This window comes from Cajanus cajan, chromosome 2 (genome assembly GCF_000230855.2).
Source record: "Cajanus cajan strain Asha chromosome 2, NIPB_CcT2T_4, whole genome shotgun sequence".
NCBI classification, from domain to species: domain Eukaryota; kingdom Viridiplantae; phylum Streptophyta; class Magnoliopsida; order Fabales; family Fabaceae; genus Cajanus; species Cajanus cajan.
Genome location: NC_138518.1, coordinates 10,279,058 through 10,347,739, shown reverse-complemented (window position 1 = coordinate 10,347,739; position 68,682 = coordinate 10,279,058). Strand labels below are relative to the sequence as shown.

At 33.1% G+C, this 68,682-nt stretch overlaps 4 protein-coding genes across 4 annotated transcripts in view; 3 read left to right on the top strand and 1 right to left on the bottom strand.

Annotated features, from left to right (window-relative positions):
• Nucleotides 1–3,288, bottom strand: part of LOC109818988 (protein COBRA) — a 4,366-nt gene extending 1,078 nt beyond the window's left edge. Inside the window, exons 1-5 of the mRNA XM_020384551.3 lie at nucleotides 3,092–3,288; nucleotides 1,945–2,024; nucleotides 871–1,327; nucleotides 318–477; nucleotides 1–223 (exon numbers count right to left, since the gene is read on the bottom strand). The exon at nucleotides 1–223 is cut by the window's left edge and continues 58 nt beyond it. Coding sequence (XP_020240140.2) covers nucleotides 1–223; nucleotides 318–477; nucleotides 871–1,327; nucleotides 1,945–2,024; nucleotides 3,092–3,197 — 1,026 coding nt within the window. The 5' untranslated portion in view covers nucleotides 3,198–3,288. The remainder of the gene's footprint in view (nucleotides 224–317; nucleotides 478–870; nucleotides 1,328–1,944; nucleotides 2,025–3,091) is intronic.
• Nucleotides 3,289–39,328: 36,040 nt separating this feature from the next.
• LOC145954698 (uncharacterized) lies at nucleotides 39,329–40,924 on the top strand. Its single transcript, XM_083069384.1, has 2 exons — nucleotides 39,329–40,204; nucleotides 40,400–40,924. The coding sequence occupies exons 1-2, from the start codon at nucleotides 39,329–39,331 to the stop codon at nucleotides 40,922–40,924; spliced, it is 1,401 nt and encodes a 466-aa protein (XP_082925510.1).
• A 299-nt stretch (nucleotides 40,925–41,223) lies between these two features.
• Nucleotides 41,224–42,078, top strand: LOC145954697 (uncharacterized). Its single transcript, XM_083069383.1, has one exon. The coding sequence runs from the start codon at nucleotides 41,224–41,226 to the stop codon at nucleotides 42,076–42,078; it is 855 nt and encodes a 284-aa protein (XP_082925509.1).
• Nucleotides 42,079–54,435: 12,357 nt separating this feature from the next.
• Nucleotides 54,436–61,519, top strand: LOC109818987 (uncharacterized). Its single transcript, XM_020384550.3, has 6 exons — nucleotides 54,436–54,642; nucleotides 55,319–55,700; nucleotides 56,814–57,010; nucleotides 58,222–58,423; nucleotides 60,249–60,402; nucleotides 61,237–61,519. Exons 1-6 carry the CDS (start codon nucleotides 54,617–54,619, stop codon nucleotides 61,275–61,277), a joined length of 1,002 nt encoding a protein of 333 aa, XP_020240139.2. The 5' UTR covers nucleotides 54,436–54,616; the 3' UTR covers nucleotides 61,278–61,519.
• The last annotated feature ends 7,163 nt before the right edge of the window (nucleotides 61,520–68,682 follow it).

Here is a 68,682-nt window from a genome sequence, read left to right as displayed (position 1 = left end):
GTCAAAGTTTGGATGTTGAATAACCAAGTTCCAATCAGAATAATTCATCCTGTAATTGAAATTAGTAATAGTGACTTTCACACGCCAGTACTCCTTGTAGTTAAGCTTAACGTGCCAGTGAACTCGGATTGGGCACATATGACGGGTACATCGAACTAAAGGTGTAATACTATTCCCAGGTCCAGGGTTGGAAACAACTGATTCCAGATGTGGTGAATCTGGACTGTAACGACACAGAAAATGGACATGTGAGTATATAATTTTTATTTTAGTTTAGAAGGAAAAATAAAATCAGTGTCTGAGTATTAAAAACCTACTCTACACAGTCCCCTGATTGAGATGAGTTACCCTGGCAGCCACATGCACACGTAGGGCAGGGTACAACAGTATCGTTATAGAAAGATGAGAGTGAGACACAGCAAGTGGGTGCTCTCTGGGCAAGAAATTGTGAATATGTGCATGTCACATTCCATGTCACTACAATAACTCAGCAATGTTAAGGTCAAACAACATCGATCAATCTCACTAAGTGTAAGTAAAAAGACACAGAACAATTGATAACTTAGGCTCCATTTGGATAAGTTTCTCTATAAGTTGAGTTTCCTCAAGCTAAAATCAACTTATACACCTCAACTTTTGAAGAGCTTAGATGAGAGAATTTCTATAAGAGTTTAGTGCATAAGTTTATTTTAGCTTATACGAGAAGTTCAATTCATTTTACCTTCTTGAGTATTTATAGTGAAGCTTATCTACCTTAGACCAGTTTTAAAATATTACCAGAGAACCAGATTTTAGTACTAACAAAAACTACAACAAATAGATAATTATACTGACAAGTGTTGAAATGAACATAAAAGTCCATTAACTTACTGAGTGCTTGTGTTACTCTCCTTTTGTCAGGTTGTATGAATTGAGTTGGTTTCACAATATTTGCCGGCCCACATGTATAACCGGGACCTGGTGCTTTCAAGGTGAAATTCTTTGGCAGTTTGACCGTTTTGTTAGTAGTACCAGCACTACCTACACTAACTTGAAATGCTGCAACTGCCTTGGATTGATCCTGTGCCCATGAGCTGAGTACACCACCCTTGCAGCAGTTTGCAATTTGTTGATTGTAAGGTGTTCCAGGAAGTAAATCTACAACTGTTGGGGTCCTTTTACAGCAATGTGGGACGTTTCCCTTATATTTTGAACAATCCCCTTGTTCAGTGGTCTGCCCTCCCACCATGGCCCATATTACCTCCTTCTTTGCCCATGTCCATTCTAGTGACCAACCAGGTGCTGCGATATGACGATATTGTTGGAAGTTGTACATAGTAACAACAGCCTGTCCATTCAATTGTTTCTTAGACATCTAAATAACTACGGGAACAAAGATAAACTCAGTCCATTCTAAATGGCTCTAGCCACTAACATAAATAAACACGTATATATTATATATACTTGAGTTTATTCAATAGTTTTACAACTTGCATAGTAAATACTAAACACACTTGAATGCTCTATTAAAAAATTGGCTTGAAGTGTAATTTGAAATTCAAATCCTTTCATATTCCTAATTGGAACAAGAGGAATGCTAACAAGTGACAACCACTCTTCTATGTTGAATGAAATTCATGTGGGACCCAGACAATTTTTAATGGGTCTCATATGAATTTCATCCAACGGTAAAGAGGTTGTGTTAAAACACATTGCTTCCATTTCTCTTGGAGCAAAATGATTTTTTTTTTACCCTTTTAAAAGCAGGTTATATCATTCAAGTAAGAACTGATATAAAACATATGATATGCAACTGATGTGAACATGCATTGCAGATTCATCACAAATGATGTGCCTAACTGGTAGAGAGAAACAGAGCTAAAAACATTTAGGACATTGTCTAATTGTAAACCAAATTGTTTACTTCTTATATTAATATGTAACATTGTAAAGGACTGTACTTACAACATAACCATCAGGTGTCCAATTTATAACATCCCATTTGATTGTGATATTTCCATTTGGATCAAGTGGATCATAAGCTTCTGAAAGATAAACAACAGCAATACCCAAAATTAAAATTAATTAGAAGGTAAAAGGGAGGAGGGGGGACAGAGTAATCTATGAACTTCATACTACACGTTAAACAACAAAGACTGGCAATTCATATGAAATGTATGATAGAAATTATGAGACTAATTTTCTGAACTAGCTAAAACAATCAACAAAGAGTGAAAACAAGCAAAAATTTCTTCAAGACATTAACTAGTTGATGAAAATCATACCACTTTACTTTCACATATACAATGACCATGATCAAGAACTGGAAATTGAGAGAGAAGAAAAGTCGATAGATTTCACATCCTTTCTTTTCACTTGACAGTTGACACAACGTAATCCAATGCTTTATCAATTTTTATGCATCCAGCATTTTATAACAACACAGATAATCAGAACTTCAATTTCATTGCCTGGTACCAAAACTTAGACAACAAGCAAGAACAAATAAACGAAGGAATCAAAACACCATCTTTCCCACTAAAACCTCAGGCATCATCAACAGGAAAAGCCGCCACAAATCAATAAAAGATCAAAATTTTCAAAAGGATTAATAGTGTTTCCAGTTCCTCGAAAACGCGCCACCTTGGTTTTAGCCCCCACTTTTAAAACCACACGTTTTCCTCTTTGTATTTTTAAAATACCTAAACTTTAGTCCTACAGCGACACCACTGTAGGGAACGGAAGCTTATGATCATGGAGACTAAAATTTGGCATTTCAAAAGTACGTGAACGAAACTTGCGCAAACCCAAAGATGACCCATTTTTCAGAAACTAAAAACGTCACTCACCGATTATCAAAATTTGAAAACAAGAAAAAAATTCCATCCCTCACCCCACAAAGCCTGCCATCAATCTCAAACACTCGTTCCAATTGAACACGCCGTCAGGCACACGCCATGCAAAAAGGAACAAACACGCAAAACAAAACAGAAAAAAGACGCAAACAGTTTCGTGGGCAACAAAGAAAACACGACACCCCATAAACCAGAGAAACATAACGAACAAAAATTCCAAAACTTTGACGAGAAAAGGCCATGATGAATGCAGGAACCTGTTGCAGTGAAGCACGTGCAGAAGAGGAGAAGCAAGAGCAGAATGCATGAACGGGGATAGAGGAAGGATCTGATCGTGGGTGTGAAGCTGAAACGGAAAAGCATTTTTCTTGGAACAAAGGGAATGTTGGGGTGTTCAAAATCGTTTGCTATGTATACGAGAGAGAGAGAGAGAGAGAGAGAGTGAAGAAAAGAGAACGGAAGAGAAGAGAGAGAGAGAGAGAGAGAGAGAGAGTGGAAAAAAATTACGCGGCGGAAGCTGACTGTTTTGTTGTGTCCAGTTGGCAAGTGTGGGATATCGTGTGCTGCCAATTGCCAAATCCCATTGTAATGTAGTAAGCAAAAGCAAAGGCAACTTCTAGAATTTTCAGCCCACTAAACACTTCTTTTTTCCTTAAATAACAAGTAAGGATTGTGTTTGTGTTTGTGTTAGTGGAGGATTAAATTCGTTATATTTTTTTAAAAAAAAAATAAATAGTTTTATTTTATTTAATTTTTTTTTATTTATAAAATTACATAATGAAGTACATATCGTAATTCTCTGTTATAAGTCCAACGTAGTAACCTGAATTGATTTTCTGAAATAAGGTTTTCAGTGTCAATTTTACTGATATGAAAACATATTTGAAAAAAAAATTATACTAAAAATAACCGGTCAAATTCTCAATAACATAGATTGGTTATTTACAAAATTGGTGAATATTTTATCCTAACAATATGGTTCTAAAAAAAATACTCAGTAAATAATTAGGAGTGTTAATAATTTTTATACCAATTGTTAAAGTGATATGATTGTTTTAAAGTACAATTTTTTTAGGAGAAACGGGCACTTCATGTCTCTATGTTTTAAAAAAATAAAAATTATATATTAGTGTGTAGCTAATAAAAACATGTTTAGAATTTAAAGTTTAATATTTAACATAAATGATAATGATTTATGTCTCTTAATAAAGATTAATTACTATTTTTATGATAAATATTTTATACAAATATTATGATTAAAAAAAATATGTAAATACTTTGTAGGTAATTTAACAATTAGCCTTTTCTATACCAGTTTAAAAAATAGTTAAAAAGGTAAAATTGGAAAAAAAAAAATATATATATATATAAAGAAAATATTGCCTTTATTACAGTTTAGATTTTAATATTTTTAAAATAAATTATTAATAATTAAAAATAATCTTATACTGTAATATATATTATTTATATTAAATATAAAATATAATTTATATCTTTGAAAATATTTATTTATATAAATTTAAAATATAATTTATTTATTCAAATAGAATATTTATTTGTATATATAATTTATTATAAATTTTAGTTATATATAATAAATATTTAGCATGTTAAAATACTAGTTATACATAATGTATGGAAATTAAAATTTTAAATTATTTTATAATTTATAAGTTTAAACATGTATTTTATAAAACCTAAATTCAGAAATTTTAAGGAAATGAAAAAAACAGACTATTACTTTTTTTAATAATTATCACTACTTTTGTGTTTGAAAAGAAAGGGAAAATTAATGAAATTATTATTTTTATTTAAAAATTAGAAAGAAGATATTCTTAAAAATATAAATTTTAAGTTGTCTTTTCTTTTATATTTTTAACTTCATTTTTAATTTTTCCTTTCTTTTTTATTCTCTCAATTAATATAAAATCTGAACAAATCATATGTATTAATGGGTCTAGTTGTTTATTTTTTTTTCTCTAAAAATACTTTTTTTAAAAATAAAATAAGCATTTTTTTTACATATATTTTTCTAAAAAAAACAAATTTTTACTTCTTTTTTTAAGAAGAAACTTCTTTTTGTTTTTAAATTTTTTTTTTTGAAAGCAATCATTTAGAAACACTTATTTTTAAGTTTAAACAAGCAGACTCAATATCGTATACATGTAATATTTGAAAAGAAAATTTCTTTGTGATATAAAAAATATATAATTAATTAAAATATATTGATAATATAATTTATATCATCATTTAATAATATATTATTTATCATATATGATATATAAATTTATTAATTTTATAATAATTATTTTAAAAATTAGACATGATAATTTTCAATTGATCAACAATATAAATTTATACTAATAGTATATAAAAAGTAAAATAAAAATATTATTGTAACACTATACTTTTTGTTAATTATTGTTATGTCTTTCAATAATTATCTATTGCGGTGTTTTAGGGTGATGTTGTTGAGAAACTCTGAGAATTAAGGAATTCTCATGAGTTTTAGGTGTTTAAAAGATTTCTCTGGACAGAGATCTAGTTTGATTCTAAGGAGAAGGTATATAAGATTTCTTTCGAAAACTTGAGTCTCATAAGCTCAATTCTCAAAGAAACTTAGAGAAATAAAATAGTGAAAGGAACTCTGAAACTTTAACTCTTGCTTCCTTCTTTCTAGCCTTCTTTGGTGTGTAAGAGATCATTGTTGATCAACGTAGTTGTTGATTCAAAGTCAAAAATTTGAGAATCAAGGTTGTGTTATGCAGAGCTTCCCAAAGTTTTAGCTTGGCGCTTAGAATTGATTATTCTCCTTCATTCTTCCTCGTTCTCTTCGAATCAAAAGTAAAGGAAGCTAGGGCTTGAACATTAATTGATTTTCTTGATTGCATGTTGGTGAGTTGAACCAAATTGTAGTAGCATTGGTGAACTAAAAATTGAATGCTTGTATGGTGGGGTTATGAGTCTCTTTGAGTATGTTAGAAAGATTTAGGTGGTTTATGATTCCATTCATCATTGCATATTTATTTAGAGGTTAGATTTGAGATGTTGATGTTGTATACCCATGAATGATTCATAATTATATTCTTGAATTTACATGAACATGAAGTTGATTATGGAGTTTTGTCGTTTTTGGTTTTCAAGAAAAGAATTCAGTGGAGTTGAATGATTCGTGGTTGCATATGTTGTTTCTTGTTGGAAATGAGCTTAGAATGATATTTGGATGAACATTCTTACAGTTTACGTGTGGAATTTTCTAAGTTTCAGGTAGTTTTGAGCCATTTCATGAATTTCCCTAAGTGCATAATTCATATCACGTCGAACGCACCTTCATGGCGTCGGGCGTGGATCAAATAATGGGCCCTCTATCTTACTCGTGTCTAACATAAGATTGGTGACATCAAACATAAGGAAAGAGAATTTCCTCTAACTTGGTCACGTTAGGCGTTAAGTTGAATGTCATTGGACGTGAGTAGAAAGAGTCGTCTCTACATAAATTGAGGTTAGGTGCTAATGGAGTGGCGTCAAACGTGAGTCCTGAAATGGGGTTGAGTGTGGATTTTGCCACTCCAGGCATGAGCATCTAGGGGTTCCCTACCTCACCCACACCAGGCGCGGACTAAATGGTGTTGGGTGTGGATTTTCTTATAAAAACTTGTTTATGTGATAAAATGGTGAACATAGATAGATTAGGTGAATCTATTGCATGTTGTATGATGATAGATGTTTTTGGTTCTATGTATATTGATATAGGATTATATACATACACACACAGACACACAGACACACACACACACACACACACACACACATATATATATATGATAAACTATTGAACTGTTGAAGTGTTGATGCTAAGAATGCTTCAAGCATTTAGGTATGTTATATAGATTGACTTAGGACTAGAGGAGACAATGTTTTCAAAAATCAAACATCCAATTATGAGGATATTTGTGTGGTGCTCTATGAGTCTAGTTGTTGAAAACCCTTCTTAAGTAGTTGACTCTTCAAGTGGATTATTGAGTCTTCTCTAAGACTTTAATTATATGTGGGTCAAGTTGAGGCATACTGGCTATAAGTGACCAATGTTGATTCGTATGTGTGAGCAAGGTTGAGGTATACATATATAAAGTGACCAACCAAGTAAGGTACAAGGTCAAAAACTTAGTCACTAAGTACTCAAAGAGTGTAGTATTTGGGGGTATTTAGTGGGCTAATCTCACAAAGGGCTCAGTGTTGCAAGCTAATGTCGTGGTACACTCATACATAAGTTGTTCTACCTTAATAGGAATACTATATGCAATAATAATTTTGTTAAAGATTGGTATCCCAACTCAACTTTTAATTTAGTAGTTGTAAAAATATCATGTTGGTTTGGCTAATTTGGTAGGATTAAGTCACTTAGATTTCTCACTTTTGTTGTAGACAACGGTGGCAAATGGATGGATCACATGATTTTTTAGGCAGATCATAATGGATTGGATAAAAATAATCCATTAATTCATTTAGGTCCATTAAAAATTCACATATCCAATCCATCCAATCCATTTAAAAATAAATAAACAAATATATATATATATATCCAATCCATCCATTAACAAATTTTTCATCGATGGATATCTAATCCACCCATAAAAGTAATGTTTTAAAATTAAATAATTTTTATTTTTGAAATATTATATTTCTCTATTTTTTTATAAGTCATTACATTCTTATATATAGTCTTTGAAAATTTATAAGACTTTTTTATGTGAAATAATCTCTTAAAATCTTAATGTAATAAAAATCTCATATTATAATCTAATAGATTTTGAAAAAGTAGTGGATGGATCACTAACCATAAGCTAAATGGATGGATTGAATTTGATCCATTATTTATTTTTATTATAATGGATGAATTGGATGAATTTACTTGTGGATAAATTGGATGGACGATGGATAAATGGATTCATTTGTCACTCCAAATTATAGGAGATCTTCGTAGCTAAATGTGTGACAACGTATGTAGTTGAAGTGTTGTGCATATGATGTGATGATTTTGGTGTTGTTCATATGCTACTTTATTTGGTTCTTGGATGACATTGTTATTGGTGTATGATGGGATTTATGTTTTTAGGATTGTTGAATGCCATGTTGAATATTTGTTGAGGTGTTGAAATGTTGTAAGTCAATAGGTGATATCATGTGTGGTTTACATGATATTGTTGGTAGTATACTTGTTTTACTTTTATACTTGATATATGATTATTTTATTGTTCTCTAGTTTATCTTTGCATATTTCTTGGTGGTTAGATTACGATGATCATGTTTACATCGGAGTAGAACAAGGTTAAGTTAGAGGATTCTGACGAGTTAGGGGTCATGTTAGATGGCAGTGTAGCTTGATACTAATCTTGTATAGTTTTGTTGAGTTGTTTGCTTGACAATCTAAGCTACATTTGTAGTTTCTTTTAGATCACTATATATACTTATATGTGTATAAGATTTATTATTATTCCTTTTGAGAGACCTTTTGATAGACTATGGTCAAGGCCAAGGAATCTAAGAGGTGATACATTGAAGGAACCAAGAGGAATGAGATGATGGACCATGGGCCAACGACCCAATCTCTAGAGCTATGGCCACCTTGAAAACCAGTGGAAACCTTGAAGACCAGTGGGCTTTCCAAGCCCAAGGTACTCTTCAATTTGGACCACTCTTTCATGAAGAGAAGGCATAGTTCTAGTTTTAAATATCTTGTACATAGTTCTCTTGTATAGGCTTATTTTTGCCTTTGTATTTGTGAGGCACTTTAGTTTCTTTTATTAGTCATTGTATATTGATTCTAGGGTGGGTTACTTGGAAAGTTTGACTCCATTTAACCTCCTTTGTTGATGCACTCATTTTCTATTTTTTCAGTAGTAGATGTGGGGTGACATTTAGCAATGCTTGAGGGTGTGACTAGTAATTGGACCAGAATTAGGCCTAGGCAAAATTTTACATATTGGACTCATTTTACTCCTAATTTTTCATAAATTTGATTTAGCTAAGTCTCGTCATCATTGGATGAACCTAAGTAAACCAAATCAAACATTTTTGAAATATTCAAAGTGAGCAAAATAGGACCTTGGCCGCCCACCTTTGCCTAGCTCCTTGTCTTGGCCGAATTGCTTCACTCACCTTTAAGGAGTTGAGAAGCTTGTGCTACAAGCTTCTCCTTAGCTTGCTTCCCAATAAAGCTAAGTGAGAAGCTTTCTCCACAAGTTTCTAAACTCACTTGGAAGGTCAACTAACCTTACCATGGTTCCTAGTGAACCTTGGTTAAGGTTAGCTTGCTCCTTAAGCTACCTACCTTTATATATTTGTAATTTCTAATCTTGTAATCACTTTTGACACTTATGAGACTTAGAATTCAAAAATTCTCTCTCATTTCAAGAGTCCAATTTCATGGAGAATCTCCTTCTCCTTGAAGCTTCACAAAGAAACTTCTCATTTGTGCTTGGTTCCTTAAGTTTCTCTCCTTCAAGAGAAATCGAACCACCTTGGGAAGCATCTTCAAGCTTTTGAAGCTTGAACTCATCCAAAACTTCCATTGACGTGAAGAACCTCAAGAGAAGAAGGGACTTAGCATGGTTCAACTTGAAGAAATATCAATCTTCCCCAAGTAGTTCCATCATTTTTGGTATCTAGAGCCTAGTGCTCTTAAGGTTTTGTATCCCTAACTTTCTATATTGAATCCGTGTTGTTCCTTCCTTCTTATATGTCTAAATTTTTGTTTGCTGTATGGATCTATGCCTAATTCATATATTGATGGACCTATATGTCACATGAGAAATGTTTGATTCATATGTTGCTTGTTCCTTTAATTCTTGAATCAAACCGGTTTTGTGCTTCTAGGTTCCAATGTGCTTGTGCTTTTTTTATTTTTGTTTGAGTCTTCTCCATTCCTTAACATGTGTCCGTGATTGGACAACATTCATATAGCATTAGTTTTTTTTTGAATCACTTATTTTGTCTAAGAAGTCATGTGTAGTCCTTACATGTTGTTGAACTCCTAGACTAGCTTGTTTGACCTATTTTTATGTGTTATTTTTAGAGTCTACATTGATTCGGTTTTTGCTTATTATTCTTGTGACTACCTATATGTGCTTTTGATTTACATATTTAAGATCATGATTTGCTATTAGTTCTAGCAAATTTCCTAGAGATAGGTTTCTTACATGTCTTGTTAAAAAGTTTGTCAACAAAATTTGTTAAACACTAATTCCTATTAGGTTTCTTTTAGTCTTGTTTGTGGTTGAAACTTTTAACACTTTTTAAACATTAAAAACAGAGGCAAAACAGAGGTGTGTGTGTTCTAAAATGCATGAGAAAAACAAAAGAAATAGTGCTTAAAATTTGACCAAAAAAATAGTACAAAATTGTGAAGCACTAGTTGAATATTGCATGTGAACACCTCTTGTTTTGTGTAATTTCTTTGGAAGCATTTTTATTATCATAAAACTGAGACTCATATATGTTAAAGAGGCATTAAACACCTGTACAAAAAGAAAATAAAAAGAGTAAAAAGAAGTTACAAAAAGATTCATTAAAAAAAGAGTACAAGAAAAAGCCAAGGAGTGAAAATTTTTTAGGAAATAGCTCTCGGTTTTGGTGATTTGTGTGTGCTTTGTTCTCAATTTTTCTGACCAGCCACATATACATTACTTTGAGTCTTATTTTACTTTATAATCTTAGCTTTTATTTTGTAATCTACTCTAGTGCCATTGTTAGGTTTTCCATTGTGTGCTAGCTTTTCAAATTGTGCCTTATTTGTTGCTTGTCTTTCTTTGGACTTCTTTCTAGTCTTGTCTCATCTCTTTCCACCAATTGGTGTAGCTGTTCCTAATTTTTTATTTTCAGTTTTTAGCCTTAATATTCCAGCAATTGAGGTGTGTTGAGTGCTCTTTGAAGGTGTGGAAGGCCAAGCTCAAAGGAAGCCAACATTGAAGGCTTTTGGTGGTGACCTAGAGATTGCTTATCCATTGGAATTAAGCTTTGAGAATTAAACATATAGAAGTAACCATCATCAAGGTTGCTTCTAAAAGAGGAGTGATACACACTTGTGAGGGCTAAATTGGAAGAAGGAGCAAATTTTTTGTGAAAATTTTGTGAAAACAAGAAAATTAGTAACAAATTTAGTGACGAAAATTTTTAGTTAAAAAATTTCATTTCTAAATCCGTCTCTAAATTTGTCACTAATTTAGTGGCTAATTTTGTTTTTCTTAAGATTAGGTGCAGCCACTAATTTCATTTAGTGTGAATTTATATTTCATTTGTTGTGAATTTGCATTTCATTTGAGTGTAAATTTGCATTTTATTTGGTGTAAATTTGCATTTTCATTTCTTGTAAATTTCAATTTCTCTCATTCTTGTACAAGGCCTTTATTAGGAGTGCCTTGGAGTGCCTTTGGTGTATCTCCATCTCTCCTTAGTATTTTCAAGTAGGTAAAATCGTGTAGTGCTTGTGAGAGTGGTCCTTGGAAGTCTTTGGTACTTTCCAAGCTCTCACCTAGGTTTACTTGCTTTAAACGTCTAGTTTATGTTTCCTTACCTTTAAGTTTTCTTGCAATTTAGGTTTTCATGCAATTTATGTTTTCAGTCATTTAAGTTTTCAAGCAATTTATGTTTTCATGCCATTTATGTTTTCAAGCAATTTATGATTTTAAGTCTTGATTAACTGTACACATTAGGCATTTGATTGTTATTTTCTTTTTGAAAAGAACTTTGTGAAAATTGATTTGTATAAGACAAAAGTACAAGGGGGTTTAGAGATTTTTACTTGAAGAGGCTTGGTTATTAAGTGGCTCTTTAGTAGCTCACCTCCCTCCATAGTTCAATTTGTACTCTTAGACCTCCAAGTGCCAAGTCTAGCACTTCCAAAAATATTATTTTCTTTAAAAACTATTTTTGTGTGAAAATCCTTTTTGTCTAAAAATGTCTCAAGATTCCTCTCCTAGTGAAAGTGAAGGTTCTCCAAAAAAGTCTTTCTTACTTAACCAAAGAGCTTAAATCACTTAAACTATGGAAAAAAACAAGAGGCCTTTCAAAGAGAGAAGGACAAAATTGAAAGGGAAGGCCAACTTGCTTATCTTGAGGAGGAATTGAGGCTTCTTAAACAAGAAGAAGAAAAACTCAAAGAAAGCATGAAAAAACATAAAAGAAGGAGTACCCAATACACATCCCCAAATAAAAGCATGAACAATAGGGATAACTATCAACCCACCCCTAGGAGAACCATTAAACCTAGGGAAGTCAAAGTTGACCTCCCACAACTTTTTGGGAAAGATGATGTGGAGTTGTATCTAGACTAGGAGATGAAGGTTGAGCAACTTTTTTCTTGCCATAAGGTGAGTGAAGAGAGGAAAGTCCCTCTGGCTACCCTTAGCTTCCAAGGGCATGCCATATATTGGTGGACCTCTTTGGAAAGAGAAAAACATCTCTACAATGATCCTCCTATCCAATATTAGAATGATTTTAGGAGTGCATTGAGGAGGAGACACATTCCCTCTTATTATGGTAGGGAGCTTATGAACAAGCTCCAAAGACTCCAACAAAAAGATATGACTGTTGAGCAATATAGACAACAAATGGAGCTAAACATGATGAGGGCATGTATTAGAGAAGAGGAAGCCACCACTGTAGTTAGATTCCTAAGTGGTCTTGACTTAGAGATTGGAGACCAAGTGGAGCTACTACCCTACAGGGACTTAAATGACTTAGTCCAACTTTGTGTAAGGGTAGAACAATAAATGTTGAGAAAATCTTCTTCTGAAAGAAAAAGCTCCCACTCTAGATCTCATAAGAAAGATTACATGGAGGAGGAAAAACCTTTTGAAAATAAAATTATTTTAGAACCCTCCAAGGAATTGGCTAAAAATAAAAAGAAAACTAGAGACAAGGGTAAAGGCCTCATCACTCCGCTCACTAGAACAAAGACTAGTGATATAAAATGCTTCAAGTGTCTAGGGAGAGGCCACATTGCTTCTCAATTTCCTACAAAGAAAGTCATGATCTTAAGGGGGCATGACACTTATAGTAGTCAAGAAGAGACTACTACCTCCTCTTCAAGTGAGAGTGAGGTTGAAACAAAGCTTCAAAAGTCCAAGGTGGAGCCAGTTTACCCTTTTGAAGGAGAGCTCCTAATGCTTAGGAGAATCATTCATAATCAACCTAGTAGTACCCTATCACAAAGAGAGAACATCTTTCATACAAGATGTAATGTTTTAAATAATGCTTGTTCTCTCATTGTTGATAGTGGTTCATGGTGCAATTATTATAGCACTAGGTTGGTTAACAAGTTGAGTTTAATTACTATGCCACATCCTCAACCTTATCATTTGCAATGGATTAATAAGGATGGCGACATAGTAGTTGACCAACAAGTGAAGGTTAAGTTTTCCATTGAGAAGTATGAGGACCAAGCTTTATGTGATACAGTACCAATGGAAGCTTGTCATATTTTGTTAGGAAAACCATGACAATTTGAAAAGAAAACTATACATAATGGTCTTACTAATGAAATCACCTTCACTCATAAGGAAAAGAAATTTGTGTTTTATCATCTCTCACCTCAACAAGTGGTTGAGGATCAAGCACAAATGAAAATCAAAAGAAAAAGAGAGAAAGTAGGGAAGAGTAAAGAGGAAGAAATATCCTCTAAAGGAGTTATGACTAAAGAGAATTGCTTTATCACTAGAAATCCTACGAAAAATATTCTCTTTATTCATAAAGACCTTAACTCTTACCCTCACACTGCCACTAGTCTTGAAGAAGAGATTCACAAATCCATTATTTTTCAAGAAAAAGAATCTCAACTTCAAGATTTGGTGAAGGAGAAGTGGACTTCATTTAGTTCTACTTCTTATGCTACTTCCTTGGTGGTGCCCAAGGTAGATAGCCTTCCTTTGTGTAGGACTTTTCCTACCTTTGTTGTTTCACTAATGCACCCAATTTATGGAATATATTATTTATTGGATATAACATATGAACCTTCAAGGTTCCTTGTGACAAATTCTTTTCATAACTATCCAACAAATAATATAATCGAAAATTGTTTAGGAAATTTCTTAGTAGTATTTTCATTATTTTCTAGGAAATGCCTAGGTTACCACATAGGGTACTTTAGGCAAGATGTTTTAGTTTTTAGGATTAAGTCTTTAGTGTGCTATAGTTTTAGTTTTAGCACATTTTTAGGATTTAGTAATATATCTAGTCTATGTTTAGGAGAGGATCCTATTCATTATATTAGAAGGTCTAATATCATTGATTTCTTTAGGTTCCATGAAAGGATTCCTTCTAGGATATACCTTTCACATTTATTTGTTGAGAATATCACCTCTAATGAATTGTATTATATATTTGTAGGTGTGGCCGATCATCATGAAAACCCTCGAGATTTGAAGTCAAATCCTTTTAAAGAGGGAGAGGATGATAGACTATGGCCAAGGCCAAGGAATCCAAGAGGTGATACATTGATGGAACCAAGAGGAATGAGATGATGGACCATGGGCCAACGGCCCAATCTCTAGAGCTATGGCCACCCTGAAGACCAGTGGATACCTTGAAGACTAGTGGGCTTTCCAAGCCCAGGTACTCTTCAATTTGGACCACTCTATCATGAAGAGAAGGCATAGTTCTAGTTGTAAATATCTTGTATATAGTTCTCTTGTATAGGCTTATTTTTGCCTTTGTATTTGTGAGACACTTTAGTTTTTTTATTAGTCATTGTATATTGATTCTAGGGTGGGTTACTTGGAGAGTTTGACTCCATTTAACCTCCTTTGTTGATACACTTATTTTCTATTTTTTCAATAGTAGATGTGGGGTGGCATTTAGCAATGCTTGAGGGTGTGACTAGTAATTGGGTCAAAATTGGGTCTAGGCAAAATTTTACATATTAGACTCATTTTGCTACTAATTTTTCATAGATTTGATTTAGCTAGGTCTCATCATTATTGGATGAACCTAAGTAAACCAAATCAAACATTTTTGAAATATTCAAAGTGAGCAAAATAGGACCTTGGCCGCCCACCTTTTCCTAGCTCCTTGTCTTGGCCGAATTGCTTCACTCACCTTCAAGGAGTTGAGAAGCTTGTGCTACAAGCTTCTCCTTAGCTTGCTTCCCAAGCAAGCTAAGTGAGAAGCTTGCTCCACAAGTTTATAAACTCATTTGGAAGGTCAACTAACCTTACCATGGTTCCTAGTGAACCATGGTTAAGGTTAGCTTGCTCCTTAAGTTACCTACCTCTATATATTTGGAATTTCTACTCTTGTAATCACTTTTGACATTTATGAGACTTAGAATTCATAAATTCTTTCTCATTTCAAGAGTCCAATTTCGTGGAGAATCTCCTTCTCCTTGAAGCTTCACAAAGGAACTTCTCATTTGTGATTGGTTCCTCAAGTTTTTCTCCTTCAAGAGAAACCTAACCACCTTGGGAAGCATCTTCAAGCTTTTGAAGCTTGAACTCATCCAAATCTTCCATTGACGTGAAGAACCTCAAGAGAAGAAGGGACTTAACATGATTCAACTTGAAGAAACATCAATCTTCTCCAAGTAGTTCCATCACCTTTATTTAGAACGGATTTTATCCTTGCACATATATCTATCTTATTATTTTTGTCTTCCAAGAACTATTTATATGCTAACATTAAGTAGTTGTATTTAATTTTCTACTAGTAGTAGTTAATCCGTTAAGTGTAGAAAACATAACTAACCGTTATAATTCCTATTATTTTTAAATAAGTCAAACTAAATATTTAATTATATGCATATAATTTTTCATTAATAAAAGAGTACATATAATATCAATATAAAAGAATAAATTTTTATTTTTATAAAATACATGGATAGATAAGTGGTATTTTCTCTCAAATGAGGAGTTAAAAATTTAAAATGTGGTGTGGTACAATATTACATATTTCCATGCTGGAGTTTACCAAAAGGAAGGAAATAATCAAATAAAGTTTTGAACTAAAAGACATGTACCGAGTGCACCAATTCGTACTGAGTGATGAAAACCATTTTAATTCCCAGCTGGAATAACTGATTCGCATTAATGGATAAAAATTAATAGAATGTGCAAAATTAGAATTGCCTATTTTTCCTGAAAAGGTAAAACTAATATGTCAATTGCTTTGGTATTATATTGCGGAAACAAAATTGATCCTACATAATTGCCCTTTTTTTTATCTATACAGATAATAAAAGCAATATTTTTTTGGTATTTTTTTACACTATTGTGTCTTTTTAATCACATTTAATGATGTAAACCACTCTTTTTTATTTCAATATATTTTTTATTTAGTTTTTTTATTTCTTTATAATCATCTATTATGTAAATCTTCCTGCTTATTATTATTATTATTATTATTATTTTAAAAATAGTGTTAGAGAGGTATGATTGACGCCTTCAAAAAGTCTTGCAAAGTCATCTGTATCATTGACGCAATCAAAACTTTGTAAAGTCATCAATAAGAAACAAAATTCTTATTTAGACAATTTGTGTATTTTTTTTTATTCAGCGACAATTTGTTGTGTGTTAGAATAAAGATTAACCATAAAAATAAAAATAAAATAAAAATAAAAAACGCATGGTATAAGTTTGTTTGTTTGTTTTTTTTTGGACAAGACATCTGGTATAAGTTGACGTAAGTTATGTGTTTCTTTAATTGTTAAGTTTTCGATTATCATCTGATGAAAAACAAAATTTAAATTTCATAATAAAATATTTAGACCGTTAATATTAAATTGTTTTTAAAACTATATAGCTTAAATACATAGTTTCTTTTTTTTTTAAATAATAAATAAATCCTCTTATATATTTCAATACATGACTTTCATCTTAATTTTAATATTTACAAAAGTTGTATCAGAATATAAATTTTTTTTATTATAAATATAAAATATAATTTATATATTAAAAATATTTATTTAATATGAAAATTTTAATTATATCATAATTTTATATTTTAAAATTATATATTATAAATTTTAGTTATATGACAATCAACTTCATACATTGCATAAACTGGATATAATTTTTAAAATTTTAAGAAAATCTTTATATTTAGTTAGTTTTTTTATAATATTTCATAAAATTAATATTACATGCAAAATACACCGATACATATGTTTGTAGATATAAAAAGTTTATTCTAAAACTATCTTAATTAAAAATTCTTAAAAGATTTGAAATACTTGTAACATTGTAAGTTTTATAATTATTTTCTGATTTTATTAAATTAAATGATTATGTGTTGATTGTTTAATTGTTATAAAACTCTAAGGATTTAGGAATTCTTATAAGTTTGGTTATTTAGGAATTGTTTTAAATTAAGGTCAAAGTTGATTAAATTTAGGAGAAAATATATAAGATTTTCTTAAGACTTGAACTTCACAAGTTTATTTTCTTTAAAAAAAAACTTAGAGAAAAGTTAGTGAGGGGAACTTTGGAGCCATTAGTGATTCTTCCTCATTCTGACTTCATAGTAGGACTATAATTCTTCTCTTGAAGTTGAGTTTGAGTCATGATGTTGAGATTCAAAGCTTGGAGAGCTGAGAATCAAGTTTTGGTGGGGTCTTGTAGAGAAATCTCAGAGGACTGCATCCTTCCCCTTCTACTCTTTTCTGGGTGATTCGAGGCAATGAAAGCTTATAATTGATTCTTCTATGTTTTATGAATTGAATTTGTTGATTGGATTCCTGATTTGGGATGATTTTGATGTTGAAATTGAGATGTGAATATGAGATGTTCTTGGGTTTTTTTATTGTTAAGTAGGAGGAGAAAATTGTTGGATTGTGTTACTTTGTGGTTGGATGTTGCTATTCTTGGTGAAATTGAGTAGTTAATATTGTATACTTGATTTGTTATGCATTTTATGTTGGTTTTGGATTGAATTTTAGGTGGATTGAGCCATATTGCAATTATGTCAAGTGCAAAAATTACCATCGTGTCAGACGCAACTTCATGATGTTGAACGTGATACAGGTCATAGGCTCTTTGCCTCACTAACATCGGCACGAGATTGGTAGCATCGAAACGTAAGTTAGAAGAAAACTCTCTGGCTTGGTCACGTTGAGCATGGATTGATGGATGCCAGGTGTGATTACTTTTAAAGCTCCCTAACTTAGTGATATTAAGCTTAAGATGAGTGGTGTTGGGCATGATCAAGTCAGTGACTCTTTACCTAGATGACATTAGATGCTAGTTTTGTGACGTTGGATGTGAGTGAAGTAAAGACTCTCTGCCTAAACAACGTTGGCCGTGGGTTTTATGACGTTGGGTGTGGTGTATACAAAGACTCCCTGTCTCATTCATATCGAGTGCAATGTGGAATGGTGTTGGGCTTGGGCGAGCTAAAGGCTCTCTGCCTAACTAGTGTTAGGCACGGGTTAAATGGTATCAAACATGGTTATGTTGAATGAAGATTCTAACATAGTTGATTTAAAATGATGAATTATGATGACAATTGCTTCATATAATTATGTTCTGAGTTGAGTAAGTTGAAAGTGGATTATTAGTAGCATTTATAATGATAAGTTGTTTAGTGTTGAATGAAATTGTGTTGTGAATGCTTGATGCATATAGTTATGTTGTGTTGTTGACTTAAGACCAGAGGATAGGTGTTGTTTTTAAAAGATAAATATCCCACTGTGAGGATATTATGTTGTGATTTTCTAAGAGCCCGGTTATTGAAAAACCTTTCTTGAGTATAGTTGTCTCTTAAAGTGGAAAGTTGAGTCTATTATAGGTCCTCAATTGATACTATATAAGGAAAGGTCAAACCATATTGGTTTAGAAGTGATCAATCGAGTACGGTACAAGGTCGATGAGCCAAAATCCCTAACTAAGTACTAGAAAGGGATAATATTTGAAAGGTAGTTGATATACTAATTCCATATAGTTATACAAGTTAAAGTCGTGATAGACTTATATCCAAACTCATTTATTCCTGATAAGGATACTGAACTTTCCTAATTTAAGTGGTAAAATTTGAGAAATCATGTTGTGTTGTGGATTTACATCAAAATTTGTTGTTGATCTAGCAAATCCAAAAAGATTATATTGTTAAGTTGGTTTAGTAGAGTCAAGTCACTTAGACTTCTTATCACATTATAAGAGATCTCTTAGTTGAAATATGTGACAACACATATTGTTGCTATATTATGATATCTATGTTGTTATGCTTTGGTGTTGTTTAGTTGCTTAGTTGATATTGAATTGTGTTAATAAATTGTATTGTAAGTTAAGAACCTACCATGTTGTAAAGTTGTATACATATGTTAATATGTTTATATTTATTGTTGAGTTGAGTCTAAGATGTTATTAAGTTGTTGTGTTGTTGAAGTTGTTTGTATAGCTAGTTTATTTCTTTTATATTGTGTTATTCTTTTATCTCAAGCTTACCTTTACATTTTCCTTATTGTTGGACTGCGATGATCATATTTATATGAGAGCAAGGTAGGACTAGGGTCGAGGATTTGGATGCTTGAATGTCATGTTGGAGATGACGCACTTTTTGTTGGATGTTATTCTGATGTAGTTAGAATAGGTGTAGTTGTTTGACCGACATTAAGGTTATGTTTTCAGTATTATACTTGAAGTGTATTGTATATGTATTTATTATGACCCCTTTAAGGGGATTTATGTTTTGAAGTTATATTGATAAGATTTGTTTTATGTTTTTTGCACCATATACATATATTTGTTGCATGAATGTTCAAGTATTATTGTATGATAACCCTAATGCAATTGATTTAATTATTTATTTTTCACTATTTAGTTATTGAGTTGTAACGTGTAAGGACTTGTCAAATCATTATAATACTCATATACATTCAATTTAATTAACTAAAAATCGTTAGTTAAAGTGATTTGACATTTGTTCTACTTAATTAAAGACTTGAATTTGATTCCTATCTTAGGTGTGAAATTGTGACTGGAGGTACCACTCTACTCTTAAGGGATGTTTGGTACACAAAAAGCTACTAATTTCCCAAGAATCTAATATCGAAAATGTTAATTTCTCATGTTTGGTTTGTTATTTAAAAAATAACATTTTTGAGAAACATTGTTTCTTGGGAATGATTTTTGCATAGGTTTCCTATGAAATTATTTATATGGGAGAGACGAGAAACTAACTTTTCTAAAATAAAAATATCATGTTATCTTCTTTTTTTTTTTCCTCATTTAAGACAGTAAAAATTCTTGATTATCATGCAACATTTAAAATACTTTAAAAAATATTTACGATCAACTAAACAGATTTTCATAATTCTTGAAAATCATAATTTTCAGCATTTATAATTCTAATTTCACGAATCATCATTCTCATGTATAAAAAGTTTTGTCCTATACTAAACACTTTTTTTTTATCTTCCAAACTCTCTTCTTGTATGATTCGTAGCAAACCTTTGTGTTGTGGCATAAGGTGGAATGAAACGCGGACAGCCAGCTAATTCCATTTTATTTGTTCAAAACAAATTGGAAAAGTGCTTTTGAAAAAATGAGTTAATTCTTTTTATTTATACTAAGGATATTCTGGTTCAATAATTCGAGCATATGCCGTATAAGAGTAAATTTAATAAGGTTTAAATTCGTCAATATAAAATGTCGCATATATTAATAAAAAGATATGACATATTTTTTTTAATTCTTTTATAAATTTTGTTAACATATTGAATCGCCTGAATTGAAACTATTTCTTAAAAAAAATATAAAAATCGTTGAAATGGTTTTATTTTATATTTTTTCATTTTCATATCCATCCATCAAATTGTCCAAATAAAATGACTTTATAGTTTATGAGTAAAGTTGAAACATTCAGTATCTTTATATTTTATTTAAATTTTTAAAATAAAATTAAAATTAAAATTAAGTAATAACAGTGATTAAGAATTTGAGTGGTTAGAAGTAATTAATTTATTTGAGTGATTATATAAGAAATTAATTTTTACTATTTAAATATTCAAAAATAAAATCATCTAAAAAAATGTAGAGACTAAAAAATAGTTATAAACTTATATATCTTTTATGAGAAGGGTTTTGTTTATTTCAAGTAAGTTTACTTAGATGTATTCTGTTCAATAATTCATATTTTATATCAAAGTTCAATGATCTAATCGTTGTATTTTAAGCTCTTAATACATAAATCATGTGTGCATATTTTTTAAAAATTTAAAAATTATTTAATATTTTATTTCATTAATTCAAATTAACGTATATTTTTTTTTCAAATTTTTTGATAATCTGTTAATTTTAATTAATAAAATAAAGTGTTAGATAATTTTCAAAAATTTTAATATTAAAAATATTAAACTTAACAGTTAAATCATTAAAATTTAATATAAAATGAATTATTAAATAAAATAAATTTAATAAACTTATACTTAGAATAAATAGATCATCGTCCTTATATATATATATATAATATAGGCTTAAATATGTTCTTAGTCCCTCAAATTTAAGACAAATTTGTTTTTGGTCCATCAAATTTAAAACTATTATTTTTAGTCCCTGTAATTTTTAAAAGTCTTGTTTTAGTCCCTTAGATCACCAATAACATATTTGAAAATGACTAATTAAGATAGTTATGCAATATCAACCAGATTTAATGTGATATTTTTACTAATAGGGACACCAATAGATAGGTTTTATACATTAATATTTGATAAATTTCTTAACGAAATTTGAATATAAGAACTAAAATAAGATTTTTTGAAATTATAGGGACTAAAAACAACAATTTTAAATTTGAGGGATCAAAAATAGAATTACCCTAAATTTGAGGGACTAAAAACACATTTAAGCTTATAATATAATATAATATAATATAAGTTAATCATCTATACACTGTTAGTGTAACGTTTTTTACACTGACAACTAATCAAATCTGTTAATAGTACATTTTTTATTTTAATTTAATTAAATGAGCAAATGACATGACACTATTAATAGATCTGATTGATTACCAGTGTAAAAAACTTTATACCAACAATATATAGGTGATTAACTCATATAATATAATATAATATAATATAATATAATATAATATAATATAATATAATATAATATAATATAATATAATATGCAGAATACTTTCGTCAAAGTCAAAACTCCTGTCCCAACAAATTAAAACTCCGGGAGAAGGTTGGAAGCTGATGGAGAGCGTCTATCTCTATCCAAGTGCGCGTCGCTTTCCGTCTAACTTTTAACTTTAGTTGCACGTTTAGACATTACTTATTAGATAAGCAATCAACAAAATTAGGGTTATGGAAGTTTTTATTTTAAATTTTAGTATTATTATTATAATTTTGAAGGATAAAATAAATACACTAAAAAAGGTTATATACTTTTGTTCTTCCCGTGTTTGTTATATAATAAAAAATAGCAAAATACTTTTTTTTATATGTGAATAAAAATAATTTTTTTAAGGAGATACTTGGTACATGTTAAAAAAAATATATTAAAAATCATGATTCATGGGAATAATTTTTGAATCATGATTTCTAAGAAAGATGAAAACATGTTTGATTAATTATAAATACTTCTTAAAATATTTATGAATGTTATCTATAAATTAAAGATTTTATTATATTAAATAAGTAAATAAAAATAATATAATATTTTATAACATTAAACTTTATGTTTATCTCGAAAAAATTAGTTTTACACCTCTAACATAAAAATATTTTTGTGCAAACTTAAACAAAAATCATTTTCAGGAAATAATATTTTCTAAAAATGTTATTTTTTAAATAATAAACCAAACTTGAAAAAGTAGCATTCTTGACATTAAAATTGTGATAAAGTAAAATTTTGTGTGTACTAAATGTGTTCTAAAAGTGCTTATCAATCAAATATAATTATTTAGATATATTTCTACTTAAACATTTATAAAATAAAAAGAAATTAAAAATTAACTAAATCAAGTTTCTTTTTATCAATTAAAATCAACTTACATATACAGTACATGACCATGACTAATCCAAGTATCCTACCCCATGTGTTATGACTCATCTTACGTATTGATCATTCAAGAGGTAATAATTGGTTGCAATTGAAAGAAAATATCGTCAATCTTACATACATTTTATTTATTTATTAAAGTTGGGTAAATGGGTACCACAATCCACGTGTACAAGAGAGAATCATGTGATACTCTGTATCTCATCTATAAATTTAATAATATAAAAAAATTTATAAAATTTTATTAATTAAATAGAAAATTAAGGATAAATATATTATATTCAAATTTCCAAATAAAAAATTAAAAAAATAATAATTACGAAAAATATCAACCAAAGTAGAAACGTCTTCTACAAAAAGAAAATAAGTTCCTAATGCAATAACACTGAAAAAAATCCCTTATCATTTGCCTTCTTGGCTGATCATAGGAATTACCATTGATGCATTTAATGCAAGTATTAAATGCTGATCAAAGATAAGTGTATCCCCTATCTGATCTAGACACTTATTTATCATCTTTTTCTTCTATTTTGAGTGTGGTAGAGTAGTGCCAACGCAAAGTAGTTGTAGCTAGTGTAGAGTAGTCTCTTTTAGTGTCTTGTCTATGATATTTGGGATTTTCTCTTTCTATCCTGATACAATGATTTGACATCCCTTTTTGAAAGCTTTCATTTTCTTTGAGGAAGCTTTCCATTCGATTTGTTAAAAAATAAAGTATTAATGTTTCTTAAAGTATAATATGACTCTTTAACAAGAAATAAATATAACATTAATCTAGATCATGCATTTCATCTGGTGCACTTCGTCTTATAGACAAAATATAACATTTGCTTCGTCTAAAATAGTCTCTTTTAGAGAAACTCATGGCTTCTTGTTATTGTCATGTAGACACCCAATTTCGTCCAGAGGACATACAAACAACAAGATAGGACATCAGAGGGCTTAAAAGCCCAAATCAACTATTTTTAGTGGTCCGGAACGGGCGTTCCAAAATTGGAACGGGTTGTTCCCAAGTCTGGAACGGGCTGTTCTCGAATTGGAACGGGCCGTTCCGAGGCTTCTAAAAGGCCTAAAAATTGTAGGTTGGAACGGGCCGTTCTAGACCAGAACGGGCCGTTCCAAACCAATCAAATGGCCCAAAATGTGTGCCCCAGAACGGGTTGTTCTGAAATTAGAACGGGCTCTTCTGGTTTCCCGGAACAGGCCGTTCTGATTTCAGAACGGGCCGTTCTAGGGTACAAAATAATACATAACGTTGGGCCCGTTCCGAATCCAGAACGGGCCGTTCCGGCCCACATCTGATGCCTATAAATAGAAATCTCGGCCACAGTTCTAAGGACCCCAAAAATTTCGTCCAAAGCTCCTTAGAACTCGAAATTTCTCTATCTCTCTCTCTCCTATTGTATTTCTTGAGTTTTGTGAGGCTTATTGTAGTGTGAAAGGTTGCCACAAAGCACCTAAATTTCCATATTTGAAGATTAATAGAGCTCGTTCAAGTGGTATTTCAGTTAATTTTCTTCTTTCTCTTTTATTTCTTACCTTTGATAAATATTGTTTATAGTAAAAGCAATCATGTAGACATTTTAGGGTCAATTGTATAATTTAAATTTCAAGCATGTAAATAATTATTAATAAAAGGGGATTTAATATTTACATTATTATTGTTTATAGCGCTAACTTCATCATAGGGTACCGATTAAGGGCGTTGTAGGGGTGCTTAATACCTTCCCTATACGTAATCGATTCCCGAACCCAATTCTGGTTATCAAGGCCATTATTGGACTTTTAAAAAATCTTTTCTTTTTCCAATATTTTGAGTAAAATATTGGTGGCGACTCCATGAACCTATTTTCAAAACCATTAGTTAAGGATTAGTCTGGTGTCCGGACATTCCTTAATTAACGAGACTTTTAAAAGGATGTCTAAATCATTAGTCGCGAGATCGGAAATTTTCGAGTTGTGACAGATGGTGACTCCGCTGGGGATGTTTTAAGAGGGTCAAGCCCAAATAAATGATGAAGTTAATAAAATAAGAATAATAATTTAAATATTTTTCCCCTTTACCTTGTTTGTTTTCTTTGTTTGGCTTTTATATATGTTTGCCTATTTAAATTATGCACTTGTTTGAATACAAATTGTACACAAACCTTTGCACACAACAGTTCTCCCTACACTCGGGGGCATGAGGGTATTAAATATAGGGAGTGGTTGACGTACGACTGGCCCAAGTTTGGCCTTGGAGCATGCGAGCCTTGTCGGAAATCACACTCAAGGTGATAACCGGTTACTCTAGCCCAAAATACTGCGACAGACCTTAGAGTTTGTTAGGTGACGGCGACAGAGATACTGGGTCCCTATAATGGGGGCACCTTGGGGGCCTTAAGACCAGTGAGGATAATTAGAACCGCCTTGTACAATGCACTTTTCTTAACAGGGACCACAGACCATGGATTTATACGCGACTATTCGTGGGTGTACGTTGATTGAGCATATGTGTGTGCATTTGTTTGTATTATTTTGTTATAATAAGATGGATTGGAATTTTAAAAATAAGCAAACAAATAATAAAAAATAAAAATAAAAATAATAAAAATTTTATACCCCTTTGTACATTCTTGGGTCAGCATTCCATCATATAAGTAGTTTCCTTTGTGTAAAAAAAATCAATAAAAAAATCTCATCTTTACCGTGCATCATTCCCCTTTAGATAATAGAAACATGATAAAAATTAGGCAAAAAAAAATGACATGCATTCTAGATTAGCTCATTAATTTCATCCATTTTATTTTATTAGCTAAGGAGGATTAGGTTGCCGTATGTATAGAAAGTTAAGAAAAGTGAATGCTCTAATATACAACAGTATTTGCGCTTTAAAGAAAGAAAAAAAACCAAATCATCTTTAAAGTACTATGGTTTGACCCTTACTTTGATATGTTTGTTGAAGTAAGTCTTCTGAGAATCTAATACAGATTCTCGCTCAATACTGTCAAAATCTATTTGAGCATTCACAGATAAACAAATCATTGAGACTGATATTTTTTTTAACTTTCTCTACATGTTTGCATTACATTCATTTAGAACATATCCCTCCTTGTAAAGGAATAAATGAGAATAAAAAAGGAAATTGACCTATGTGCGGTAGTCAAAAATAATGGAAAATAAGCCATGCATAAAGAGTTTAAGGTAAAGCTGTGTTGTGCAACCGTGAAATCCAAGTGGAATGGAAAGATAACTAGGAATGGATGGATCCACACTCCTAATGAGTTGCACGCTAGTAAAGAGAACCTGAGGAGGGCGAATCCCTCAAACACTAAGGCAAAGTGAATAGAGCTTTCTTCAAAGATGATTTCAACAAGAGAGAAGCATTGCTTATCAAGAAGCTGCTAGAATGAAAACCCGTAAAGGGAATTCTAGACCAGAACAGGCCGTTCCAAACCAATCAAATGGCCCAAAATTTGTACCCCAGAATGGGTTATTCTGAAATCAGAACGGGCCGTTCTGGTTCCCCAGAACGGGTCGTTCTGATTTCAGAACGGGCCGTTCTAGGGTACAAAATAATACATAACGTTCGGATTCGGAACGGGCCGTTCCGGCCCACATCTGATGCCTATAAATAGAAATCTCGGCCACAGTTCTGAGGACTCCAAAAATTTCGTCCAAAGCTCCTTAGAGCTCGAAATTTCTCTCTCTCTCTCTCTCCTATTGTATTTCTTGAGTTTTGTGAGGCTTATTGTAGTGTGAAAGGTTGCCACAAAGCACCTAAATCTCCATATTTGAAGATTTAATAGAGCTCGTTCAAGAGGTATTTCAGTTAATTTTCTTCTCTCTCTCTTTTATTTCTTATCTTTGATAAATATTGTTTATAGTAAAAGCAATCATGTAGACATTTTAGAGTCAATTGTATAATTTAAATTTCAAGCATGTAAATAATTATTAATAAAAGGGGATTTAATATTTACATTATTATTGTTTATAGCGCTAACTTCATCATAGGGTACCAATTAAGGGCATTGTAGGGGTGCTTAATACCTTCCCTATACGTAATCGACTCCCGAACCTAATTCTGGTGATCAAGGCCATTATTGGACTTTTAAAAAATCTTTTATTTTCCAATATTTTGAGTAAAATATTGGTGGCGACTCCATGAACCTATTTTCAAAACCATTAATTAAGGATTAGTCTGGTGTCCGGGCATTCTTTAATTAATGAGACTTTTAAAAGGATGTCTAAATCATTAGTCGCGAGATCGGAAATTTTCGGGTTGCGACATGTCATAAAAGGTGTTTTTATAAAACTCTAATCTGTTTAAAAAATTGTTTGTTATCATAAAAACTTATAACACCTCAAGGGATTCAAGATTGTCTTTTGATTATTCAAACTTCCTTTGATCTTACAATATGTCATTCCACTTCCAGACAACTATATCTAAGGATTGAATTCGCTAGAAATTTTTGGTTTTCTACATTAGACTTTTGAAAAGTTAGACACACTAATACAAACTCATTTATCTCTTTCTTCATCTTAGGCCACCAAAACATCCTCTTAAGGTTTTGGTAAATGTTAGTGGCTCTTGATGGATACTAAAGTTACTCTTATGTCCTTCCTCTAATATCATCTTCTTAAGCTCTAGAATACTAGATACACATATCCTATCCTTAATCCTCAATAGTCCATCTACCTCTACTCTAAAGTCACTATCCTTTCGTAGCTTCAACTTTTCCACTTGATCTAATAGGAATGGATCTATTTTTAGACCTTTTTCTAATCTTATACACTAAATTATTAGTTACTCTCAAGTTTCCTTACTTAACACTACTAGGGATCAACTCACACATTGAACTAAGGTCTTTGAATTCCTTCAAAAGGTCAAACTCCCTAATCATCAAGGATGATATTTGCAAGGACTTCCTACTCAAGGTGTTGGCCACTACATTGACTTTACCTGGGTGATATCTAAACTCAAAATCATAATCCTTAAGAAATTCTAACCACTTTCTCTATTTCATTTAATTCCTTTTGGTCTAATAGGTACATAAAACTCTTCTGGTCATTAAAAATCTCAAACCTTGAACCGTAAAGGTAATGCCTCCACAACTTAACTGCAAAGACTATGATAACTAACTCTCAATCATGGATAAGGTAGTTCTATTCATATGTTTTTAGTTGGCTATATGCATAAGCTACTACATTTTCTTTCTGCATAAGCACTCCTCCTAACCCCATCTTAGAAGCATCATTGTATATCACAAAGGTCTCACTAGGGCCAGTTAACACTAAGATGGATGCATTAGTTAACCTCCTCTTAAGCTCTTAGAAGCTCTTCCCACATTTTGGGTCCCACACAAAAAGTTGATTTTTCATGGTCAACTTGGTCAAAGGTAAAACTCTCTCTCATCATAATATACTAAAATTTTTAAAATAAATCACTTTCATTTTTTTTTAATTATTTCTCATTTTAAAAAAAATAAACTTAACTAAATGAAAAAAAAATATAACAACTTTTTAAAAATAATTCACTTTCATTTTTTTAGAATATGTAATATTTAAAAAAAAAAATCATATTATTTTATCTTTTTAGGTTATAGTGACTTTTTTGTTCAATTTTTGAGTTTTTTAATTTACTTATTTTATTTTTTTGGGGTTTGCTGATGCTTTTTTTTTCTTTTTTTGCTCTTTATTTATTTTCAAAAATTCTTAAATAAAGATAATTTATTTAAAAATTGAAAGAATATGCAAGATTTGTTTACATACTATTTTTTTTAAATAAATTTTTTTTTTTTTAATATTACACATTTAGAAAAATAAACTTAACTAAATGGAAAATATATAACAATTTTTAAAAATAAATTACTCATAAAAAATTATTCTTTGTAAAAATAAAAAATGATGATATGGACCTTAGCAATAGGAAAAAAAATACAAGATTGTTGTGACTTATAACAACTTAAAAAAGATTAACTTTGCATGTTTCATAGTTTTGCAAGTCATTACAGTTAATAACGATTTTAATGGTGTCGCTATAAATTGTAATGTCTCTTATATGATTCATGATATCATAATTTTAGGAAAAAAATATAAAACTAAAATTTTCTATGTGTCACGAGTGTTACTATGACCCATAATGACACCTATAAAAATAGTTATATAGATGTAAATAGTTTCAGAACAACTCTCTTTACATAATTTATTTTAAAAAGTCCTTATATATAACACAACTGAGAAAAGTCATAATCCTTGACCTTTGAACAGAAAATCAACAAAGTAGAAATAGTATCATCCTATACAGATATAAAAGTACAAATTGTTTCATTAAAACATCAAATGCATAACCCAAAAAATAGAGGAGATTGAATAAAAGTTTAAATTGAAGCTCAATATACCTTTGATTTTAGCCATGGTCTAGACACAAATTATATATCCTACATAACATTTTAATTGAAAAATACAATTGTTTATCTGTCTCCACAAATTTCACACAATTGCAGACCAAACCACCATTCATTTCTTCTTAGTTTCTTAAGTACAATTCATTTCATCTAAATGGAATATAGGTTTCCCCCGATTAAAATCTCATAAAATTGGTTTCTTAACCATCTTTTACATAAATTACTTTAGAATAGATGTGTCAAAGTGAGGCAAATTTGGTGGATCAACTTAGCTCACCACAAATTTGAGCCTAGCCGATTTAGAAATAAAAAGGTACAAATTTTGACTATATTTCAATTCGATTCACTTAACTTGTGTATCAAGCATGTTTGAACCGAAATGAGTCGGGTTGATCTGTTTAACTCATTACAATTAAAAAAAATTAAAATTAAAATTAATCTTTATGATTTAGTAGTTGTCATTTAAAATTTTGATGATATTTTCTTTTTATATTTGTATTTGAATCAATGATAGAATTTATTTTTTAATAGAAAAATTATAACTCCTTATTTTATTCATAAAAAAAAGAATATGTAATTAATTTTTTAATTTTTAATTTGAAAAAATCTTATGAGTCAATCCATCTAATCTATTAACTAGTGGCAAGTCAAGCCAGGTTAAAATCTTCTTAACTCACCAAAAAGTGAGTTGGGTTGAGCTGAGCAATTTAAAGCATTAACTTGTGGTGAACTAACATGTGTAAACTAGATTGACTCACTTTGATACCTCTACTTTAGAACTCACATGACCAGTTAATATAGATCTCTAAAGATGAACTTTGATTTATTCCACAAAAGGAGCTTGTAAGGTAATTGTTCTATTTTTAAATACATTATATTAGTTGTTAGAGATACAAACAAAGTTCCACATTCTTAAATAGGAGGACCAGCATGGTTTTATAAGTACATGAATGCATTGGTATGATTCTTTTGGATAATGACCAAAAAGAAAGCTATGAAGGTTTAAATCCAAAGTGGATAAATCATACTGACATGGAGATATGTGTGTAAACTCCTAGTGCATATGCTAACACCATCTTATATATATATATATATATATATATATATATATAATATGAGAGATCCATTTACTTTAGGAGTAAGTTTACCTAGACTTACTCCGTCCAATAATAACTCATGTTTTACATCAAATTTTAATGATCCAATTGTTGAATTTAAGGTTCTTAATGCATAGATCAAGTCTGCAAATTTGAAAAAAACTTGAAAACCATTTGATACTTCATTTCATTAATTCAAATTGACAAATAATCATAAAATCATTTTATACATTGATTTGAATTAATGAAACAAAGTATCAAATGGTTTTTAAATTTTTTAAAAATTTACAGATTTGATCTATGCATTAAGAACTTTAAATTCAATGGTTGGATCATTGAAATTTGATGTAAAATATGAGTTATTGAACGGAATAAGTCTAGGTAGACTTACTCCTGAAGCAAACGGATCTCTCCTCATATACATAATATCAAAAAATAGTTTTTTAAGAGTATTTTGACTAAGTGTTGGAAGATGATATTTTTGTGTATTATTATGACTAAATGTTAGAATATTATCTTCCTATCAATCTCACTACGACAAAGCTATGGTGAAAAATTCAAAGACTTACAATTGAGATTGTAGAAGTCATCAATGGTGGAGATGAAAACAAAAACCATCAAAGAGTTTTTTTTTTTTGGTAATTATTCATATTTATAGGTAGTTAGAAATTGTTTTATATAAATACTTGTATACTCATTATAATAAGGGTTGGAACTTGTAAACATCTTATGTATCCTAAGTCTCAGTGACACTCATGGATCAACAGGTAACTACATTGTTCTCAACCATCATTTCAATTCAAATATTTTACATTTATTTGCAACTTCTTTCCTCTTTACTTACTCTTCTCTAAACTTAATCTTTTCACTTCTTAATCTCGATTTCTTTTCCAAACTCTTACTATTTTATATTTCTACAAAACCTCTTTCTTCTCAAAACTCAAACTCTTTAATTATTTTTGCATTTCAAGTCTTTTATCACATATGAATTGTGATTTTAACTTTTCTCATACCCTTAAGTTGAAAATCAATAGTTTGCTAGTTCAAATGATTTTGAAAGATTTTGAGTCTTACTAAAAAAATATTTGTGTTTGATTTTCAAACTGAGTTTTCACCGAAAACAATGCAAGTGGTATCAGAACTCATGATTCAACTAGGTGAATAACTCAAACAAGTATTTAGAGTGGAATTTACAGTCGATCCAAACATAGAGTATCGAAAGTCTTCTTAACGGTGGGTCCATATGTGGAGATACAAAAATTCTTGATAATATGGAGGTCATTAGGCATTGTGTCCCATTATCATGAGCTAATAAAGGAGGAACAATGCAAATATCTAGAGCATGATTAACTTCTAAGGACCACTATTGAATATTTGTTGACTATAACAAGATAGTTTCTGTCGAAGAGGATAAACCATGGTTCTTTATTTAAGAAAAAACTATTGGAAGTACAAACAAAGTCACACTTTGTTAGAACAATATGATGAATATGGGTTTACAAGCAGATGAACATCTTCATTGGTATAAGACCTTTTAGATAATTAATGACCAAAAATAAATTCATGAAAATTTATGTTAAAAGTAGACAATATAATACTAATGTAGAAACATATATACGGAATATTATACATATAATAACATTAATTTATACCATTACATAAAGAAGATACCTCTTTCATTACCTGCTTTTGATTTCCATTTTATTATGGACAATTTTAACCTTTGTTCATTTTCTATAACTTCTTATAACTATTTTTTCTTGTATTAATATAGCCTTTTCTCTTCTTTATTTATTATATTATGAAACTACTCATAAATAACCCCACATTTTTTTTATTTTAAAATTATTCATAAATAATTGTTCATAATTTTTTTCTTTTTAATATAGTGTAGACATAGAGTGCATTTTTCATACTGGTATTAAAATTATGTTGATACATTTTAATAATATACATTAATATTTTTTTTAAGTATATGTCTATAATTTAAAATATATATCATACATAATTCAACCATGTATTCCTATTATATAAAGTGGATAATGAATAGATAATTTATAGGAAACAAAAGATTGTGCCAATTGATTCTGCTAGGGTTTCGGATACTTCCTCTAAGTAGGAAGAAGATCTCCTAATGCGAAGTACAAAGAAGGTGAAGACTAGAGAGAAGGAGGGCACAAAGGATGTGGACATGGATGATGAGGATGGGAATCTCTTTCCCATTATTGTGAGCAAATTGCCATCATATAAGTTGTTGCAAAAGAATTGCATAAGCATAGGCAATGGAACATTACCAGTAAAGGGATTCACAATGTAGTGCGTTGCATAGGAAGTTTCAAAGCACTTGGGCCGGATGGGCTTCAAGCCTTATTCTACCAAGGCTCATGACATATACACCTCCATTTTCTTACAAGTACATCTCTTTTATTTTTTTTTTTAAATTATTAAATATTGTAATTTTTTTTTAATTTTTCTAATTTTACACTTTTAACTTTTAATTTGCTACTTTCTTTTATTCATACACTTTTTGTTCTCTTTCAATTTTCACGTATTAATAAAATAGGTAAGGTGAAAGAAAAGTAAGAAGGTACATGTAAATTTTTTTTTTTTTAAAAAAAAGAAAAATGTGTGAAAGAAAGTACTAAATAAAATATTATAGGTGTAAAATTAAAAAATTATAAAAAAATTATTTTAAAATTTTAATTTTTTAAAAGGAGATGTACTTATAAAAAAAAAGGAGGTGTATATATCATCAACCTTTCGTTGAACATTATTGGCCCTAGTGAAAGACCATGGAAGGATTGGGGGAGATAAATGAGACACTTAAAATGCTCATACCAAAGGAAGATACATCACCTGCCCTCAATCACTTGCGTCCAATAAGCCTATGTAATATTTCATATAAAACCCTTAAGACGGTGTTCCGAATATCACAATAGAATGATGAAAATAAGTTAAAAATATAAAGTTATAATTGATATTTATTTCAAAAAAACTATTGGAAAATCTTAAGAGAAAATTTTTGAAAACTAAATTTTGACTTTGGGAACCAATTAGGCACAGAGAAGGTAATAATACTTAAAACATTCATTGTAAAACAATTATCTTTAATTAATTAAATAAATTATTTATAAATTATAAAATATTTATTTCATTCTAAAAACTAAAATTAATTGTGATAAATGATTTAAATTATTTATTTAATAAGAGCGTATATTTATTTTAATGAGGATTAGAATTATTGTTATCATTGCTAATAAAAAAGAGTTAATATCTTAATTTTAATTTTTTAGCTTGATAGGAGGGACATCCTATTCTTAGTATTACGGTATATAATGAAGAATCAAAATTATATAATTCTCGTAAAAAATACTTATGTGTTAAATTCTCTTAATTATTTTATTTATTTATTAAATTTAAGATTTTTGAATTCTCACAACATAACATATACGTCATAAAATATAAAATTGATAGTATATTAAAACAATTTATTATAATATTTAATTTAGAGAAGAGTTTTAAGTTAACAAGTTATCACAATTTGTATCCTTAAATTCTAGAATTAAAAGAATGTCTCATTCAAATAATCATTATTTTAAAAGATGCATTTTTATTTCATTAATATTAAATTATAAAAATATTTGTTATTATTATTATTATTATTATTATTATTATAATAATGAAAAGTTGAATATTATATTTATATCTATTATTACTTATTATATGATTAAAATAAACTATAGTTAACTAGCTATAATTTTATTCGTGTTTTTATATAACTGATTTATTGTCCTATTCTTACACTTAAAAAAAAATAGAATAACATCAAAAGGCTTAATTGGAGGGAAAAAAAAAAAAAACCTATGTATGACGAAATGAACAAGTCCAACCCACGCACAGTATAAAAGGAAAAAAAAACGAAAAATTCGCAAAAAAAAAAAAAAAAGTTAAAAAAAGTGAAAATTAAGTAGGCAACTTCTTGAATGTTTGGATGAAGGTAAAAAGTAACAAAGTTATGGAAAAGAATCGTGCCCCATTCTATTGATCAATAGGTAATTATATACAAGTATACAGGCTAAATTATCTCCCTCATATCTTTGATATGATTTGGCAATATTCTGTAATAAAGGAGAATTAAAACCAACAAAATATACGCCAAATTAAATATTCTAATTGAGGAAATAATCTCAAGAATTATGCATGAGAGCATAACCCGTATATCATATCCCATATTACCCTCCCTCAAGGTGGAGCATGAGGATTACGAATGCCCAGCTTGTTAAGCAGAGTCTGAAATTGATGTCGTCCCAAGGCTTTTGTAAGGATGTCGGCAAGTTGCTCTTGTGTCGGAACATATGATGGTTGAATGGTGCCTTGAAGTATCTCATTACGAATGAAATGACAATCCACTTCAATATGCTTTGTCCGTTCATGGAAAAATGGATTTTTCGCTATATGCAAAGCAGCCTGACTATCACAGTGGAGGTGCATAGGTCCTTTATGAGAAATGCCTAAATCAGCCAGTAAGCTCCGGAGCCACTTAAGTTCACAACAAGTAGTAGCCATAGAACGGTATTCTGCTTCAGCAGATGAACGAGAGACAGTATGTTGTTTCTTGGTTTTCCAAGATATAGGAGAGTGACCCAAGAACACAACCCACCCAGTAGTTGAACGCCGAGTTAATGGACATCCGGCCCAGTCGGAATCACACCATCCATGTAGTTGGAAATCAGATGTGCTTTTGAGGAGAATTCCTTGCCCAGGACTTCCTTTGAGGTATCTCACAATTCGAATGGCTGCATTCCAATGTTCTTCACGCGGTTGTTGCATGAATTGCGACAAGGTATGAACACAGTACGACAATTCCAGTCTGGTAAAACACAAGTATATGAGGCGCCCAACAAGGCGTCGATACTTGTCAGGTTGATCAATGTAGCGTCCAGTGGCGAGTCCAAGTTGATGATTCTGCTCAAGAGGTGTAGCCACGGGCTGTGCACCAAGCAGGCCTGCTTCTTGAATGATGTCTAATGCATATTTACGTTGACACAAAAATATTCCACTTGAATTCCTTGCAACTTCTACTCCCAAAAAATATTTTAAATGTCCCAAGTCTTTCATGTGAAAGCACTTGCTAAGATATTCTTTAAAGCGTTGAATTGCAGCGGAATCGTTCCCACATATGATTAAATCATCTACATATACCAGAACCATCATTTGCACTCCATGGGCAAGAAGAGTAAAGAGTGAGTGGTCACAACCTGATTGACGGAATCCAAAGTTTATAAAAGCAGATGATAATTTGGCAAACCAACAACGAGGGGCTTGCTTCAAACCGTATAAAGACTTTTTCAATTTACAAACATGATTCGGTTGAGAAGCATGAAAGCCCGGAGGAAGCTTCATGTAGACATCTTCATGTAAATCACCATGAAGGAAAGCATTGTGGACGTCCATTTGATGCAATTCCCACTTCTTTGTCGCTACAATAGCAAGAACAAGGCGAACCGTAACCATTTTGACAACAGGGGCAAATGTCTCAGTATAGTCAACCCCTTCTTTTTGATGATTCCCGAGAATAACCAGCCTCGCCTTGTATTGCTCTATCGTGCCATCTGAATTATGCTTGATCTTGTATACCCATTTACAACCAAGAGGTTTCTTCCCATCTGGTAGAGTTTCCAGAGACCATGTTCCATTGGCTTCTAGTGCATGAAGTTCTTGCTGCATTGCAAGCCTCCATTTGGCATCTTGCACTGCTTCAGCATAATGAATGGGTTCTCGGGCTAGAGTAATAGCAGCAACAAACCTGCAATGCTTTTCAGAGAAATTTTCACAACTTATATAGTGAGATACCTATGTATGACGAAATGAACAAGTCCAACCCACGCACAATATAAAAGGAAAAAAAAACGAAAAATTCGCAAAAAAAAAAAAACAAGTTAAAAAAAGTGAAAATTAAGTAGGCAACTTCTTGAATGTTTGGATGAAGGTAAAAAGTAACAAAGTTATGGAAAAGAATCGTGCCCCATTCTATTGATCAATAGGTAATTATATACAAGTATACAGGCTAAATTATCTCCCTCATATCTTTGATATGATTTGGCAATATTCTGCAATAAAGGAGAATTAAAACCAACAAAATATACGCCAAATTAAATATTTTAATTGAGGAAATAATCTCAAGAATTATGCATGAGAGCATAACCCGTATATCATATCCCATATTAAAAAGCTTGCTTTCTTATACTAAAAAAATCCCTATACTCACACTTGTGGAGAAGCCTAAATAAGGTAAGAGTGAGGCAGCGAAAAAAAAAATGAAGGTTGCGCGTGCCAAGCTTAACGATGGGAGCAGATGGAGTGTGCATATGCAGATGACACGTTTAAGAAAGGAAAAAAAAAAGAAGAAAAAGTCTGGTGCTATGGTGCTTGTAAGTTGCTTGTTGTGTTTTCTCTGGCTTTGAGAACTTGCTTGAAGCAAGTTAGGAGTTTTGGTTGGTTTTTATTTTTTTTTTATTTTTTTTATTTTATGTTTTCAAGCATTTACATGATATGATTGGGCTGAGATTTCAACAAGGCAGAGAATGAATTAATTTACATATTATGTGATTGTATGTATGTGATTAATGTGCATATGTTTGCTCAAGAAGTTATTTCATAACCAAAATATAGGAAATTAATAAATGATAACATTGTTAAACATCAAACAAGAAATGTGAGGTGAGTAAAAGGTCATACCAATATTGCACAATTATCTTTTAATAGTCTTGTCTATCTACCCTTCTATAAACTTCTTTTGGTGTTCATAACTTACCTCTATGCTTCTTTTTAAATTTTGTAGCAGATTTTTTCCAACCCCTTATTCATCTTGTGTTGCAGTATTTATAGACTCACAATTTGAATTGTTTGATCTCAACAACTGAAATCCCCATTTGTAGTTGGTGCCAAATTCATACTTTTGAAAGGATATCTAGCACAAGTAAGATCTTAGGAGCTTGTTGGTGTCTCTAGTAGGAAGTGTCAAGCAAAGCTAGTTGAAGGGGATTCAAAGTCTGTAATAAAGAGTATAAAAATGTTATTATAAGTATAATATATGTAGGTATAAACCTATTTGACATATACCCATATACAATTTTAATGTTGTTTTTGAATGAGATTTAATATATATTGTGTGTCACTATAGCTTATATCTACACTTTATAACAATTATGGGAATAAATTTATAAATATATGTTAACATATATTATGTGTCACTATAGCATATACTTAAATTTTTAAGAATAAATTTATTAACATTTGCCAACATGTATTATGTGTCTTTATAGCTTATACCTATATTTTTTAAGAATAAGTTTATTAACATGTGCCAATATATATTATGTATCATTATAGGTTATATCTACATTATAGATAATTATTTTAAATTATTTAATATTATATAAAAAAATAACATAATCATAAATAATAAAAATAAATTTCATTAGTAATGTTGCAAGTTAAATAAATATATTATAAATATCTATTTAATTACCCATATAAAAAAATATTGTCATCCATGCATAAATATAATATTAACAATAAAATCTTTCATTCATTCATACCAATTTAACACTACAATACCACAATAATAAGAAATATTATACTTTTTGATGGAGGACCATCTTTGAAGGTTATAGGACCTTTGCCAAGGTCTATGGTTAGGAGGTTCGAGAAAGTTATTAGAGAGAAGGTGCTTCTTAGACCTTTACTTATCATGAACATAAAGTATGTGTTCTCCTCTTAGTTGCTTAGTCTCCTATTATATGTACTTTATATAGCTTATTTTCCATTCTTTTGCATATAATACTTAAGTGTATTGGTTGTTTTTATCCTTGTATTTAAGGGTGCATGTTTCTTTATTTTTAGGTCATGCCTTTAGGATTTAGAGGCATGTTCCTTTTTGAATTGTATTCTATTTGACTTTGTATTCATGATCACCATATTTTAGTTTCTTTGAGTTTAGTAGTTGGAGTGGGAATAACCATTCTAGTGGTGTGACAATAGCCATTCTAGGTGGTGTGGAAGTAGTAAAGGTGTGTGTACTGACCGTACTGCGAAGCCGAGCTCCGAGCTCGGCATCACCACGCAAGATGACCTCGGACGCGCGCTACGCGACGTCAGCTCGACATTTAAGCAGATCATAACCGATCTCAAGGGATCTTGCTCCAGACGAGATCCCTTATCTAATCTTACCATATCTCATCTCAGGCCCAAGGCCCAAAACAACCCTAATTCACACTAAGGTACGTGCATTACATATACGAGACTCATACTCCCACAAACACTAACTTTAGCATCAGAGTCTCTTTTGCAGGTACCACCCCCATCTTGGAGCACAAGCGTACCAGCGAAGGAGGCTCACCGATCTTACCTGGCGGATCAGCTCTACAGCAGATTTCCGGTAAGAACATTTGGCGCCCACCATGGGGCCGATCAAGACAACTCTTATCGGCCACCTGTATGGTTCTCACCAGAAGCCATACCAGACGAGTAACAGACGACCCCGATCACCCATCTACCATGGATAACGAAGCAGCAGGAAGGTTGAGTGATTAGATCAAAAGGAGGCGGCAACCGCATGACGCCGACCAGCAGGACATGCGTGCCAAGCACGCAACCGACCCAGCCCCTACACGAACCACTAATGAGGACGACCTAGCGGCTCTGCACACGAGAAACAAGAGAATTCGCACTCAATCCCAGCGGCAACACTCTGATCACCTCCCCGGCTCCCAACTCAGAACCGGTGAAGCGGTGCGAGCCAAGGAAAGTCAGGAGACAAGGTCCACTCCCCGCGGGGAGTGGTCAACACAATCGCAGGTGGTTTTGCAGGAGGGGCCGCCAGCAGCTCGGCCCGGAAAAAACACCTGCGCAGCGTCAACCACACGCACTTTGCCACCTTAGCCCTGCACCGGGACTCGCCGACAATCACCTTCACCAACGACGACTATGCCGGGGTCAATCCCAACCACGATGATCCCATGGTCATAGCTGTGGCGTTAGCCAATTGGGAGGTCCATAAGACACTGATCGACCAAGGGAGCTCGGCTGACATCCTGTATTGGTCAACGTTCCTCAGGTTAGACCTCCCCCACTCTCTCATACAACCTCACACGGGACCCCTGGTCGATTTTGCAGGAAGGAGCGTTCACACTCGGGGGTACGTAGACCTACTGACAACTTTCGGAGCACCCCCGGATACAAGGCGGGTCTTGGTGCGATACCTCCTCGTGGAAGCCGACACCTCCCACAACATAATTGTCGGGAGGCCGACCTTGAACCAACTCGGGGCAATAGTGTCAACCCCACACCTCACCATGAAATTCCCAGGCCATGATGGGAAGATCATCTCCATCAGGGCGAACCAGGAGACGGCACGACAATGCTACACCGAAAGCCTGAAAATCGCCCCACTCAGTGAACAACACAAGAACGATCCTCCCACCGTGGCTTACACCAACCATGAAGAGGTCACCGACCTCGACCCAAGATCCGACTCTCATGACGAGCGGCCTAGCCCCGTCGACGAGCTCGATGACCTTCAAATCGGTAAGCTCCCCGGACAATGCACAAAGATCAGCAGACAGCTAAACCCAGAGTTACGACAACAGCTCGAAGCAGAAATCCTCAAAAATGCCGACCTCTTCGCCTGGTCCAGCGCTGACATGCAAGGCATAGACGCCGACTTCATCTGCCACAAGCTAGCAATACACCAAGAGGCAAAACCTGTCGCCCAGAGGAAGAGGAAAGTCGGCGGCGAAAGGCGGGAAGTCATCGTCACCGAAACACAGAAATTGCTGAATGTTAGCTTCATCCGCGAGGTCAGGTACACCACATGGTTGGCGAACGTGGTCCTGGTAAAGAAGAGCTCGGGAAAGTGGCGTATGTGCGTCGACTATACCGACCTAAACAAAGCGTGCCCCAAGGACTCATACCCTCTGCCGAGCATTGACAGGTTAGTCGACGGAGCCTCCGGACACGCCCTCCTCAGTTTCCTCGACGCCTACTCTAGGTACAACCAGATAATGATGTACCCACCTGATGAAGTGCAGACGTCCTTTATCACCGACCATGCCAATTATTGCTACCGGGTGATGCCCTTCGGCCTCAAAAACGCGGGGGCAACTTACCAGCGGTTGATGGATAAGGTCTTCCACCAGCAGATCGGGAGGAATATGGAAGTCTACGTCGACGACATGGTAGTCAAGACCACTTCGGTGATGGACCATGCTGCCGATCTCGCCGAAGTATTCACCCAAGTCAGAAAGCACAACATGCGCCTCAACCCAGAGAAGTGTGTATTCGGTGTCCAGGGAGGCAAGTTCCTCGGCTTTGTGATCACCAGCAGAGGAATCGAGGCCAATCCCGAGAAATGCAAAGCCATCATCCAGATGCAAAGTCCACAAACAGTGAAAGAGGTCCAACGCCTGGCTGGACGTTTGGTCTCCCTGTCCCGTTTCATTCCCAAACTCGTGGAGAAGGCAGGACCGATTTTCACCCTGCTACGAAAGCCCAAAGATTTCCAATGGACGGACAGTGCGAAGAAGCTTTCCGAAGCTTCAAGACCTTCCTCATGACCCCACCGATCCTACAGAGGCCAGACCATAAAGCTGATCTCCTCCTTTACTTGGCCGTAGTAGAAGGCGCTATTAGCGCGGTAATAGTACAAGAGCACCAGAAAGTGCAGACACCGATCTACTTCATCAGCCGAGTCCTCCAAGATGCAGAGAAGCGATACCAGATGATCGAGAAGCTGGCGCTAGCACCCGTCACGGCAGCTCGGCGCCTCCGACCCTACTTTCAGAGTCACTAGGTGGTAGTCAAGACCGACTACCCCATCAAGCAAATTCTACGAAAACTTGAGCTCGCCGGACGGATGATTGCGTGGTCAGTAGAATTGTCAGAGTTCAGCATCCAATACGAAAGTCGCGGACCCCTGAAGGCTCAATGCCTGGCCGATTTCGTAGCCGAGCTCACGCCGACCACTATCGAGGAACCCCAGGTATGGACGTTACATGTCAACGGGTCCTCCAACTCTAAAGGTGGGGGCGCGGGCATCATATTGGAAGGACCAAACCGAGTCACTCTGGAACAATCCCTCAAGTTTAACTTCAGAGTGACCAACAACCAGGCAGAATACGAAGCACTTCTTGCAGGACTAAGGTTAACCCACGACCTCGGAGCTCAAAAGGTGAATTGCAGCAGCGACTCAAAGCTCATGGTGGAACAACTCAGCGGGACGTACCAGGCAAAGGACACTTTGCTACAGCGGTACTTTCACGCTGCATCTCGCCAGATCTTGTCCTTCGACGAATTTATCATAAAGCATGTGCCGCGAGAACAAAACACCCGAGTTGACCTCCTATCAAAGCTCGCCACCACCAAAAGGCCTGGGCAACACCGAACCATTATCCAGGAAACCTTGCACTCACCCAGCCTAGACGACAAAGTTGTCAATGTTAGTAACAATGAAGACCTGGGATGGATGACAGGTATCTGGAACTATTTGAAAGAAGGAGCCCTACCCGAGGATAAAGACGAAGCTCGGAAGATAAGAATGAGATCGGCCAAGTTCATCATCGTCGGTGATGAGTTATTCAAACGTGGCGTCTCCTCTCCACTGCTCAAATGCTTGACGACATCTCAGGCAACCTACGTCATAAAAGAAATTCATCAGGGGGTATGCGGTATGCATTCCGGAGCACGCTCAATGGCCGCTAGAGTACTCTGAGCAGGGTACTACTGGCCTACCCTGAAGTCAGATTGCCAAAGCCACATCCAGAAATGCAAAGAATGCCAGTAGTTCGGTAATGCACACCGACAACCGCCCGAAGGCCTCCACCGCATGATGTCAACGTGGCCTTTCTCTCAATGGGGAATGGACATCCTTGGGCCTTTTCCCCCGGAAAAAGGCCAACTGAAATTCCTCCTGGTGGCAATCGACTACTTCACCAAATGGATCGAAGTATGCCCACTCGCCAAAATCACCACCGAGAACGTGCAGAAATTCACCTGGAAGAATATCATCTGCAGGTTCGGAATCCCTCACGCCCTCGTCACCGACAACGGCCGACAGTTTATTGCACAAGAATTTGAGGACTTCCTCCGGGAGCTCAGAATCAAACAACTTCCGACCTCGATGGAACACCCCCAAACCAATGGCCAAGCTGAAGCTGCCAACAAGGTCATCCTCCGGGAACTCAAGAAATGACTGGGAAATGCGAAAGGACAATGGCCTGATGAACTCCCCAGCATCCTCTAGGCGTACCACTGCACCCCCCAGTCAACCACACAAGAAACGCCCTACAAGCTGACCTATAGAACTGACGCAATGATCCCAGTAGAAGTCGGCGAGACATCCCACAGACGCCGAGTTTTCAACGCCAAACAAAATGCTTAGGAGCTGGCAGCCGACCTCGACTTAGTGGACGAGCTCAGGGAAGAAGCTCAAATCCACGAAGAAGCATGCAAACTCTGAGCTTCCCGGAGATATAACTCCCGGGTAAAGCCTCGCTCTTTCCGAGTAGGCGACCTGGTATGGCGACTACTAGGCGAAGCAAGAAAAGACGCATCAGAGGGAAAACTCGCACCCACTTGGGGAGGCCCCTTCCAAGTCACAGAGGACTTGGAAAACGGAGCGTATAGACTGGAAGAGCTCGGCGGGAGACCTATACCGCGAACTTGGAATGCTACGCATCTCAAGATTTACTTCAGTTAAAATTTGTATGAATAAACTGTGTACTCTTTTCCCGCCTCAGTCTTTTGTCCCAAAAAACAGAAAGATGGGTTTTGGTTGAGAGGGTTTTTAACGAGGCACACATTTTCTCAATAAAATCACTCATTTTGCTCAATCCATTTTCTCATCTATTGCTTCTGCACGAGTCAAAGACCGAACTAGTCTCTTTTGCACTCACCGAGGTCGAATACGAACCTCAAAGTCGAGGTCGAGTTCGAACCTCGCTAAAATTATGAGGTCGAGTACGAACCTTAACACTCTTATCCGAGGTCGAGTTCGAACCGCGCTAAAATTATGAGGTCGAGTATGAACCTTAACACTCTTATCCGAGGTCGAGTTCGAACCGCGCTAAAATTATGAGGTCGAGTACGAACCTTAACACTCTTATCTGAGGTCGAGTTCGAACCGCGCTAAAATTATGAGGTCGAGTACGAACCTTAACACTCTTATCCGAGGTCGAGTTCGAACCTCACTAAAAATACGAGGTCGAGTACGAACCTTAACACTCTTATCCGAGGTCAAGTTCGAACCTCACTAAAATTACGAGGTCGAGTTCGAACCTTAACGCTTTTATCCGAAGTCGAGCTCGAAACTCGCTAAAAATCTAAGGTTGAACACGAACCTTAACGCTTTTATCCGAGATCGAGTTCGAACCTCGTCAAAATTATGAGGTCGCACACGAACCTCGGCGAAACTCGTTTCATCCCAAAAAGAGGGTGAGTTCGCACCTTCACAACACGCTACTTAACGAAAAAAACGAGGTCGAGTACGAACCACATACCCGAATTCGAATTCGAACCTTGATATTACTCTAAATTTGAGGTCAAATACGAGCCACATATCCAAGGACGAGTTCGACCCTTGACAAAACACATACCACCCTAATTTAGGGCTGAAACCAAACTTCGGCGCTAACAACTTAAGGTCGAATTGGGACCCTCACGGAAAAACTCACTTAACGAAAAACTGAGGTTAAGTTCAAACCTCAGCTTGAGCAACTCAAGACAAAAGCTCCACCACGTGCAAAAAGATGCAACAAACATGTGCCTCATAAGGCGCAAACAACAAAAACCAAGAGAAAACACAAACAGGCAAAGAAAAATGCGTATATACAAAGCCCGGTCTATCGAGTTCAGTACATGAATTCAAAGGAAAATAAAGAAATGGAAAAACTAAACTATTACAAAAATGGCCTACGCGGAGGCATTCTCACTAGAGTTATCCTCGACATCATCCTCCCTGACCAGCCTCCCCAAACGGACAACCTTCTCCACATGCATGCCGGAGAAGTCGAACCCTGGCGCAAAGAGCCTGGCCTGGCGAGCAGCCTTGAGGAAGCCCCCTCTTATACTCCACTACGATGGAGCGCTCGACCTCCTCGAGCCTCCTCTTCAACGCCGCATTCTCGGCCTCCAGCAATGAAAGGTCAACTCTCTGGGCAGCTAACTCCTCCTCTTTGCCGCCAATTATAACCTCGTCACGAAGACGCTCCTCGGTCATCAACACCAGTTCGCTCTTCAAAAACTCAACCTCACCTTCCAAAGAGCGAACCTGCTCCCGATAAGACGCCACTTCACCCTGGGACGAGGTAACAAGTGCTTGCAGCTCGCCCACTCGGGAGGCATAATCTTCATTGGAGCGCAAAGCGATCTCCAATGACTTTTGAGCCCTGGCAAGGCCCCCTCTCGCCGCCTGGAGCTCGGCCCCCTGCATCTTTGCTTCACCAAGGGTGGCGGTCAGAACCCCGTTTTCCTCCTGCAGGACCTTGTTTTCGTCTCTCAGAGGCTGGACTAGGCTCCTCAACTTCACCATTTCCTCCTGCTGCCTCGACCACTTGTGTTTCCAATAGTCCACAATGGCCGTGTCCCTCTGCAGGAAAATCTGGGCGGCATCGAAACCTCCCATCGGCCTGGCCGACTCAATCATCGCCTGGTCAGCCGTGCTCAGTGACCCCGTCGGGAAAAACTTCTCCGGAGTCACCGCGGCGCTCCACAGAGAGTTGACCTCCTCCGACGCACTTAGATGCTCTAGCCGCACAGGCGCGCCCTCTTGCGCATAGCGGTACGCAAGGTATGGTCGCTTCGGCTTCGACACTAGGCCAGGGGTAGAACGCCCCGAACTCGACCCTTCCTTTCGGAGCCCGCCGGAAGTAGACGCAGATACCCTGGGCGGAACCACGAAAGGATTCCCTTCCGACGTCCCCAAACTCGGAGGACCTAAAACCCCGGCGACGTTCCCCGCTTGCAAAAAAGTAAGGACACTCTCCTAAGAACAAAAGGTAAGCAGGAAAGTAAAACACCAACGCCACAGTAAGGCCAACTGCTCACCTCTCCAACTAAGACAACGGGTGCCGCAGCCCGACTTGCCGCGCCAGCGGCCGAGGTGGCCTGCTCGGTAGCGTCCCCCACCTGTAGAAAACAATCACAGGTCAAAACATACAAAAGAAAAAATAGCACCCAAAGATACAAGAGACAAGACCAAGAAAGGAAAGTTGCTCACCACGGTGGTCGGGACACCCCGCTCAGCGACTTGAACTGTCGCTTCAGCAACCTTGGAGGCACCCCCTTCTATCTCGCGAGGGGCAGAGGTCCCCCCGACCTCTTTCCCATCTCTTCCTCTTTTCCGACTGACTTTCAGGGGAGAGACCTCCTCCCCCGGAGACTCGAAAACCTCGGGCCCGGTCACCCGGAAGCGGTGCTTCAGCTCGAGCCACACTCTTTTCCCTAAGAGGCCTACAGACAGAAAATGGGGCACATCAGTAAAGGAGAATTGCACAAACCCTAGAAAACTACTGCAATGCAGGATACTCACCCTCCAGGCCTCTCTCCCTGTGCGCCGAGTTCGCAAGCGACAAGACCGACTTGCAGTCCAACTGACGAGGAAGCGCCGAAAGATCCTTAACGACGGCTGTCTCTGAAGCCGTCATCTCCGAAGGGTCCACCCCGTGGAACCTAAACGGTTTAGGACACCAGTAGAAGGGGAACTTCGGCAACCCACCAAAGTAAAAACCCCCATCTTCTAAAGGGTCAACGTTCACGAGGGCAACCCGGAAGAACTCGGCCTTGAAGTTTTTATAGGATTGGGAGTAAAGAGTAAACAAGCCCCCTTCTTTACTCCCATTCAAAGAAAGAATGCCATAAGGCGGAACACCCAGCTTCAGCTGGTAGAAGTGAAGGAAAACGCGAAGAGACACCTCTAGCCCCAGCACTGAACACAGGACCTGGAAAGCCCTCAAGAAACCCCAACTGTTGGGGTGCAGCTGGCAAGGGGTCGCGTTGATGTAATTCAAAAAGTCACACTCAAACTGAGTGAAAGGAAGACAAACGCCCAAGTCCCTGAAGAAACACTGGTAAACGTAGAAATGAGGGGGGTCGGTAGACTTCCCCATATAAACACCCTCACCAACAAGGCAAGGCTCGAGTCGAATCATCCGCGAAATAGAGGGGTCGCAAATCCGGTGCGTCTTCCAAACCGCATTGACCTCTAGACGCGACTTGAACACACTCTGGACCCCTGCCACCTCACGCTTAACCCAGTCATAGCTAGGAACGCCGGGCTCCAAGCCCTTGGGCGGCGGCGGCTCCTCCCTCTCGGCAGCAACCCTCCCGGTAACCACTGCTTTGCCACGCGCCCTGCCCCTGGCAGGCGCAGAAGAACCGGTACCACGTCCATTAGCCATCAAGAAGAGCAAGACTCAAAGAGGGATTGCGAAAACGGAGACGAAAAACGAATGGAGGCAAGAAGGAAAAAAGAGCTATCGTACTCGAGAAGCCAAAAGTGAGTGAGGGATAACGTGAAAAGAGGAAGAGGCGCGAGGGAGAGAAAAGGTTTTTCCCCAAACTCAAAACGGTTGCGCCACGTGTTAGCCTAGGGACAGGTCTGACGACACATTAATGGAAAACCATCATGACAAACGCAAATCATTAGTACATAATCGTCATTTCCCTTGACGCGCCACTCGCACGTTTCCGGGAAATGAATAGTTGTGACACATGGCACCTTATCATGATAGCGTACGCGAAAGGTCACTACCCTCTAGCAAGCTCGGTCTTAACTCCTCGACCTACGGTCTTCAGAGCTCGGGGGGCTAGTGTACTGACCGTACTGCGAAGCCAAGCTCCGAGCTCGGCATCACCACGCAAGATGACCTCGGACGCGCGCTACGCGACGTTAGCTCGGCATTTAAGCAGATCATAACCGATCTCAAGGGATCTTGCTCCAGACGAGATCCCTTATCTAATCTTACCATATCTCATCTCAGGCCCAAGGCCCAAAACAACCCTAATTCACACTAAGGTACGTGCATTACATATACGAGACTCTTACACCCACAAACACTAACTTTAGCATCGGAGTCTCTTTTGCAGGTACCACCCCCATCTTGGAGCACAAGTGTACCAGCGAAGAAGGCTCACCGATCTTACCTGGCGGATCAGCTCTACAGCAGATTTCCGGTAAGAACAGTGTGAAAATAACTAAAAGTAATATTATACTTATTTTTCTTCTCTTGGCCTAAGGAATTAATTTGGCTTGTTTTAGCCTTTATTTGGTTAACCAATGCAAACAAATCCCTTAGTTTTTGGTTTGGTCAAGACAAGCCAAAGGCCACCTTGGTCACCCATTTTGGCTAATTCTCCATCTTGGAACTACTTCTTCAACCACTTAGAGATAAGATGACACTTGACACTTTTGTATCGGCTCTTTTAGATCTAATTGTCTTCTACATGTCTCAAACATGTTCATATGGCTTGTTTGTGATAGGTGAAAATAGATCTAAGTGTCTCCTCTTTGTCTCCTAGATGTTTAGCTTCCTCTCCAAGCTACCTAGTTTTATACATAGGAGTTTTTACCCATTTTGTACTAACTTGAGATTTATACATGACTTGGCTGAGATTTTCTCTCTCAAAACTTGTTTACCTCTTTGAAGTTTTTTCTTTTCTCTTATCTTCTTTTGAGTGTAGTGAGAAATTTAAGAGACTTATCATTCTTCAATGAGTGTGGCGTTATCAAGGAGCTCTCTTCACCATCTTGTGTGGTGAAAATGACTTCTAGCATCCATAAAAGCCATTGAAGAAGCTTAAAGGAGTCCAAGAAGTGAAGATCCTTCACTAGAAGTTTGAAGGAGAAGTTACATCAATCTTGTTTCTTCTAGAGTTTATGTCACTTTTTCATCCATTTATGACAAAAAAAAATGAAAGCCTTTATGCCACCACTAAGTCAATTCAATATCTCATATAACAAAAAAATTATTTATTTATGAAAGGAAAATGGAAATTCCTAAGTTATCCATTGCATCGGTCTTTGAGTACCTTTAGTATAAAAATGAAAATATTAACAATATGCAAATGATAAAAGGAATTTATAAGGTCAAATAATGATAAATAAAAAATTATAAAATTGGAAAACAATAACTTATTAAAGTTCACCAAGGCATAACAATTGTAAATGATATCAATGAGAATGACAAATTTTAACTGACATAAAAGAATATAGACCAAACACAATATGTAAATCAGTACGAGTAATTTTATATTTACAAACATCATATATGCTTGCCAGTTAATACATACTCTCCAAACAAGATTTAGGTATTTAAATGTAAAAGCAATGTGTTGTCTTTGTTCTTTAGTTCATTTTCTAAAATATGAATGAATAAAAGCAAAAGTTCAATTTGTTAATATTATGTTTCCAATGCTAAAATGGTGGGTGTGAGGTTTCTATTTATATAAGGTATAATTGGTAGCAAGTATGCCAGAGATGTGACTCAAGTGTAAAAGGTCTAGACGCCTAGCATGAAACAACCTTCTCTTGTAGTGGCACTATACCTTAGTATAGCATCTTTCTAGCTTCTAGTTTATATAAAGTATGAAAAAGAATATGAAATTTTCCTCCTTTTTGGCTAATCAAAAGTAATAATCTTCTTTTTATTTCTTCATTTTCCTTAAATTTTCTATTTCAACTTTCAAAGTAAAAAATTTTCCTCCCTAGTTCATTGCTCCAATAATAATGATATTAATAACTTTTATTTTTGTACTTGTAGTTCAAATTAAATAACTTATGAAAACTTTATTTACAAGGAAAATAATTACAGTGCTCAACATAAGTAACAATAATATCCAAATATGCATTATGAGTTTAAGCTCTTTTAATTTTTTTTTTATTTCTTTGACTCGAAATATATATATTGATTAAGAGCTAACATCAATATCAATCTTCTATATCCCAAAAAAGATAGTAGTTTCAATCTATGTTCATAACATACTATTCATAATGTTAGCTTAATCAATGAATAGTAAAAAAACTTTATATACATCATTGTAATATTCTACCCATTATTCATGTGCATAAGTATGTATAAACTCTTCCCTAAAAAAAAAGTATGTATAAACTTCACTATTTATAATGAACTTGTAATAATAAATAATAAAAATGAATTTATAATTGTACAAAATAAATTATATGATTAAGTTTCTCAACTCAAATTTCTTATCATTATCGATATCACTTCACATCTACCACTTGCAGTTCATTACATGTTATTATTATAATCATTTTGGTCACTTGCAACATCGAGTATCTAATCAGAAAAGAAAATATACTTGTAAAATAACATTTTTGTTAAATATCATTTTAATTTAATGTATGAATTAAATCTATAAATTTTTATTAAATATCTTGCGGCATGAAAATTTTTGTAAATGTATAACAATATTGTACATTAATATATGATTTATATGTTGTAGGTAAAATTATCCTTTTATTGTCAATTTTTTATCATTCTCAAAAGAATAATTTAGCTTGTATATCATACATATGCGTACACAACTAACATACTAGTGTAAAGTATTGTTAAAAGAGCATGATAATACATGTATTTAATATTATTAATATAATATTTATATAAAAAATTAAATAATAATGTTATCAATAAATTAAGAATTTTAAAATTCGTTAAAGATGTGTTAGATGTGTTTAACTCGGTTGATTGAACATAGTGTGTAAATATCGTAAATTCCCCTCATCCCATGTGTTAATTCTCGTAGATAAAAAGAAAGAATTTTAAAATTTATAAGTTCTTTATCAAAATAAAATTGCTATAAAATTAGCTTATTATATATAGATTTCATTACTAAAATTTTCAACAAAATATATATATTTTTAATTTATTTTAAATATATATTTTTAACCTATAATTTATGGTTGGTCTAGTCACATTCAACTAAATTTGTTAAATATCCTAGTCCATCTTCCAAAACCTTATAAAATTTCTTAATTTACATGATTTTTAAATTTTTATGAAATTGTATTATATTTAAAAATCTTGTAAAATTTCTTAATTTGATAATTGAGAGATGAAATACATTTGATAGTTTATAAAACAAGCTTAACTTTTTATATATTGTAAGTGTAAAAAAATTTATACAGTCAATTAAATTAATAAATATAAAATTTAAAGTAATTATTATATAATTTTACCATAAATTATAATATATGATTGGATGAAAATATTAAAAAAAAAGTTATTTAAATTCTTTTAAAATTGTATTGCATTTCAAAAGCTTGTATTTTATTTTGAGTGGTTAATTTTGTTAAGGTATATTCTATCATTATTTATTCTATATAAAAAATTTATTTAAATTAAAATTAATAATTTTTCAGTTTATTATTTATACACAAAACAAAATAAAAAAATAACATTAAAGTCAATTTTTTTTTTACTTTTGACTTTTCGATGTTTTTAAAAATAAAATAAATAAAATTTTATGTAATAAAATTAAATAAAAATATTTAAATGAAACATGTTTTAAAAATTAAAATAAGAAGTGCATAAACATGAAAAATTAAATAGGAAGTTACCTCAAAAAAAAAAAAGTTACTAGTCTAAAGTATCATTCCCACTATATGAGAAAAGAAAAGGTTCATTGATTGGTGGTATTGTTTTAAGAGATTGGTTTAATTAATTTGCACAATTATTACAATAGAATTATGGTTAAATTATTAAACCTTTAACTAATGTCTAAATTGATTTAATGACTGATTCAATATTAAAAAATTATAAAAAGTGATATAAATCTATACTTGAAAAGTTATATTATATCATATATTATTTTTAAAATTTTACATGAAACATTAAATTATTATATAAAATAAATAAATAAATAAATAAAAATAAGTTAACAAGTGCTTTTCTTGTTATTTTTTTTGTTAAAAAAAATAAAAATAAAAATAATGTAACAAGTGGGCAGCGAAACCCCTTTAAGACCTTGGCCATAAAGATGTCAAAAAAATTTATACTCGAAGATATTTGTGGATAAAAATCCATTACGAATAGAAAGTGAATATTGTAAATGAATACTCTACAAGTAATGAGTACATGTATTTTCTATACTCATATATTAACGGGATGAATATGAGTATTATAGTATTTGTACCTGCTAATATTTAATATAATTACATATTAAATTTATTTAAACTTATGAGAATAAAGTACTTCAATAATTAAATTTAATTTTTAAATTAAAAATTCTTGATTAATAAAATTGTGTATAATATTTAAATAATTTAAGTTGAGTTCTAAACTATTATTTTTAAATAAATTATTAAGATAAATAAAAATGATTATTAATTTTTTAAAATGAATTATTTATTTAAAATAAATATCCACATATACTAATGAATATTGAAAAAATACATAAGTACATGTTTAACATATACTCACACAAATATGGAGATAAGTATGAGACAAATATTTATTTGGTGCGATGAGTAGTGGGAGCTACTATTAGTACCCGTTCCACTTTGTTGACATCCCTACTTGACCTGTGCAATACTAAGTTTGATAAAGAGGAAATAAATGAAGGAAAAAGAAGAGAAGAAATAGAGTAGACATAAAAATTGTTTGGTAAGAGAGAAATAGAATAGAATAGCGTAGAAGTTGATTATTTTTATAAATAAATAAATATATTATTATTTAAATAAATAAACAAATACATTTTTATAAATAATTTTATTTAAACATAATAAACATACTTATAATTTTTTAAACATAATAAATATTTTTTATTATAGTTATATTATTTAAATAAATAAATATAATATTCATAAATAAATTTATTTTAAAATATAAATGATTTATTTATTATTATTATTATTTTTACTTTATTATATATATATATATTACATAATCACTCCTTTTTTATTTTAAATATAATAAATAAAAATTATATTAATTATTTATTATTAATATTATTATTATGATTATTATTATTTTTTATCTGATTAACTCCCTCATGGGGGAAATTTTTTGTGTAAGATTCATATCACTTTTCTACACTTCTTCTTAATTATTAGTTACTCAAAACACATATTTTAATTTTCACACATTTCTTCTCTCTTTCCTATTCTTTTCTTTTATTCTCCCTTTTCCAAATTATGTGAGTTGGGACTTTAAAGCGAGACTAAGGGGGGTGTATTGGATTAGGATTTTAAAGGACTTTTTTAGTGAAAAAAAATCCTGCGGATTTTAAAAGACTTTGCAGGATTTTCATGACTTTTAAGATTTTGCAGGATTTTACAAGATTTAAAATCAGGATTTTAATGGATTCTACAAGACTTTTAAATCAGGATTTTAATGGATTATGTGGGATTTTGTGGAGTTTTGACATTTGATAAGATTTAAAAAAAAATTCATACATTCAAATTTAAAAAGAGTCAAAGATAAAAATAATTAAAAAAAATAATAATGTCTAAATAAATAATAATAATAATTCTCCATAATATTCTATCATCTTTTTATAGCATCCACTATCAATTGTAACAATTCATCGGAATCCTCCTTGGTCCAAGCTTCATAGTTTTCTTTCTCTTTTCCTTTTTCTTTATTATTTCCATGTGAATCTCCCATTTGAATTACTAAAATAATATATGATGAAAACCAGTTATAAAAATAATTATGGATAAGAGACAAAATCAATAAAATTATATTATTATTATTAGAAGCACACCAATTATACAAGATTGAATATATCTTGGCTATCCAAATAGATCAAATTTCTCAATCATTATAAAAAAATGTAAAAACGAAAATATAGAAACAAAATATAATTTTTTATATAAAAAAAATTAGTATATTCAATACTGAGAAAATATTTAGATATATAATCTTTTTATATAAACGGAAGTATTTAGATATAGAGAATATATATATATATATATAAAGAAAAATTCATAGTAAAAAATAATAAAATAATTGTTGAGTCATAAAAGGAGGGATAAAAGTAACAAATTCAAGGGAATGAGAGAGTTCGCAGTTTTTATGCTGAGAGGGTTCTTCCCCCAACTAAAGATCCATTTTCATCTCATTCTACTTACAGAAACCCTAACAAATTCATCTTATATATATATATATATATATATATATATATATATATATATTTAGAGATTATGATATCAATTTCATCTTTCTCCTTTTTCTTTTCTTGACGTGTGTTATAAAAAAATTACCACTTAAAAGTTGAAATTTCAAGCATTTTTTTTGTTATATAAAGGAACAAATTCAACTACATAGAATAAAATAAAACAAGTCAATTAAAGAGAACGAACAGAAAAATAGAGCAAGTCAATGACACTATCATTTACATATCAGAGTTTCACAAAATAGGAGAATGGGATGAGAACAATACTACAATATTATATATGAGCAATGAATAATAGTATAGTATTATTAGTAGAGAAAAAATGGAGAAGACAGGAGCATAGAAAAAAAAGATGAAAAACTCACTTGAAAATTATTGAAACACTTGAAAAATCACTTCAAACAATCCTTCAAAATCCGTTGGGTTTGAATGAGATTGTTTTATGAATCTGGTATTTATAGATAACACTAGAAAGTCCTTCAAAATCCCTCTCACACAACAATCCTTTAAAATCCTTATATTTTTGAATACCAATGGATTGTTTTTAAGTTGTAAAAAATCTCAAATGAATACCAGTGGATTTTAATGGACTCTTTAAAAAATCTTCAAAATCCAGATTGAATACCACTGGATTGTTTTTAAGTGACATAAAATCCTGATTGAATACCAATGGACTTTTTTACTCAAAAAAAGTCTTTTAAAATCCTACGAAATCCTAAACCAATACACCCCCCTAAAATAAATTGAATTTGCGTCAAATTGATACCACACCCCCTTTTTTCAAGTAAATAATTGGCAAGTGATTGATGTTATTATATTTTTATATTATTATGCAATTTTATTGACTTTTTTCTCCTCAATTCTAACATTTTTGCTGCTCTCAATTTTTAATTTTTTACCAATCCAATAAATTAGCGGGTTGGAGAATTTACTTTACAAATAGAGTAGAATTAACAAGAGGAGCTGAGAAGACTACTCATTTTGGCTCCAAGAAACAAAGAAGAGTTAGCATATTCTTTCTGCTTTCAGTTTTCTTCTTCCTTCCCAGTTTCCATCTTCCACATTCGAAATCCGTAGCAACACGCGATTCATGAACACTTTCCCTTTCTGCTGAATCAATGGCCTCTGAAATTAACTGGGACAGGTTTTGCAATTCCCTCTCTTCGTTTACTGTTTAGGTTTTCTTTTCATAATTGTGTAACTTTTTACTTAGTTCTATTCGACATGAAGGTTCTCTTTATATATCCTGGACAAACCAAAATCGAAATCAAAGAAATGCAGTAATGACAGTTTCAGATTATGTTACCACTGGGAAATGTAGTGTTAACCGGTGATTCTTTTCTCAATAAGAAGATGCTTATTTGAAGTTTTGAACTAACAGGATTCAAGATTCAAGGTTGTGTCCAGCGGCTTGTGTTCTTGTTCTGGTTTTCCTATTCACGACTAACCAATATAACCTTTCTTATATGTTCAATGAATATTTCATCTGTGAAAAGGAATAAGCTATCAATTTCTTATGCTAATGTAGAAAAAAAATCCTTACTAAAAATAAGAAATATTAAAAAAATCCTTCAAATTTATCCTTGACATTTACTAAAATGTGTTAACTGAGGGATTAAAGTGATGTATTTTTAATACTCTGGGGATTAATTAAATATATATTTTTTTACTTCAGAGACTATTAAGGAGTGACGGTAATAGTTTGGGATGAAAGTGGTGGTTTACTCTATATATATTTGATTGATTTGTTAAGAATATGTTTTATGAAACTTAGTGTTTTGAAGCTCTATATATTCAGCAAGTTCCACTTATTTCTGTAGGTTAGATAAAACGAAGTTCTTTGTTGTGGGAGCAGGACTCTTTACGGGTGTTACAGTGGCACTCTACCCGGTTTCTGTTGTGAAAACTAGGCTGCAGGTTGCTTCAAAGGATACTTTGGAGAGAAGTGCATTTTCTGTTGTAAAAGGATTACTTAAAACGGATGGTATTCGTGGTTTGTATAAAGGGTTTGGTCCGGTTATCACTGGTACGATTCCTGCCAGAATCATATTCCTCACCGCCTTGGAGACGACAAAGGCGGCTTCTCTCAGGATGCTGGAGCCATTTACACTATCTGAAACTACTCAGGCTGCCATAGCAAATGGAATTGCAGGCATGGGATCAGCATTTTTGTCACAACTTCTGTTTGTGCCAGTTGATGTGGTATGATAATCTAGCTCACCTAACCTGAGCTTCTGAGCATAATGCCTGTAGTTTTATACTTGAATTTTAAAAGTATCTTCTTTTAGACTCACTGATTGCCGTATATGATACTTATGTATATGGATATGGTGGTATGTTCAAATACATAGGTTGTTTGGTACTTTTTTAGACTGTGCACGCTGACCAACAATCTTTGAAGTTTGTTTTTAACTATGCCAAATATTGAAACTTAGAATATATACACTGATGTTCTTTCACATGTCTGTTGCAATTCAATTTTTATTTTTGTTCTGAAAGTGTTTACTGTGTTTATTTTTGCATATGTTTTAGAAGTTGTATTAGATATTCACTTTTAAAGTTAAACACTATTTTTTTTTACTTATTTTTGGGTCAAACTCTAACTTGGTGTTTATCTTTCTATTCTGATATTTAGTGAAAATATTGAAAATACATTATTTATTTCTATATAAATCTCAATTATCAGAAAATTTTTAAGCATTGAGGGAAAGGTTTTGTAGTAAAGTTATCTACAGACTTGCGATGTATTCTTCTGGAGCATGACACATGATTCAATTACTAACTATTTATATGTTTTCAATTTATTTTGTTCTTATATACAACACACTTATTTTGGAGGGTGTTAATGACATGTTCAGATAAATGAGAAAAAAATACTTTTATTAATGTGTTTACTCTTCTTTTTGCTTTTCCTTTTGTCTTTGTCTCAATGTGATAATGAAATTCCTTGTGCTGTTCTTTTGTGCTTTTTTGATTTCCTGTTGATAAAACATTTTTCTTTTATTGAAAGGTAGATAAATCCTTAATAGAATAACTAGAAAACATTTCATAATATCATAATTATATGTTACAAGTATCTTAGGTGATTCTTAGAAGTGGTTTCCATATTTCAAGATTTGTTCCTTTATCTACTTATGTAGTATTCAGAACCTAATAAGCTCTTTGTATTTTGTATAACGTCTTAATACTGAATATCAATTTAATATTGTGTTATTCTTAGTTTCTATTCTCTCTATCTCTCCTTTCTTACCTAAACAGTAGTATCATTGCACCAATTCTTTTATACTAATTACCTTTACATCGAATGATATTAAGGTTAGCCAGAAGTTAATGGTGCAAGGATTCTCAGGCCATGCCCAATATAGTGGGGGTTTGGATGTTACTCGTAAGTTGATAAGGTCTGATGGCATCAAGGGATTATATAGAGGATTTGGCCTATCTGTCATGACTTATACACCATCTAGTGCTGTCTGGTGGGCAAGTTATGGCTCAAGTCAACGCTACATATGGAGGTGAGACATGGTAATGCGTTTTCTGAAATCTTAAAGCTGGTTTGTTCTTGTATTATCCTTCCTTTATTTTATATTGTTTATTGTTTATCAAATGGTTAGAAAAGCAGATATCCATAGAGATTCATATATTTAACCTGACTCGTTTCCTTTTTGAACTTTTTCCAAAACCATGAGGGTGTGTTTGGTGATCAAAATATGGTAGGAGAGAATATGATATGAGAGTAGGATAAACTTTAATCCTTTGTAATGTTGATGCACACAGAATAACAAACCAGATAATAGGGATTCTTTTAACTTATCTATTTCAATTTTTATTTATTATATTTATTTCTAAATTAATTTATAATATTTTAAAAACAAATTTTCAATAATTATAATTATAAATATTCTTGTGTCACAATATAATATATGTATCATAAATTTAAAATATAACTTATATGTTTAAAAATATCTATTTATACAAATTTTAAATATAATATAATTTATATATTCAAATATAATATTTATTTGTATATATAATTTATTATAAATTTTAGTTATATATAATAAAATTTAGCATGTGCATTCACAGGCTAAATACTAGTATGTGTGTGTGTATAATGTAATATAATATATTTTAGAGAGAAAGACCTTATCCTATTTGCTTCCTAATCTAGCTGCTCTCGTGATAAGAAATACACTAGATCAAAGGATAGAAGTATCCTATTGGCACATCAAACAGCTAATTACAATATGCTAGAATAATTATCTTATCATATCTTAGTCACCAAACGAAGTCTTAGGATACCATGCCATTGGAAGTGTGTGTGTACTGAAAGAGCTTTTAAATCTTTGCAACCAGTTAGGTCTATGATGTATCATCTATGTTAATGTTCATTACTTCATTATAATAATTGCACAGATTTCAAAAGTAGCTCATTTAAGTTAAAGACGTATATATTTTGTTCTACTCCAAGGACATGGCAAAACTGTATAAAATCTGATAAAGATCCCTTAAAGTTTGATGTTATCCAGGTCAGATCAATATAAATTATTCAGTCTCAAAGGATTGAATTGTTCTGCCTGAAATAAACGTTTGTGTTCGTGTGGAAACTCAAAAGTTGAAATTTCTTCTTGACTGAGAGAATCTATCAAAGCATAAACTAACTTTGCAGTGAGCTTAGATTTTTTCTAGTTTATTTAAGATGATGGATCACTGGCTTCTTTGGCAGATTATTGGGACATAGTGACAGTGAGGTAGGTACTCCGAGTCTACCAAAGAGTGAGGTAGGTATTCCGAGTCTACTGAAGAGTGAGGCAAGTATTCCGAGTCTACCAGAGATTATATTTGTTCAGGCTACTGGTGGGATTATTGCTGCTGCTACTGCATCCTGCTTTACAACCCCATTGGATACTATCAAGACACGGTTACAGGTATTCATAACCTTGCTGAACAAGTTTTTTTCTACTGCATGATTTTTGCAGTTTTCTGTGGTCATCACTGTGTGGATGTTAATTCTTGCATAGTTATCAATTTTGGATGGCAGTGCATAGCAACTAACTCTGAAAAAGCTATAGCAGGAAGCTGGATGACCATAATTTTAAATATTATTATATTAACTAAATGATTTATACTTGAAATATAAATACTAAAAATAAAAACTAAAGAAATTCAAGGTAAATAATAAGTGACAGTTCATACACAATCATGATCAATCTAAGCTATTTAAATCCCATAGTAACTTAGGGCTACTCTGCTATAGAGCATTATTGACTACTATTTGTATTTTATATCTTTACTAATGATTGTGTTAAAGTAATATAGTATATGGTAAATTTACAAGGAAGTTAAAAAATTGCATGTGATATTTTTCATTTCATCTATATAGCTTCAATTATATGCTTGACATTTGCCATCAATCACCCAGCACTTTTTAAGATGGACCCAAGATGCCTAAACTGCTAAACTGCTCAACTGTAGTATGACTTGATTCTTGATTTTCACCACCAAAATATTGTTGCATCTTACTAAACTTGTGTTCCTATAGTTTGCCTTCCTCTTAACCAAAATCCCTTTGATTCCAAAGCTTTTCTCCGTAATTCAAAGCTTAAAATTTACTTCTATTTACTTAATTGGACTCTATTATCTGTGTTAGAGAATCTATGGAAATATCCAAAAATATCTTAATATATATTAGATTGTTTCTTAGATTAGTTTCCTTATTTAGTAGATTATAATTTTTTGCATTTTTTTTTAAAAAAAATTGTGGATTGCTATGAATTCTGACAAATGCAATTTTTTTGGAATATTTGTAGGATTTTTTAATATGTAAACCAGTTTATTTGGATTTACAGTATTTGAATTTATTAAATTTATTTGAAAAAATGTTCTGAAAAAAAAAATTGTTGCTGATAATATAATAAATATCATATATGATTGGTCATATAATTGTGGTTATATAGATTCTTTTTGTGAAGTATAATTGCAAGTGTAAGAATATCAGTTAAATTAATAGGTTTTTATATAAACAAATAATTGTTGGAATTCCAAATGCAATTGGTATTACAAGTTTTTGGATAGTTCCATATATTCTAACAATCGGCAATTTGCGTGCATTGAATCATTGGCTCTTGCATGTGCCTACAAAGTAAATCCAATACCAAGATCAAGAAGTAGGAACATAGAGTCATCCTTCCTTGGTGTGAAGTTATTGTCATAAGAAAATTTTCTGTTATACCTCCTTGCACTATCTTTGTAGATTGTATATTAGACATGTTTGAATATCCGATTCAAAACATTAGTTTGCTTTTATGTATGACATTTATAAAGAATTTAATCTTTTTTCTCCTTTAATATTTAATATTATTATTTGTTTTTGACCTTTTCTTTTTAGAAAGATTAATGTGATACCCAGTTACCCACTTTATGGTCCAACTGCAATGGTTTTAGATGTTTTTCTCTCTTTGTATAGCCCTGTAGATGAATATTGCCATCCCTCTTCTCTCCCTTTCTCTGCTTTACCTTTCTGTAAGTTTTAACTAGCCTTTGATATTAATACATGTATTGCTCCAGTATGTTTTGGTGATTGTTGAAGTTCTCTTTCTTAGAAAGATGACAACAAAAAGGGGAAGAATCGGAACACCATTTTATGATTATTATATAATATTTTTATTGCATTTTACATCCCGTTTCTCAATCATGTTTATTTAATCTGTCATTGCCGACTAATTTTTTCTGACTCAATGGCTTGCACTACAGGTGACGGCACTTGAAAAGAAAATATCGGTAAAACAAGTTGTTAAAGACTTGATCCGTGAGGATGGTTGGAAAGGTTTATATAGAGGATTAGGTCCAAGGTTTTTTAGCATGTCAGCGTGGGGTACTTCAATGATATTGGCATATGAATATCTGAGTAAGAAGTCTTGCTCTCTGATTACATTCTGTGTTTTACAATCCTGTTTTCTTATTCTGGTTTGGTGTATTTAAATATTGAAATAACTATCTAATTTTTATTAGCTCTAATAATCTTGTTTTAACTAGTTATTTATTGATTTTATAAAATTTATATTGCTATCATCCTAGTTCTGAATTATGCTCAGAGTAGTTCGGCTGGTAAAATTTTGTGGTACTGCATATATGATATTGTTATGTATGTTATGCATTGTCTATGTTAAAATTACATCTTAAAATTATCTGCATGCCAAATAAGAATGAACCAGCTTTATATTAATAGACTATTTCCTACTTTTCTATGGTGCACACTCTAGGCTTTACATAAATGTGTATCAAAATGCAAGTATCTTACTAGAGATGTGCCAATTTTTATATAAAGTAACTTTATTAGTCATCTCACTTGGGAATGAAGCCGTGTATCTTCGCCCAAAAGAAGGGGAGGGGGGTATTAATGAGCTTACACTGTTGTAGTTGTCTGAATTTTCTTCTATTCTTCGCATGAACTTACTGATAATGTCAATTCTGATGACATTGTCTCAAATTGGTTTAGCCACATGATTTGTTTCTTCAAACTGCAATTATCGTCCCACTCAATGCATATTTTTTTCCCTTTTTGAAGATAATTTATTTTATTTTCTTGTTTATTTAATATTGTAGACTTGTTATTTGGCTTGTTTCATGATTTTGTCTGTTAAACGAGTCTCACATTCTTAATCTTTCTGTATCATAGTACCTTCTCTATATGTAAATACTTCAGCTCATTTAAAATTTATTTCAATGTTTCTCCACTCAGAGCGTTTGTGTGCAAAAGATGAAGAGGCAATTGATCGGTAATTGAGTTCCCTTTGTGGGTTACAATGGCTGCTGGACATAACCAGTTTTTTGACTTGAAGGCAAAACTTTAAGCTGGCAGTTATGCGAATTGATTGTTCAAGGAAATAATCATTGTATACATAGATATGGAAATTTTCGTTTTAGAAAATTTCTTTCATTCTTTTCAATGATTAAATTGGATTAGATGTATTCTTTTGCAACATTTATGATAATGTACAATAGGAGGAAAATGGTTACAATCATTTCTTATTCTGCCCCGCTCCCATCCGGTATGCGTGCTAATTTCAGATTTCTTTCCACCGACGACTGCATGAGAGTAAAACTCAATGAATAGGTTTCCATCCAATATTACTAACCTGCCTATATATTTTTATGAATAGGTTTCCATAACTATAAGGGGAAAAATAATATATAAAAGTAAACGATACACGAACAATTTATATAACAATTTTTTAGCATCATCTTTTTGTATTTCTTCATTATTAATAAATGTAATAAGTGGTGTAGAGAGGTTAAAAAAAAATGTATAAATTGTTGCACAAATATTATTTCTCAATTTATAAATATGGCTTGAGAGTTGGTTCACGGGTATTTGGTTCTAAACCGTTAAAAATAGTTAGTTCTTAACACTTTCAAAGGGTGTCAGATAATCTTTCTACTAGTTTTCTTATTGAAAGTTGGCTATTTTGTTTTGTGATTATCATGACTTATTTTATTTTAAAATTATGTAAAATAAACAAATTAGCATCATGAAATTTGGGTTTATGTGTGTTCTAGTCCACAATGTGAGTGTGTTTAACAAGTCAATTTGGTTAGCTTATAGATTATTTTAACACTTTAAAGTAGTAATGGATTTAGAAATTTTAAGTTGTGAGAGCAATATTTATACAAATTAATGTTTTGGGTTGCATTCGTTGCGAGACAATAACATTTTATAGTACAAGCTGACGACAATTATGTACTACTTATGTATGTGTTTTCGAAGACACCCCTCTCTTTCAAGAGGATTCGAGCATGTCAAGCTCTGGTAAGGTTTTTTGTTTTACATTGAATTAAACCACATGCTCCGTCGCTTGTGTAGGTCCTTGTCAATTCCTTTAAGGTTCATTCTTGCGAGTGTACTCCCCACGCAAGATACTTAATTTGTTAGCTACAACATTGCACAAGTTGATATGCGCAGCCCCTATTATCCATTGTTTATGGATAATTTCTTGAAAAAAACTATTAAAATTAAATTAAAAAGTAAATATAAAATTTAGTAGACCAAAAGGTTTGGTAATTAAAATATTTATTTACACATATAAAGATTAAAAGAATAAATTTAATATAGCTGAGGATGATTTTTTTAATTAGTTATATTTCATATATAAAATAATTTTTATTATATTTCAAATTATAAGGATATCTAATTGAGAGAATAAAAATAAACATATAATTAAAAAATTAATGAGGATAATATTTATTTGTAATATAAATTAATTTTATTATTTCAAATTATCATGTTCACAAATAGATTCGTAATATTAAGATCTTGTTTCAAATAATTAGAAGTTTATGTTAAGGTAGTATCTAGGAAGATGAATGGTGTGGTTGAATTATTAGCCAAATAGAGAGCTACAAACTTGGCACATCTTATGATTTGGGAGAAGCCACCTGTTTGTGTTTTGGAAGCAGATACTTTTGATGCACATGTAATAGCTTAGTTATTTCTTGTGTTTATATCGGAGAAGTTTTGACAGAAAGGAGAAGTCGAGGACTCCTTGGCATGTTCTGACAATTAATAAAGTCTAAAGAATTATTAAAAGAGTTATAATCATTAATGGACTTACTCTATAAGTTTAGGTCCAGAAAGGTTGGTATAAATAGTGACGTATAGAGAGAGAAAAATGTACTTATGCATTTATTACAAGATTAATAACATTGATTTCTCTAGATGTGAAGCTTAATTTGAGCATTGAAGTGTCTTTTGCAGGTACCCTCCTTTCCTCTTCTTCAGATAGGTACAACCGAAGACTACAAGGAAAGGACCAAAGCTAAGATTATCATGGCGAGGACTTATGAACGAGGATGGAAGTGATAAAATTACTAATGTTCGCTCATGTAGGTACATTTTGGTGCCCATTGTGGAGTTCTGTTTTGAAGGCTCATATTATTTGTTTGTTTTGCAGGAAGAAGATTTTGGGAAGGATGGTTACTACAAGAAAGAATAACAACTCTATTCAACCTGAACAAGTTTTTGGCCTAGTGGTTGAGAAAGATCAAACTAATCTTTTAGATGCTATAAGGTTGCTTCACAAAGAAATGATAACTATTCAACAAGCTTGTGAAAGGGATGCTCAAGAGCTTGAAGTACTCAAGAAAGAAAATGTTGAATTACGAAGCTTGAATAGAACTTGGAATCCTAATGGTCAAACTAATTATGAAGCCTTTACATATCATGTATCAACAACTTCTCAAACACAGGTTTTGCCTATGCAATTCTTAGTCATTCCAGAGCAAGCTCTGCCTCAGTCTAGAACAATAACCAAAACTTATGAGCACCCTTTTACTCAAAGAATCATGGACACAATATTATCTGACAATTGGAGGAGTCTTCCTATAGAGAAATATGATGGATCCTTTAATCCTGGTGAACATCTGAATGCATACCTTATGCAAGTTACTCTACTAACATGGGGAGATTCTACTTTATGCCATATTTTCCTACATCTTTGAAGGGTTAAACACTAAGTTGGTTCATTAAGCTCTCTTTGAGATCCATAAATTCATTTGAAGAGTTGTCATCCCTATTCACCGTATAGTTCACTACTAGTAAGCCATACCACCCGACTTTATTGGCATAGGCCAATATCAGACAGGAGAAAAAAAGGACTTTTTGGTCCTTCATGGATCATTTAATAAAATTTATATGAAAATTAAAAATTTGAACCCTTATAATTGTTATGGATAGGTTCAATATTGCATTAAAAGCTTGAACCCTTTATGAATAGTTTGTGCAAAATACCCCCTATGGATATGAATGATTTGAGAATAATGGCTGAAAAATATATGCAAATGAAAGAGTTAGCTAAGTCAAGGAATCAGGCAAAAGCTGAGGCTACCCCAAGTAAAAAAGAAAATGAAAAAGAAGCGTATCAAAAAAATAGGGGAGGAGATAATTCAAAAAGTTATCAAGTAAGGGGGCCTCAGTATACAAGTTATACCCCTCTAAACATAAGCATGAAGAAAATCTAGGAGCAAAAACTTGCCTAAAAATTTTTAACTATTCCTAAAAGAGCTCACACACCCCCTAGAGAAGATCTATTAAAGTCATGCTCATATCATCAAAATAATGGGCATTCAATCGAAAAGTATGCCACTTTAAAGAATAAGGTGGAAGATCTCATAAAGTAGGGATAGTTGAAAAATTATGTTCAAAAGTATAGGTCTGATAGAGGACAAGATCATAGGGAAAAAAGGTATGTATCTCGAGAAAGAGAGTTGGAAAAAAATGAAAAAGAGTGGAGAGAGTAGAGCCAATCTAGAGAAAGGAGAAGAAGGGGTGACAATTCAAGAGAACATCCTAAGAGGGTTATTAACATTATTTTTTGAGGATTCACTGGTGGAGGTGCTACCTCTTCGACTAGAAAGAGGCATTTAAGGATAGTAAAATCCGCGAATCTTGTAGAAGATAGAAGAAGAATGAGCATGCCTATGATAACCTTCAGCGATGAAGATTTTCAAGGGGTAGATCCCATCCAGGATGACCCTATGGTAATTAATGTTGAAATCAATAATTGTATCATAACAAAGACTTTGGTAGATCAAAAAAGTTCGACTTATGTATTATACTGGAAAACATTCAAGCAAATGGGAATACTAGAAGAAGGATTAAAGTATTATAATGAACCCCTAATAGGTTTCTCAAGTGAACATGTAACCACATCGGGATGCATTGATCTCTAAACATTCTTCGATTTTGATCAACAAGTTAGCAAAACTATTAAGGTTAGGTACATTGTTGTAAATGTTAACACTTCCTACAATATCTTATTGAAAAAAACCATCCATAAATGCTATCGGTGCTATTATTTCTACCCCTCATCTTGCCATGAAATTTCCCGTTGAATCACAAAAGATAACTATAGTGTATGCCGGTCAAAAAACAACCAATGAATGTTATATGGAAAGTCTAAAAGTAACACCCATCGTAGAAAAAGAAGATAAGAATGTACACATGGTATCGACTATACCCAATGACACATCAACTTTAGTAGATTTAGACCCCAGGATGGGTAATGATGATTTCAAAATGGAGCCAAATGAGGAAACTTTACCATTTCAACTATGAGGAGAATTTGGACAAAACACTTACGTTGGGTCTCAACTTGATCTATGTAAGAGAGAAATAATTCAAAAAACTTTGAAAGTAAATGCAAAATTGTTTGCATGAATGACTGTCTACATGCCAAAATCTAATCCCAACTTCCATTGTCATCAGTTAGCGTCATCAAAGGAAGTGAAGCTGATAACACATTATAAAAGAAAATTGGGGGAAGATAGAAGGAAAGTAGTGGAGATAGAAGTTCAAAAATTGTTAAGTGCTCGGTTCATAAGGGAAGTTCAATATACTACTTAGTTAGCCAATGTAGTAATGGTTAAAAAGGAAAATGGAAGATGGAGAATGTGCACAAATTGTACTGATTTGAACAAAACATGCCTTAAAGATGCATATCCTCTTCCAAATATAGATCAACTTATAAACGGTGCAACTGGACATCAAATTTTCAATTTTTGGATGCATATTCAGAATTAGATAAGGATGTACTCAAGAAATAGAACAAAAATGACTTTTATAACCGAATTAGCAAACTACTGTTACAAGGTGATGCCCTTCAGATTGAAAAATGCATGATATCAGAGAATGATGGATAAAATCTTTGATAAACAAATCAAAAGGAATGTGAAAGTATATGTGAATGATATGGTGGTAAAGTCCAATAGTGTATAAGAACACATGATGAAGTTAGCGGAAAAACACATAGAAGGGGGGTTGAATATGTGTGTGTATGAACAAAGGTATTTTGAAGATCATTTTCGCAAGAGTAATACTGTTCGTCCAATGCACTTTCGAATATCAGACGGTGATACAGAGTTTGCTTAATATAAGGATAATGCTTATCAAAGATTTATTGTTTGTTGGGAAAATGGTTTATCATAATAATTAAAGTTCTTGCATTTTCCTTTTCAGATTAAAAATAACTTTTCAGTTTAACATACTTATTTAAGCAAAATTTGCGTCTTCGTCTGAAACTGGTTTTGATTAAGAATAGATAGTAGACGAAGTTTTTCAACATGATTTGTCAATTAAAAGAAGAATGCATCTGAAATGTAAGTAAAGTAGTGCAATCATTTTTATATTGGTTCACTCATCTGAGCTACGTCCAGTCTCCTTCAACTGAAGGGTTCCACTAGATATCAAAACGAAGAACATTGAGTATTATCATCCACTCCTGGACCTAAGTATTCTCGATCACTCCTGGCCTTGAATATTTTCGACCACTCCTGGCCCGCCAGCTTCACTCACCAGCGCTAGTATTCTTAAACCACTTCTAGTTCCCCAAGTATTCTCGACCACTCCTGGCCCGCCAGCTTCACTCACTAGTGCTAATATTCTTAAACCACTTCTAGTTCTCCAAGTATTCTTGACCACTCCTGGCCTGTTGGCTTCACTCACCAATGCTAGTATTCTTTATTCAGCCACTTCTAGCTCTTAGTGAGTATTCTTTGACAAGCCCCTCCAGGCTTTATATGTATTCTTTTCCTAGCCTCTTCAAGATTTACACATGATAGATTTAAGGTCATATTTGAGTATTTGGGTTACTCTCACACAGAGGATACATATGTGATCTACACTCACTATGGTTTGTTCCTAAGATGTACGCATCCTGACCTCCTTAGTTTACAGAGAGAAAGTTACGCTAAGGTCCATTCGACTCTACTTACTCTGTCTCTGATTTTTTATGGGCTGGATATCAACTTTTCCTAGCATGAACCATTACAAGCCAAACAACCAGCCTTTTAAGGTTTGATGTTGAGGCTTATATATAGTCTTGTGAAATCTGCCCGCTGCAATTGTCCGTTGAAGCAAATATAGTCGTTTACGACCAGTTTGATCTTCACATTTAATGCTTAGATTCTTGCATTAAATGTTGCTTCCTGTTCATAGACAATGCGTGAAGTTTCCTTGCTTTATTAGTAGATGTGTCTAAATATAGTAGAGTCCTAAGAAACTTTTTGTCCTTTTCTGATTCTATAGCTTTGGAAGTTTTGTCCTTGCCTGAAAAAGAGATGTACTTTTTTTGACATATGCATAATTTGACGTTTGAGTATGCTCTTCTTCTTTCTTCTTTTCTTCTCATAATTCGAATGACTTCGTGTGTTCTACTGTGAGTGTAGACGATATTCAAGTTATCCTTTGAGGCTTGATTCCTCAAGTGATTGCATGACATTCTTCGTCTACGTCTGGTACTCTATGTGTAGTTCAAACCTTGTCCTTTATTTGAGCATTTATTGTTGACGTATGTGGTCAGACTTTCCATTTCTTCTGGAGTTTCTTTAAGGTCGTTAATCATCTCCTGTCTTAGTCTTTATGTGTTGCCTTAGATTATGCTTGGCATGGTCTTGTTCTTGATTTGACTTGTTGAATGCTTATGTTGACCTTTCGTCTTGTATCGTTTGATGCTTATTCTTGTTCGTCATTTTACCTGTTCTTATGTTTTTCTGAAATACTAACACACTTGTTAAAGATAACCACATATATTATATTTGTCTCACGCAAAACCTTTTTGGGAATTTCTTCGTCTGACTTAACAATCTCCCCATTTTTGATGATGACAAATATAATTGATCAAATTGTTTTAGATAAGATTAATTCGTCTAAATTAAGGCAGTTAGAGCAAATCGTATTGTTCATTAGTGCACATGTATTTCAATTCTCCCCCTTAGTGTATGCTCTCCTCCTTACTCGATTAATTTGATTAATTCATTAATACATATTTGATTAAATTTTGATTAATGTCTGTTCTATTTCTCCCCCTTTATAATCATAAAAAAGAAATTGGAAACAGGTGAAAATACCAAGGTGACTGATGCAAATACCAAAAAGATGTGTATTGATTAACAATAAGAGTGTACAAAAAAGAACACACAAGAGAAAAAATGTTTTTCTCCTCCTAACAAGAGCAATCTTAGCACATGTTGTCCTATCTTCCTCAATATAATCATCCAGACGGAGGTGGATCCTTTGAAAGCTTGGATGCAATCAGATGAAACAAGCTGTCAAACTTTTCAGCTAGGTCTATTATGAATCTATTGAACTCCTCAACCGAGACATATTGCTATGCCAGTTCAAAGACTGATGGAA

Excerpts from the sequence above, each read along its gene's own strand:
- LOC109818987 (XM_020384550.3), top strand. The coding sequence starts at position 54,617 with ATGGCCTCTGAAATTAACTGGGACAG. Across the intron at positions 54,643-55,318 it reads TCTGAAATTAACTGGGACAG|GTTAGATAAAACGAAGTTCT; the intron begins GTTTTGCAATTC and ends TTATTTCTGTAG. Across the intron at positions 55,701-56,813 it reads TGTTTGTGCCAGTTGATGTG|GTTAGCCAGAAGTTAATGGT; the intron begins GTATGATAATCT and ends AATGATATTAAG.
- LOC145954697 (XM_083069383.1), top strand. The coding sequence starts at position 41,224 with ATGATTGCGTGGTCAGTAGAATTGTCAGAGTTCAGCATCCAATACGAA.
- LOC145954698 (XM_083069384.1), top strand. The coding sequence starts at position 39,329 with ATGGTCATAGCTGTGGCGTTAGCCAATTGGGAGGTCCATAAGACACTG. Across the intron at positions 40,205-40,399 it reads GGTTGGCGAACGTGGTCCTG|ACGTCCTTTATCACCGACCA; the intron begins GTAAAGAAGAGC and ends GATGAAGTGCAG.